At 37.8% G+C, this 71624-nt stretch overlaps 4 protein-coding genes across 9 annotated transcripts; 3 read left to right on the plus strand and 1 right to left on the minus strand.

The window, feature by feature from the left end:
- Nucleotides 1-5498: 5498 nt before the first annotated feature.
- On the plus strand, nt 5499-18581 carry LOC107821048 (ATP-dependent DNA helicase Q-like 4A). 4 transcript variants are annotated; one of them, XM_075238669.1, is made up of 26 exons: nt 5499-5687; nt 6080-6166; nt 6286-6459; nt 6972-7020; nt 7326-7751; nt 8143-8313; nt 8403-8533; nt 8660-9035; nt 9114-9245; nt 12187-12273; nt 12357-12484; nt 12569-12689; nt 12774-12925; nt 13013-13148; nt 13807-13930; nt 14005-14075; nt 14191-14259; nt 14373-14578; nt 14665-14737; nt 14852-14932; nt 15008-15169; nt 15314-15369; nt 16751-16883; nt 16980-17074; nt 17858-17935; nt 18013-18581. In XM_075238669.1, the coding sequence occupies exons 2-26, from the start codon at nt 6162-6164 to the stop codon at nt 18323-18325; spliced, it is 3549 nt and encodes a 1182-aa protein (XP_075094770.1). In that variant the 5' UTR covers nt 5499-5687; nt 6080-6161; the 3' UTR covers nt 18326-18581. The 4 variants fall into 4 exon arrangements, with proteins under 4 accessions (XP_075094770.1, XP_016502933.1, XP_016502927.1 ...); XM_016647447.2 differs by having other exon boundaries at nt 14373-14543; nt 14624-14737; XM_016647441.2 differs by having other exon boundaries at nt 14373-14501; nt 14579-14737.
- Nucleotides 18582-20012: 1431 nt separating this feature from the next.
- On the plus strand, nt 20013-23602 carry LOC107821068 (uncharacterized). The gene is made up of 5 exons (XM_016647461.2): nt 20013-20397; nt 21337-21533; nt 22191-22301; nt 22826-22877; nt 23200-23602. The coding sequence occupies exons 1-5, from the start codon at nt 20271-20273 to the stop codon at nt 23337-23339; spliced, it is 627 nt and encodes a 208-aa protein (XP_016502947.1). The 5' UTR covers nt 20013-20270; the 3' UTR covers nt 23340-23602.
- Nucleotides 23603-38216: 14614 nt separating this feature from the next.
- On the plus strand, nt 38217-41765 carry LOC107762044 (uncharacterized). Of its 3 annotated transcripts, none has more exons than XM_016580357.2 (5): nt 38221-38779; nt 39756-39952; nt 40441-40539; nt 40807-40872; nt 41245-41383. In XM_016580357.2, the coding sequence occupies exons 1-4, from the start codon at nt 38296-38298 to the stop codon at nt 40870-40872; spliced, it is 846 nt and encodes a 281-aa protein (XP_016435843.1). In that variant the 5' UTR covers nt 38221-38295; the 3' UTR covers nt 41245-41383. The 3 variants fall into 3 exon arrangements, with proteins under 3 accessions (XP_016435841.1, XP_016435843.1, XP_016435842.1); XM_016580356.2 differs by having other exon boundaries at nt 38223-38779; nt 40821-40872; nt 41245-41765; XM_016580355.2 differs by lacking the exon at nt 40807-40872 and having other exon boundaries at nt 38217-38779; nt 41245-41765.
- Nucleotides 41766-43550: 1785 nt separating this feature from the next.
- Nucleotides 43551-50893, minus strand: LOC107762043 (uncharacterized). Its single transcript, XM_016580354.2, has 11 exons — nt 50322-50893; nt 49389-49513; nt 47963-48407; nt 47758-47873; nt 46848-47631; nt 46241-46690; nt 45934-46122; nt 45620-45841; nt 44732-45053; nt 44425-44614; nt 43551-44277 (listed from the first exon to the last, which is right to left on the minus strand). Exons 1-11 carry the CDS (start codon nt 50517-50519, stop codon nt 43794-43796), a joined length of 3525 nt encoding a protein of 1174 aa, XP_016435840.2. The 5' UTR covers nt 50520-50893; the 3' UTR covers nt 43551-43793.
- Nucleotides 50894-71624: the final 20731 nt, after the last annotated feature.

Here is a 71624-nt window from a genome sequence, read left to right on the forward strand (position 1 = left end):
AAAAAAAAGGAATTGGGTCCAGGTCATAGACAAAGGATTGAATCATTACAAGATTGTATCATGGTTTTCCATAGCATCCATGAAAGGCTAAAGTAATAACTAAATTCCATGAGCCGCAGATCGGAAGATAGCTTAAGCCTACATAAAGGCTTATCAGAAGGAAGAGGAAACTAAAGAGTTACATCAACCAAGTGAATCATGAGTCTGATTATTGGCCCCAGACAATTATAGAAATCGTATTAAGAACATTGCAGAATCGCTCTTAATATTAGAGGTACAAGAGAGTACAACAACCATATTCTATAATGACCCCACGATAAAGCCAGTTAGAAGGGTACCAACCTCATGAAAAGTCAGTATGAAGCTCTCATCGGATTGTGTAAGGAGGTGCGAGTATTATAATAGAGCTTCAAGTTATGGACGTGAATCATACCTATGTGGAAGGGAGGTCATGAAAAAGGTAGAAGATATAATGTAAGATTTTTAAGGTAAGTAAGGTAAATGCGAACAACGTACAAGGTACTCAAAAGCAGAAGGTTGTGAATAGTCCATGCTTCGGATAGAAGGCTAGAAGCACTAGGATTCAGTATCCAGGAATGATAACGGCGTCGTCAGTGGCATATCTTCCAACTTATGGTTTTTAAATATCGAGATGTCTAGCTAAAAGAGTAAAGAAGAGTTTGAGATAATGTGATGTCTCACTTGATATTCCGGAATAACATAAGGAAATCTATGGTGCAAGCAAGCTGAAGGAAGGTTATGAATAATATAAATAGATACGTAGAGGTCGCAGACTAAAGTATAGTAAAGCGACAAAGTTTTATGACATGATTAAGGATGAGAAAGGACAAGTAAGAAGGTGACGAGAATGGATAAGTCCTCGAGATTAAGCTCATAAAAATAAGAGAGCTAATGGTTTCTCTAAGTTATAGAAAGCTCAGTATAGCCTGAATGAACTCAAATGAGTCTAAGACTAATATCATCTAGAGTGGAATGAGGGTGTGATTGTGATGGATAAAGGATGACGTTTAGGCCTTCGATTGAGTAATGACTTGAAGAGGATTTCATGAGTTGTACAAGATTAAAATATCCATGTAAGATGAGTCATATTGGGATGCTATAAAATACGGTTATGGAAGTATAGTATCGCCCCTAGGTGGATCAATCTAATTACTCTAGATGTCCCTGATGAGACGTGAGCCCTAGCGGCAGTGTTACATAAGAGATCAAGTTATCAGTGGTAGATCATAGATCAACATTAAGGTGAATCAACAGTGGATGGACAAAAGTCACAAAGTATGAGGTGAGATTAGGCCGTCATTCTTAAGATGAACAAGTAATGAGGAAGCGTTAAATGACTTAGATTTATACATATGGGATAAGTTGGAGTTCGGTAGCAGACATCAGTAACGATAAATCAAAGTAAGAGTTATGGTATAGAATGACCTACCTAGATGTAGTAAAGTCATACGAATGGATAAGCGGATCTATGAAATAAGGTATAACAATATTCGTAAGTTCGACAAAGTACCGAGCGAAGAACTTCAGTATACCTACAGATGCCAGAGGGACATTTTATCAAGCTCTGTATATGTTTGCAAAGTAAGGCCTAGAGATTGGCTAAAAGCTGGAGGAAAGAGGGAAAAAGAAAAGAGCCACATAGGCGCACTTACAAAGTCAGAATCGTACATGCTCCATGATAAAAGATAGCAATAATTATAAGATTGGAAGGATTCCGACCACAAGCCGTGGTGTGAGAAAGAGGCCTAAACGGAGGAATGTCCTGGCCTTTGGGATTCATTCACATAATAGTTGCCTAAATGGCAAGAAGAGTATTAAAGTATTCAGAAGAGCTATGGGTTATGAGAATGATAAGTGCATCAGTCAACATTCGAGGACGAATGTTCCAAAAGGGGGAATGATGTTACACCCCATGTTTTCGTACATGGAAGTACGCCATAAGTAAATTAATGGAAGCTCGAAAATGAGATGTTACATCCCGCATTTTCGGACGTTAAAGTTTTGTCGTAGGTTAATCGACGCAAGTTCGGGAATGAAATTATTTTGTGATTATAAGCATTATGCTATTTTAAACAAGTGATGAGTAAATTGGTAAAGGTGAGAGGGTAAGCAAATCGAAGAAAATGAGTTTCGTCGAAGTTTGATATTTTGGAATAAAATACGGTCCGAGCTATAATGCCCGGTATTTATGGACTAGTACCCTACAAGGTACCACATGACCGTGATAGTGAGGTGTATAAGGTATGTTAAAAGTGAGTAGTATTTAAGTGATTTGAGATAATTCTTAATTATGTAAATAATTAGTTAATTATCGGTTAATGAAAGATTAATTAGTTAAATAAGATAATACTAATTAACTAAGTCTTTAAAGATAAGCAAGGAAAAGGAACGTGGCAACAAGCCACTTTCTAAATAAGTGACTCTTAGCCACTTTTGATTAGGTGGCAACCTAATTGATAGTTAAAAGACACTTAATTCCTTAGAATTTGTATACAAAAGTACTATAATCAAAAACGTTAGAAATTCTTACAAGTTGGTCTCATAAGACATTCCAAGTTTGATTTCCTTTTAATTCAAACTCAAGACATTTCCAAACCAGACGCTAGAACTCCATCCGACAAGCTTTCAACAAAATTCTTGCAACAAAACAATTCCGACGAAATTTCTTAACACATTAGCAACGCGAGATTTTGTGATTCTAAGAGAGTACAATGCAATCTTTTCCAAGAATATCATACGGATTTTCCCTACTCCAGGTATGTTAAGGTTAAGCCCACCTTTCTTTTGACATGATCTATATGACACGAATGAAATGAGCAAATGCACAATTTCCATAAATGACTCTATTCATAGAAATATTAGGGGTGTATATATTCTTGATTCCCTATGTGAATTATTATTATATCTTCTGTTCATGGGTCTTAAAAAAATACGTATTTGATAAAATTTATCCGACATGCATATTATTTTTATGACAGTCCAAGAAAATCTTATTAACGTATTTCTTAAGGCATATTATTTTTATGACATTTCGAGAAAATATTATTAACGTATTTCTTATGCATTTATACATATACATTGACCCATGACCAGATGGCGTTATATATGCGTATATATGTATATTATATGTATATGGAATATGGGAAAAGGTTACGATGTTATATACGCACCACCACCTGATCAGCTGGTATACGTTGATGATTTGCCCACAATGGTCGAAATGATATGATAGGGTGCCCTCAGAGGCTTGATGATGTTATGAACGCATATACCAATGCATGGTATGACATTTATACGCATATGCATGACATTATAAAAATGAAATGATTCACAGAGCTATGCAAGCGTACATGTCGAGTCTTTTACTCCATGTTTCTCTCTTGTCTATTATTTACTGATTTTTATTCCTTACATACTCGGTACATTATTTGTACTGACGTCCCTTTTGCCTGGGGACACTGCGTTTTATGCCCGCAGGTCTCGATAGACAGGTCGAGAGTCCTCCAAGTAGGCGATCAACTCAGCAGAAGATATTGGTGCACTCCATTTGCTCCGGAGTTGCTTGTTTGGTCAGTATGATTTAGATGTGTATGGTTTGGTATGGCGGGGCTCTGTCCCGACCTTTATGACAATTATGTACTCTTAGAGACTTGTAGACATATGTCGTGTACATGAAAGACTGTACGGCCTTGTCGGCCTATGTTTTGAGTTTATAAATGATCATGTTGGCCTATTAGGCCTGTATGTCACGTGTATATGATGAAGTAATAAGAAAGATACGTTACGTTGGTACTCGGTTGAGTAAGGTACCGGGTTCCCGTCGCGGCCCATCGGTTTGGGTCGTGACAAATATATTAAAATAAAAAAACAAATGAAAAAATAAAATTAGCTATAATAAAAAATTGAAATATATAAAAAGAAATACCCATTTAATTTGGGGAGTAGTTTCAAGTTGGAGTTTTAAATTATTTTAAAATAAAAAAACGAAAATAAAGAAATAAAATAACTTTCAATTCAAATGAAAAATACAAAAAGTCAAATGGCATTGTTATGACAAAATATTTTTCAAGTGGCATTCAAATTGGGGAGTAGTTTCAAGTTGGAGTTTTAAAATTATTTTAAAATTTAAAATTTAAAATAAGAAAAGATTAAATTAGCTACAGTAAAAAAGAAAATATTAATAAAAAAACAAAAAAAAATCACCTATTCAAGTTGGGGAGTAGTTTTGGTTACTCCCTTTCTAACTAAAAAACTTTGAATTTTAAATTTTGAATTAATTAGTTACTCTATTTAAATTATAAATAGAGATATTTTATAATTAGCTAAAATAAAAAAGGAAAAAAGAAACTACCAATTCAAATTGGGGAGTAGTTTCAAGTTGGAGTTTTAGAAATATTTTAAAATCAAAAATCAAAAATAAAAGAAAAAATAAAACTAGCTATAATAAAAAAATGAATATATATATATATATATATATATATATATATATATATATATATATATATATATATATATAATAAAAAAAAAGGAAAAAAAAAATTACCTATTCAAATTGGGGAGTAGTTTCAAGTTGGAGTTTTATAAATATTTTAAAATAAAAAAAACAAAAATAAAAGAAAAAATAAAATTAGCTGTAATTAAAAAATGAATATATATAAAATAAAAAAGGAAAAAAAACTACCCATTGAAATTGGAGAGTAGTTTCAAGTTGGAGTTTTACAAATATTTAAAAAAATAAATAAAATTAGCTATAATAAAAAAATGAAAATATATAATAAAATTATCCATTCAAATTGGGGAGTAGTTTCAAGTTAGAGTTTTAAAATTATTTTAAAATAAAAAATAAAATAAAAAAATAAAGGAATTTTCAATTCAAATTAAAAATACAAAAATATAAAGATACTATTAGGATATTATACATAAGATAAGTATATTATATATATAAATGCTTATCTCTTTATACTTTGGTTGAATTTAAAATTATAATTTAGTAAAAAAATATTACATTATTTAAATTTTTAATAAACTACAAAATTTGAAAACTAATCAAATAAGTATTACAATAGAAAATAATGTAAGAAAAGAGGGGGATATAGATAATTTTATGATATTTATATTTTAAATTAATTAAAAAATAAAAGATAAATAAATAACACTCAAGAAAATTATCTATAGTACTAAGTACTTGTTAATTTAATAATAAAAATAAAAATGATCAAACAATTTATTGGATTACTATATGATGTGTATCCTTTAATTTTGTATAGATTGTGTTATATTTCTGCACATTGTATTAAATAATAAAATATAATTAATATTTATTAAGTTAATATGATATATTAGATCATAATTTTATAAGATTAATATTCTGTCAAATTATCCGCGCATCACACGAGTTATTTTGAAGTGACATCACTTTTGAACCAACGTAACAAAAATGACCCGACTAGTATGTTTGGCCCCAACCGAATATCGTCAAAATAGGGCCAAGCCCTAACTCTTTTTGTGAAACTATCCCGCCAATATCCCGCGTCTCGATATTTGAAGCTCTTCAGTTTCACCCAGTATTGTCCTTCATTTCTCTCCCCACCCCCACCTTCCCCTCCCTTATCGTGACTTTCCGACGGGGACGGCTTGATCGGCGACGGTGACTGTCATCTTTAATGGTCAGTTCGATTCCTCACATTCCGTAACCCTATATTTTCGAAGAAATTTTTTTTTTTCAGTCTTTAATTCGAGATCTCCGTTTCAGTAATTGCTAATTTCTGTTAGCTTTCACATCTTCCGAATGTTCTTACATGATTAGCTGAGTTTTAGTACGAACACGCCATATGTTAATTATCACCATTAACATTTTCTGTGTGCACATAATTTTTCTTATCATTTTAGTTTTTTTTCTTTTTTGATTTTTGAAGAGCTTATCTCTTTTGGTTATATACATGTGTATGTGTGCCTGCGCGTGTTAAATTTATGTATGCGTACATTGTTTTCCTTCGTCAGTTGGTTATAGACTCAGTTTTCATGCTCCTCTTCTGGACAATTGTGGTGTCATATACAGGTTTTCATATGTGGTTTTGGTTTTCATCGAGCTAGCCATAAGGGAAGTACATTATGCTAATTCATGCCCAAAGGCACAACAAATGAGGCTAGTCTTATTAGTTCAATTGGATATGCATTTTCTTTTTATTTCCTTTTTTTTTTGAAATTTTGTTTGCTGGAGTTGTCCTTTTTCATTTTTTAAAAAAATTGGAGGTTCAATTGCAGGACAGTCAATTCAGCTGGAGGTTCCATGTCTAAAGATAAGCTTCCAAAAGTCAACTGGACTCAGCATGCTACTGCACACGAGAATTTTTCATGCCAAGATAAGTTCTTGACTTCAAATTTCCTTTTCTCTCTGCCAACGCAAAAACCTTGTGTCAGAGAACAAATGAATGCCAGGTGTGTTACTCTATCATTACCTGATTTGTTTGCTCTTAAGAGTGCATAGTTTTTCTACTTAAATGTTTCAAAGAAGATATCTTTTGTACATGATTAATGCATACAAAGATATTGGGCATTGGGTTGTCTGATTGAATTTTTAACCGTGCTACTATAGTCATATTTCACCATTTCTAAATTCTTGTTTATTCCACCATCACTATACATGCAAAAATTTTAGAACAAGTAATGGCTATTATGCTGGATGTATTCAATGCCAGTGCACGTATAAAATTGTCCATCTCAAGATAAGTAATTATGAAGAGTAACAGACACAGGATGTCATGCATTGGCCCATCCTAGTTAACATACTCAGAGCCATCATCATGTTATCACTTAGCTAATTCCTCGGGAATTTTCTCTTTTATTTCTTTATACTATATGAATGCTAATTGCATCTATGCTCTTTACGGTTCATTATCAGTTAAAGGATGCTTGTGTTCTTATTCTATTGCTTGCTGTCATTTTTACAGGTCAATGGCTTGTCAAGTTAGAAGTGCAACAAAATTGGAAACTGAAAAGGTACATTTGGGTCGGCACTCGGCAGGATATTTTGATCCTCCAGTCATTTCATTCATGATAGCGCTCAATACATCTATTACTAATTGAGATCAAATGAGTATTAGTTTTGCTTTTTATTTGATTTAAAATATCGTATTTTATAAAATTGTAGAATGGATATATGTAGGCATTAGCTTTATGAGCACATTTCCACAAGATCCTTGCACAAAATGCTGAAGGACATATTTGTTTGTGTTCGAGTCCTGCGTCCTTGTTTGGTAAGCTAAAAGCTTCTTTTTCATATTTGGATTCCAAATTCTTGGCAGGCTTGGAAGCTTCTAAACAGTCTTAAGTTGTCTTCCAAGAGTTATACAAGACCAGGGAAAACCCTACCATTAACCAAAGATAACAAGTCCTTTTCACAACACTCTCATAACACACATGTTCTGCGCGCATCTGATGTCAACTATGCTTCTGCAAGATGCACGCCACTGCATCAAGGTGTTGATGAAAATAGCGAATACAGTGACACAACAAGGTATGCAGGAAATCGTTTTCCATCACATTCAAGTGGTGGGGCAGAAATTGGGAAAGTTGTGAACAGGCAGAATGGAGCAGACACTTCATTGGCTAATAATTCTCATTCTCGAGGAATAGGGGGAATATCCAGCAATCATGCAATTGGTGTAAGCAAGACGAGGGAGTATAATAACACATGTGCTGATGGAACTGATGAAGATGACATTCTTCAGGTATTTCTTTGTGTGGCTTAAGCATTTAACAGAAAGAACTTCCATCTTTCCGTAGAATATATCAGATCATTGGTTGTTGACCTTTGAAACGAGAAATTGCAAATCTGATCCAATTTGAATATGCTGAGATTTTTCATAAAAAAGATCAAAACCAGTGATTACCTAGCTTCTTTAAAGTTAATTCCAAAAAGAAAGAAAAAACCAAAAGGAGAAAACAGAATAGATATCCTGCACTAATTGCTACTGTCTCTTGTTTAGTTGTTTCTAGTAAAGGATGAAATGTGCCTGTTAATCAGTTACTATATTTGTCACTTCGACTATCTTCCTGCTATAATTTGTCTCTACCCGGGATTTTAGACGGTTACAAAGTTCTGCTACATTCCTTTATCAGAATATAGATATCGACCAAATAGTAGAACACTATCAGACCAACTGCACGCCGCAGCCTTCTGTCTCAAGATGTCCGCCAATTACTCCATTTACAGATTCTAAATGTTTGGCTGGATCCGAGGAGACAAATTTGCCACCGGAATTGTCCTTAAACTGCAATCATGGGTTGAAGGTGTGGTAATTTTTCATGCCTCAATTATGTGCATCTCGAAGTAACTGATGTTTTCTTAATTCTTATGCTGATTCCTGCCATTAATACAGCTAGGGCTTTGTCCAGAAGCGTTGGATCATTTACAAGAAATGAAGGATAGGCTAATTAACATTTCAAATGATCTTCTTGACAATGTTTCAGAACTGAGTTTAGAGCAGGTTGAAATGCTTCGCCAAGAACGGTGTGTTCTCCAATTGTTCTTTTCTATTTTTATTTTCTCATCTTGCCTTGTTTGTGCTGCACATTCGTTCTTCCTTGACAGGTTTTAGACAATATTGAAGATAATTGGTTGCATTTGCATACTCAGGTCACAGCTGAAGCTGCAAATTCAGCACCTTGAAAAGTTTCTTCAAACTGTATCAGGCAACGAGGAAAGAAGGATGTCACAGTTTTCTGCTTCCACACAGACTTCCGCCTTTCAGTATGAAACACCTCGTGCAGGGTCTTCCAGGATTGATCCTATAAGACTTGACACACAGTTTCATGGATATAATGAGTCCGGTGGCTTTGGCAACTGGAATTCCTCATCACTTTCCTTTGATGTGACTGGTGGATTTGGTCTTTCAACAGCTCCAGTGGAGAGAGAACCCTACATCCCAAAGTATCTTGAAGTTAAGTATACTGAAGGTTCAAATGACAAGAAGTGGAGTAGCCGAGATTTCCCCTGGACAAAGAAGCTTGAGGTGTGTATTTACATGTGACTGCACGAACGAGATGTTTCTGTACAATTTCTGACATTTGGACATATTTTCCACTGACAGGCCGATAACAAAAAAGTATTTGGAAATCCCTCTTTTCGTCCTAATCAAAGAGAGGTGATAAATGCAACAATGAGTGGATGTGATGTATTTGTTTTAATGCCCACAGGAGGAGGCAAGAGTCTGACATATCAGGTAAGACATTTGATTTTCTGGCCTTCCCAGTGTGTTGATTATAATGTGCATCAAATTTAATCTGTTCATGATGATATTATCTGGTAAAATTGCAAGTTTTACAGGGAGACCTGGTTGTACCTACTGTTTCAAAAGGTGATTAAGCAACTCTAGCAGAAGAATCATCAACCCTTCTTAGTTATGCTCACTTCTGTGCTTATTTTGCTGAGAGGCCAACATATTTTACAGAAATCCCTTATTGATTAATTTTACTGCTTAATCATTGCCTTGCCGTCAGATTTCCGAGGACATGGCCCTTGATAGGAAGGTGTGGAGATCGAGCATTAGGGTTGTAGGTTAGGAGGTAGTTGAGCATTTTTCTACTTCGTTCCGGGTATGAGGATAGACTCATAGGGTTTGTCTTAGATTTCTAGTGGTTTATGTTGTGTTCTCACTATTCTCCCGTTTTTCTTTACTGGTTATTGTATTGCGTTTCAACTAATTTTTGGTTTCTTATAATGCTTTATTATTTCTATGGTTTCTGTTGATGGTACTGATATATTGTCTCTTTTGTCTTTTTCGTTTTCTTGAGCCGAGGGTCTATCGGAAACAACCTCTCTACTCCATGGGGTAGGGGTAAGGTCTGCGTACACACTACCCTCCCCAGACCTCTTACTTCTGGGATTTTGCTGGGTTGTTGTTGTTGTAATCATTGCCTTGCCGATAATAGCCACAAAGGTTGTCACATCTCATAGCATTAAATTTTGTTCAATTTTCTTCGGTTCGTAATTGCAAATGATAGAAGTATGTCTTCTATGGAGAGGTGCTCGCTGATTCTATCTTTCCTACATAAATTGTAACTCCGGCAGCTCTATAAGTGCTGACATAAATACATCCACAGCTGTTAACACTTAACAGTCACCCGGTTTTGGACGTTTACCTCAGCTTGTTCTGGAACTTGCTTGTTTGAATTTCTTTTTTCAACGTCGTCTGGTAAAAGTTCTGCACTGCCTGGAGTCAATGATTCTTCCAAGTTTGTAATCCTACCTCTTTCTTGTAAAACCACGTACCAATAAAATCGACACCTATTTCCCAAGAAAAAGAAAAGAGCTATCAGAAAATTTACAAATTCTAGCACATATATGCGTAGTTCACAGCTGAAGAAGAACTCATGTAATTATGGAGAAACGTATTTGTTCAATCTTTTTAATGGAATTAGCCCTGCAAAAAAGTAACAGAGGAGGGCTAGGAGGAGAATTGTTGAAGCTTGACAAGGATGTATGTTTCCACCAGTGACAATTTTCCTGAAACCCTGGTGACTGCTAGAGGAGAAGTAGATAGCCACGATGAGGCTAATGAATGTCTACGATAAGTAGGAAGCCATCAACAACAGTGGTAGGTGATTCCTTGCCTATGAGGAGAAGCAGGGTGAAGCCATAGGGGCATGCTGCGGGGAGTTTAAGTAGGAAGTTCCTTTTTGAAACTTGAAAGAGATACTCCCCATAATATGCCGAAAGGCATATACCCCATAAATACATGTTTGTGAAAATATTCTAGCCAAGCTTTGTCTTGAGCTCGTCTTATTTGTCTAAAAAGGCTCGAGTCAATTGTTATTCATGAACTGTTATGGCTAATAAATGCATCAATTAGAAAAACTGTACCATGATTATGGAATGAGCTATACTAATAAACAACAACAACAACATACCCAGTATAATCCCACATAGTGGGGTTTGGGGAGGGTAGTGTGTCCTTACCCCTACACTTGTGGAGGTAGAGAGACTGTTTCCAATAGACCTTCGGCTCAGGAAAGTATAAGCACCACAATAATAAAAAGAAAAACAAGACGGGACAATACAGAGAAGCCATGTAAAAGCAACATAAATAACAAGATAGTAAGACGATCGAAATGCAAAAAACGGCAGGTAGTCAAAGAAACTTAATACCAACCAAATGTGAGAGTACATACTAATACTACCGGTATGAATAATTAGACTGCCTAACCTACTACCCTAATCCTCGACCACCACACTTTTCTATCAAGGGTCATGTCCTCGGTCAGCTGTAGCTGCGCTCATGCCTAATCACCCCACCCCAACTCTTCTTCGGCCTACCTCTACCTCTCCTAAGGCCCTCCAATGCCAACCCCTCACACCTCCTTACCGGGGCGTCTGTGCTTCTCCTTCTCACATGTCCAAACCATTTAAGTCTTGCTTCCCGCATCTTGTCCTCAATAGGGGCCACACCCACCTTATCCCGAATAACTTCATTCCTAATCCTATCTAACCTGGTGTGCCGCACATCCATCTCAACATCCTCATCTCTGCTACCTTCATCTTCTGGACATAGGTGGTCTTCACAAGCCAACACTCAGCCCCATACAACTGACCACTGCTTTATAAAACATACCTTTAAGTTTTGGTGGTACCTTCTTGTCACACAAAACACCGGAAGCAAGTCTCCATTTCATCCATCCCGCCCCAATGGCCCCCCTGTATAATAGACCCAAGGTACTTAAAACTTGCCCTCCTAGGGATGACTTGTGAATCCAGCCTCACCTCCCCTTCCACTCACTGAGTTGCACCACTAAACTTACACTCCAAGTATTCTGTCTTGGTCTTGCTCACCTTGAAACCTTTAGACTCCAGGGTCTGTCTCCACACTTCTATCCTCGCGTTAACACCGTCTCGCGTCTCGTCAATCAAAACAATGTCGTCTGTAAATAACATGCACCATGACACCTCCCCTTGGATGTGGCTCCATTCTTGATATCAACATTCTTCTTTCTCTTCCCTTGGTAATTACTACCCATATTTGGACTTTGTTATTGCTGTTATTCCAATAAAGGATAGCCCGGTGCACTAAGCTCCCGCTATGCGCGGGTTCCGCTTATTGTTTACCGGGCTTGGTACTTAGAACTTTTGGTTGCTGGGATCTCACATTCAGGTCCAACTTCCTGCAGCTTCCTGCTCTCATTTGTCCTGGGATTACTCTGGTCATTTCACCTCTTGTTTCGCTCATCCAAGATCAGATAATGCATCTTTTGCAGGTAATGCTGGTTGAGACCATAATAACTATCTGCTTCTAAGAAATCTATCTAATACTGGTTTTCATGGTATGTTTACATTACAGGTTAATATACCTGCTGCTTATCTTAGTTCCAATATGGAGTGGACTGAGCAACAGGAGATACTTAGAGAGCTCAATTCAGATGTTTGCAAGTACAAATTTTTATATGTTACCCCGGAGAAAGTTGCCAAGTGCGTGCTTGTAATTTCATTTGGTAACATTTGAAACCAAATTATATTTTAAAATACTCAAATATTACTGATATGGTAGTGCAGAAGTGATGTTCTGTTGAGACACTTGGAAAGTCTACATACTCGTGAATCACTTGCTAGAATTGTTATTGATGAAGCACATTGTGTGAGCCAATGGGGACATGATTTCAGGCCTGATTATCAGGTAATGTCTTTGCAAACTTTTTCATGCCCTCATATTTTGTTGGGGTACTTTTGACGGATGCTAAAGTTTTCAGTTGTCATCCAGGGTCTAGGTATCCTGAAGCAAAAGTTCCCAACTGTGCCTGTTCTGGCCTTGACTGCTACTGCCACAATGAGTGTCAAGGAAGATGTTGTTCAGGCCCTTGGTCTTGCCAACTGCATTATTTTCCGACAAAGCTTTAATCGTCCAAATTTAAGGTGAATAAATAATTCTGAAAGTCTAGTGGTACTTTTCCACTCTTGGCCTTACAGAAACATGATTGTGATAATTTGTCGATGTTGCAGATATTCCGTTATCCCAAAGACAAAGAAGTGTTTGGAAGACATTGACAACTTTATAAAGAAATTTCATTTTGATCAATGCGGGATAATTTATTGTCTTTCTAGAATGGATTGTGAGAGAGTAGCCGAAAAGCTGCAGGTTTATCACAAAGCCAGTCTGTTTCTTTCTATTTTTTTCTTGCTTTTTATATTGTTGGTTTCCCGGCGAGAACTTTCTTAAAACTTGATACAGAGCATGATGCAAGATGATGTTTGTATTCATTTCTCATGTGATGTAGTAATAATTGTGAACTTATTTGAGTGGTTGCTTGTTAGTATCTAGATATCATCTTATAAACTCTCTTCTTCCTTAAATCTTCTTTCATAATGGTAAATCATTGATTTGCAGCCACTACTGAAGAATGTTTTGTTTTATATTGCATTAGTTTTATAAAAGATAGTTTTAAATTTGGAAATCTCACTGTGACTCTGAAGTTCAGGTACTTTATATTTAATCTAGTTATAAGTTAAGGCTATGTGAAATAATTCATTTTTTAAAAGTATATATTTCATTTCTAAATAAACAGAAAGTGCTTTGTCAAATACTTAGCAACCTTTATTCCTTATGAAACAGAGTTATGTTCAAGGAGCTTGTGGCTGTATGATTGAATTAGGTAGAAAAACACCTTTGTTTTCTTCCAATAGCTAGATAGATGATGACTGAAACAAAGATCCTTTTTACCTTTTCTTTTCTTGTCCAGTCCGGATAATTCTTCTTTGGAGTTTATTATTGTCTAATGGGAATGTTCAATTTGCAGGAATACGGACATAAAGCAGCATTTTATCATGGCAGCATGGAGGGTGCTCAGCGAGCTAACATCCAGAAGCAGTGGAGCAAAGATGAGATCAATATTATATGTGCAACTGTTGCATTTGGAATGGGTACGATTGAGACTTATGTGGCTTTTTAAGGCTGATTTGCTGTTAACTAATCAGCATTAACATGATCGCCTCAGGTATCAACAAGCCAGATGTTCGTTTTGTCATTCATCATTCTTTGCCAAAATCTATTGAAGGGTACCATCAGGTGGTTGCTGAAGCTTTAATTTTTAGTTCTTTCTTTTGCTTCTCAGAATAACTAGTGTGTTAAATTCAGTTCAATAGAGTATGAAATTGACTTTGCTGTTATGCCTGTGCAATAGGAGTGTGGTCGTGCTGGTAGAGATGGTCTACCTTCCTCTTGTGTTTTGTACTACAGTTACAGTGATTATGTGAGCCTCCGTCCCAATATGTTCTTGTTTCCTTTAGCAAAGTAAATGAGTGTTGATCTCCTCTACTTTGTTTTTTGTATCAAACATATTTTTTCTTTTTCAATTTTCAACAGATACGAGTCAAGCATATGATAAGTCAAGGAACCGTAGATCAGAATTCCTTTGGATCTGGATATGGTCGTTCAAATGTGGCTACTTCAGGGAGGATCCTTGAGACAAACGTGGAAAATCTTCTAAGAATGGCATGGATTGTTCTTAAGTGTCTGAGATCTTTACTTTGTAATGTTAGTATGCTTAAGTCGTTCAACACATTTTTCAGGTCAGTTACTGTGAGAATGATGTTGATTGTCGTCGTCTCCTTCAGCTTATTCACTTCGGAGAGAAATTTGAATCTACCAACTGCAGAAAAACATGTGATAATTGTTCCAAGATTCAGAAATGTATTGAGAAAGATGTCACGGAAGTTGCAAAGCAATTAGTAAGGGAAAACTTCGTTTGTCCAATTCTGTATCTCATAGGAAGACATTCATTTCCTTGAAACACTAGACTGTTGCTGGTTTTAGTAAACATTGATATCTTGCCTGCATGTCAGGTTGAATTGGTGAAGATGACAGGACAGAAGTTCTCGTCAGCCCATGTTTTGGAAGTCTACAGGGGCTCCTTGAGTCAATATGTATGTCTTAGCTGTTAATTTCTCATTGCTTATTTTTTCTGGTTGGCTAATATGGTACGATTATGTAAAACATAGGTGAAGAAACACAGACATGAGTCCTTGCGTCTGCATGGAGCTGGAAAACATCTAGCCAAGGGTGAAGCATCCCGCGTGCTACGTCATCTTGTTACTGAAGATATTCTTGTGGAGGATGTTAAAAAGAGTGACCTATATGGATCTGTATCATCAGTCCTAAAGGTAATTTACTGAAGATAGAATAGAAGCAAAATAGCCTTTCAGATATCATATGTGAAAAATTTGTCTTTCATCTCTGATATTCATCTTTTAAATCTCAACCATTTGAGTTTTTTCTAAGAAACAGAAAATGTATTTTGTATTCAGGTGAATGAATCAAAAGCCTACAATCTATTTTCTGGTGCTCAGACAATGAGATTAAGGTTCACTTCTATTCTCGTTACTTCCATTTAGCTTGTTATCTGTTTCCTTGTTACTGGATGTGTGCAAATTCTTTTCACATTTCTTACCATTACTTTAAAGTAACTACTGTTTTAAAGTTGATCTGGAGATACTAGCATGGTCTGTCATCTGAAAGTGTCTTTACTCATCTTTGTCTGATATAAGTTGATTTTGCATCTACTAATTGAGTAAACAGAAACATGGCTTATCAGAATCATTAAAGATGTGTTTTTGAGCTTGAAAGTTTGTTGGCTTTCTCCCAGGCTTTCAAATTTGGTCAAACTGTGGCCAGGAACAATAACATCTTTACTGTATTCCAACCTTTATCTTGTATTTTTTGAGAACTTCAATTAGGGATGTGGTTCATGCATTACTTACAATAGGAATCTTCTTATTCCATCTCTTTCCTCCATCCCAATACATATAATTCAACTTGGGGATGTCACGGAATGTTTGGCACCTTTTATATTATTCTATACAACTTTCACAACGTTCAGGATTCTAATTCATCTAACAATTCGACTTTTGAACTTTGATATGATGTTTCCTGTGAAATAACTTTTCAACCACAAGTTATATTAATATCTTAAACTCCATGCTAGTTAAATGGTGTCATATTCAATGGGATGGGAAGACTATATATTCCAAGGGATTAAAATGTAGTACATCCCACTTTGTGTGTTGGCAGCCGCCATCGTGAGAGGCTAAGAGCTTTCCTGAAGTGTAGAATAAAACCAATCAATGGGTCTTTTACATATCAATAACCATCCTATTCATTCCCTTCTCTTGATTAGTGCAAACCACATATCTATAATATATCTATTGCTAAAATAAACATGGTTCTGGTTATTGAAATCATTCCGGTTTATCATAAATTGTTATAATCAGGACGAACTTACACATTTCTGACTTGTTTTTTTACAAGTAAATACATGCTTACCTGCCTGGTCTGTGATAATTTAGTATTTTGGTGGTTGACTATCATGAGTCCAGTTAATGTATGTATATTATGACAGCTAGATGGTGGGAAAATTGTCCCTTTCTATCTTCTACCACGTGTAGAATGCCCATGTCTGATTTTCCTTTTCGGGAGTTGCAAATTTTTTGGCAAACTTGTTACCAATAATCACATTTTTTAATACTATTATAAATTTGAAGAAATCATTAGATAATTCACTCTGTAAAGGTCATATACTCGCATCAAATGATCTAAACATAAAGTAGAATAATCAGTCTCTAAATGGTGCCGTTTTCTATGACTACTCGTTTATTAAGCAACTAAACAAATATCTTCATCTGTTCCTGATCAAATTGTCACATGCAACACATGGAAGGAGTATGATCTATTTGATGTTATTACAGGCTCCCTTCATCTGTGACTCAATCTAAGCTGGGTAAATTTGAAGCCACTCCAGCAAAAGTTTCACTAACATCTGGAAAGCAGAGTCCTCCCAGGACAGACCCTTCTGCTGCACCTCAATCTCCAGTTGATACGGTACCTTCAGATTACATATGACTGTCACCTCATTATAGGTGTGCTTTTCCCATCAATAAGTTTCTTGCCACACCTTATTCTTTTTGTTTATTTTAGAACCTTTCAGCGAAACTGTATACAGCTCTACGGAGACTTCGTACTCTTCTCGTTAAAGAAGCTGGAGACGGTGTCATGGCTTACCATATATTTGGGTAAGTGCCTTATTTAATCTCGTTTTCTTTCCTTCTCCTTTTTGTTAATATCATTAAGCATTTTTAGTTGCTAGTATTTCACTTGGGCAGTGGCGATGAACTTAAGTTGCACTCTTAAATTTCTCCTGGCTTTTAAAAGATGTGATATACTAGTCAGACCTGCTGTTTCGCTGCCTCAAGATTTGGTTCTCTTAAACCATATGGGAAACGTGGACCAAAGATTCACGGGAAATTCAGAACTCCGGAGAATTTCAGAACCCATTCAAAAGGATTGCTATTGAATGACATAATGTGCCATGGAATAAAATCTGATTGATGTTCTGTATTCTTAAAGTTGGTGTATATGTATTCTTTGCAAGAGCCCTTTGCATTCAAGCGGCCTACGTTGCCTATTTTTGTACAACTTATTCTAACTTATTAAAAGAGGAGAGTAATCAAACGATAGATTTGAATTTTTTTTAGTTGTTATGCTGGACTCTGTCTCTTTTTAAAGTTGAACATTCTAGTGTAGTATAAATTTCTTCAGACTTTCGAACTCAGGTTGGACATAATGAGGGCTTTCAGTAAGTATGCTTTTTCTCTGGCATTCTCATAAATACGATGCTTCGCTTGAATATTCTTCTGTTCTGGAGGATGCAAAGGGAAACAGATTTGACACTTTGTACTGCTTAGAAGTTAGAAGTGCGTGATTTATAAGGCTCTTTGATTTGCCAGTTTGTACTTTTCTTCTTTATTGTCAGGAGAACTGCTGCTAAAATGATTTTTTTTTGGTTCATTTTCTAGAGATGCTACCATGCAGCAGATTAGCATTAAAGTACCAAGAACTACGGATGAGCTACTCGACATCAATGGCATTGGCAAGTAAGTTTGAGAATAAGTTGGACAATGTTTTCATCCATAGTTCCACATGTTTTAATGAGCTTGGTGGTGCAATTTAGGGTAAAAATCATCAAGTACGGGGATAGGGTGCTAGAAACCATTGAAGCTACCATCAACGAGCACAAGTCAGTTAAGACCAATAGCAGCGGCAATGACAGTACAGATTCAGGTAAAAAGAGGAGAAATTCCATCAATGTACAAAATGCGAACTCCAAAGATGAGGAGGATTTCACTGGAAGCACTGGTCGTTCTAAGAAAAGGGTGTCGAAGAAGCAGAACAAAAATCCAGAGGTTATCGACTATAGGGACCTCGGGTATTTTGATGAATGTATGGACGGTGACATTGACTTCGATGAGACTATGATGCCATAGTGAAGGCTTCCTTTTCAAGTGTTGATCAAAATGGAGGAAGAATTTTATGAAACTGTTTGGATTTAGTCTCATAATTTACATGGGAGAAAAGTTTATCATCACTACACTGTTTTATATCCATTCTCGTGAAATATTGAGTTATCTGTTGACAAAGCTACTGGAACAAGGTCAAAATTCCAGTTACTATGAGATGTTAAATTAATCTTGCTGTTAAGTGATACCATCCTAAGTGTATATAATATTTCTCCTTTCTCTATGGAGTAGTGTATTTCTGAACTTTTGTTGGATTTTAAGTGTACAGGGGAAGATTTTGCGAGGGAAGGGATTTTAGAATCCTGCCATCTATTTTCCGTTTTAATTGGCTTTACACTTCTCTCTTACTGAAAGTTTGTTACAACTTTGCTCTCTATAATTTTATGGCCAAGTTATTTAGTCTGGATTTTACCTTAGTAATACTTTTTTTGATTTTTAAGTTGGGAAAAGTCATGTAGCAATTATGATTTTAAATAAACAATAAGGTGATTGGCTCGAGATGCTAGGGGAGTTGGCTTATACAAAATGTGTATTTATTGTTTAAGATTTAAAATCACAATCTTTGTAATGTTGGTCATGAGAAGTAAATGATAATTCGGCTTGGAATCAATATGGCAATACCTTGTAACCAGAATCAGCTTGTTGGACCTTTTGCATGGGCGAATTGCTCGTAAAGAAAACACATGTTGAAACTGCCAGTTCGCTATTACTGATTTACTTTCTGAGGGTAAAATTGACTACTTTCTTGAATGATGTCAGAAGTGAATATTATATAAAATTTTAATTTAGAAACTAGGTTGGGTCGTCTTTAGGATCATGTGGTGTCTTTACTTTAAGAAGTAATATAAAATATTATTACATCTTTTAAGGACTGTGAATAAAATTATGCAATTGGAATTATTCTGATGGTTAACGTGTCATTTACAGTTAATTAATTCTAAATTCAGAGTCATAAACATTCTTCCCATTCCAAATTCAAGTTACGAAGAAACTCGCAGATCACAAAATATTGGAATCAAAATGTTTAATTGTTAACTAGGAATATTTTATATCTCTCCTTTGCTATTACTGACATATATTAATCTGATGCAAAATTATATTATTATTATTATTATTATTTAAGAAATCAAACAGTATTTGTACAAACATCGTGATATACAATATCACTTTTTATGTAGATAATATGTTCAAATATTCCATTTATTTATTTTTACTTAACCACTATATTAAAAATATATTTTTATTTTTACTTGTTCATTTTAATAAATTAAAAGAAAAATAATGTTTTTTTAAAGTAATGGAGTATAAAACAAACTAGATTTACTGACCTCTTCAAATCGAAACCGTTCCTTTTGTACAAAAGAAATACTACTATAAATTTCAGTATGAGATTTTTGGAAATAAAGTAACAAACAAAAAAAGAAGAAGAGAGAAGATATTTCAGTGCACGAGTAGGGCGAAATACGCGATTTCAGAAACGAGAATAGGACAAAAAGTACGAGAAGGGTGGGTCCCAAATTCGTACACATAATTCAAGTGAATCAGCAACGTGTCAACAGCATTACGTGCCATGTAAGTAAATTCGCGGTGACTAGAGTAGGCGCTTCATTTTCTTATATATTTGTTATTGTTATGCTTACTCTCCCATTACTTACAGCTTATATAATCATTCCACACCTCTCACTCTGTTTCTTACAGTGAGAACTGAGAAACAACAAAAAAGCTCTCTTTGTGTTTATTTTGCAAGTTTTGAGAAAGAGCAAAAACTCTATGGGCTAATGCCTATTTTCTCGATTTGTATATATGCTTTTATAGTTAATGGGGGATATGAGAGAAACTTGTACTAACAATTTCTGTACGTCTTTGTAAAAAAAGGGGAAACCCTAGCATTTCTAGCTCAAAAAGTAAGAAGATGGAGGAGGAAGAGAATTTAAAGAGAAGAAAGGAAAGTGAAAAGCCACCAGAGGATGACTGTTGTCCCATTTGCTTTGGAGATTTCTCCATTCCTTGCAAAACCAACTGTGGTCACTGGTTTTGTGGTACCTTTCTACACTCTTTTACTTATTACTACTACTAGTTTACTACTACTAGTTTACTAGTGCTAATATTTTATTAGAAAACAATTTCATCAGACAAAACATTTTACGTGATACAACAGGCATCCTTAAGTTTTACAAAGTATGGATTTAATTTTGCTAGAATGATTGAACTAACTAATGTTGCAGTTTTTATTTTGCAACTTAAATAACTGAAATCATGTGCCTAATGGGCCCAAAAAACGCAGATTACAGATAATTGTGCGTAGTAGCATGCTTTGATTGGAGATCTTGTTTTTCTTCTAGCACGAATGACTTTGTTTGATTATCCTGGAAACTGTATAATTCCAGCAATATATTAGCAACTCAGCTTTGTTAGTTTTTTATAAAGTAAGGTTCCTCTATTTTTCTTTAGTTGTTTAGAGTCTAAGAACTTTCTGATTATAAGTTATAACTGCATTTGATTTAAACTAAACATTGCAAATTATCCTCTTGCCTTTCCCTCTCTCGCTTCCTCCAAAGTCGACCCAACAAAAGCCCATAAGAGGAAGAATCTGTCAATAACACAAAGTTCTGTGCAGCGTGAGCGCATGTGTGTGTGTATACTCCCTTCGTCTCAATCTATCTCACATATAAAGAAGTGAAGACTTTGGGAACTTGCGGTATGGAATAGGACACAACATTTGTGCGGCTATAAGACTTTTGAAGAATGTTGTTTTATATATGTCATAACAAGTGACTATAAAAGCTTGTCAATAAGGGTAAAATAAAAAGTTTAAGTTAATTATTTCCACATTTTGAAGCTTCCATTCTTTTTGGAATGTGCTAAGGAGGAAACACTGCCAGGCAGTAAACTGGAATGGAGGGAGTAGCACATATAAAGTTTATAAGTTCTGTGTAAATGATGTTTTCCTTATTCCTGCTCTCTCCTCTGCTCTGCAGCAAGTTGCATATTGCAGCTCTGGCGCTACAGATCAACGCTACAGAGATGCAAGTGCCCAATATGCTGTCGCCCCATCAGTAAGTTGGTACCAGAGGCATCACTACTTGTTCAACAGGAAGAGGATGTCATTGAGCTCCTTAAGAAAATTGAGCGCTACAATCACCTTTACGTCGGTGGTGCCTATGGGTTTTTTCTGGTAGGCTGCTACGTTGGAGCTCCATACCTGCAATGCAATTCTCAGTTGTGCATATCTGTTGTATACTTCATAGTTTTTCTTTTTGGTTGGGGTCTCTTTCCTTTTTGGTTCTCGCGAAATTGTATTAGCATCTTGTACATAAATCTTTCTCAGAAGAAAAAATAATAATTAAACTCTTTTAGCATCTTCAGGTAAAGATTTATTGCTTTGTAAATGTCTAATGAGTGGAGCAGATTACATGACGATGTCTATTTTAAACTGAAGCAGTTTTCTTTTTACAATTACAAATAAGACACGAGCTGATTTTGTGCTTTTCTACCCTGTCAAATGTAAATTAGTTTCATTATCTAGTTGCATCTATTAGGATTTGTCCTCATATCTAAGCTCTCAAAGTAGATTAGGATATTTGCTTGTACCTTCTATGGTGCTTTGAGCCCTTGAATGGTCCAACTGTGCTATATAACATAGTGTGTCAGGCAAGTTTGTTCTTTACTGAGACAACTTATCGGTGAAGTTAAGCCAATTGATTTTATTTCGGATCAGTAAAACGTTAAAATTGCACCTTCCTGTGCTATCATTTAGTTGTTTTATTTTAAAACTTCAGAATAATGTTTATCATAGGTCTGGTTTCATGGGTTCTCTTTCTCGATCCTGCAGAAGGTACTAGCAATACCACTTTTAACGAGAAGAACTCTCCGGTCTGTAATGGATGGACTGATGAATCCTGATCAAATTCGGTTAAACTATTACCTGATGCGCATTCTTGCGGTAAGTTTTTTAAACAGTTAATTGGAAATATTGCAATTACTTTCTGGATTCTTGTTCCGACGTTACATGGGGAAAAGGTCTATGCAAATTCATGTTTGTGCTGGAAGGTCTAAACATGCGGAGATTTGAATTGCGATGCACTCTCATTTCTTCCGGTTCATTTATGATTATGATTTAGTTTTACTCAATAACCTTACATTATGAGAGAAACAATTCATATTCTTTTGACATGCTCTGTTCAAGGTAAAGCATAGATTCTCCGGAAGTACCCTGGGTGAATTTTGGTAGAACTTTTCTGCGTACTTGTCATTGCAAATCTAGACATTGCGTATATCAGAAATCTTAGTACTGTACTATGCAAAACCCGAAGATCATTAATCGTATTTTGGACATTGCTTCATGCTCCATGCAGCAGTTATGTCGTAAATGTTCTTTGTTAGCTACTTCTGGTTTTTGATTGTTAATGCTTTAGCTCCTTTTGTTTCAATATTGGCTGTGAAGTAATTTCGTTGTGGTTACTGCAGTTGTTGCTGAGTTGGATCTACTGTAGCTGCCAATTTGAGTTCATTCCTACTGGTATTCTACTTGTCATACTCAACAAGAGAATGAAATTGTATATTAAGCTTTACGTTATCTGCAGCTGTGAATATTGCGAGATTCTGACAAATAATCATCCTTTAGAGGGTGATTTCATTTATCCGTTATCATATAATCATGCTCATTTTCAGAATGCAACTTAATAGAGAGTAAACTATATCGAAGATGTTACTTGTTTCCGCCTTCTTTAGGGAGGCTGTTTTAATTACTCTTCCAGACTTCCACATCTTGTTTGTTTTTTGCACCCATTGGTAGATTTTGGTTGGATTTCAACATAAGCTGATAAAATACCTGTTTGTAGGAGGACTAGGAGTCTGGAGGCTGTTTGACCTATGTGCTATTTTCATGGTTGGCATTTTCTCCTTGGCTGGCCTATATCGGAGATGGGTTCTTCGTCGTCGTGTGAGACAGTTGGCTATTCTACCAGCACAACCCTATTGAAAGTCCAGTCCATGCCAGCCTAATGGAGAGTCCATGCTGTGAATATATCTTGACTTTTGTTGCTGCAGGAAAAAAATTGATTGTATGGGAGGTTATTTTAAAGGTAGCTCCCACTACTAGGCCATATTAGTCTCACTCTAATCAATGAAGTGTTAAGCGTAGATATACAAATGTAGTATGCTTTTGATTCAGATTCAAACTTCAGTAGATTATCCAACCAATTAGTAATCCGAGGTCCCAGACATTTATTAACCGGAAGAAAATCGCAACATGATATTCAGTTGCCTACTTATTTAGGCCGGCATCTACAGGGCACAAGTCTGAGCTACTTTGAAATGGTGCTTCTTTGCATTTGTAGTTCTTCCTAATTACTTAGCAAAGCTGGGGTAGTTTGTTTGTTAGTTTTACCCAACGGGGCAAAGTTTATTGGCTTTCATTTCGAAATAATTCTTCAGTTTTTTATGGTGTTTCTTTCTTTGGTCAGATGCGACTTTTAATTGGCTGAAAATTTTCTTTTTTAAGTCTGTGTTGTACTATGTGCTTTCGCATTTGTCCAGTGCACCAAGAATTCGTTAGATATTTGTGGCTTCTCCTGGTTGATTTGAGTCATATGAAGTCAAGTTTAAGCGTGATTTAAGTTCTCGAATTTCTTTAAAACTATGTCAATAAAATATCTTAAATCACCTTTGATTGAAATGATTTTAAACTTTGCAAACTTTTCCAAATGTGGTGTCAATATTATCTTGTTACTACTATATCATATCTATCCTCTTTTTACTGTTATTTTTTGCTAAAATGTGTGATCAAATTAACAGTTAAGCACTGCAATCAGTATTTTTTTTTTAAAAAAAATGCTTAGGGAAACGCTTTAAAACACATTAAGCTAGACCTCTAACTATGTGAAGAGGAACAAATAACTAACAAAAAACAAAAAGTAAGAGCTCGTTTGGTTACATGTACATAGAATCCAACATTAGTAATGCAAATATGCAATGTCGTGCAATACACTCTATAATCGTAGTTTTGTGGGGGCATAATAGTATATAAGTTGTTGTTTTCCCGTGAAACGATACAGTTGAATTTGTTTGTAGTTTCTAGACAAGTGAATTAATTTGATCCAAAAAGTAACGAACTAACTGATGAAATATAAAATACTTAGCCTTAGAATGTAGATGAAATGACAGAACTGACGAGTCCGGGAACATGATTTCCGGGCACAATAATGATGAGATCAAAAAGCGAGAAAGCAAAATGGTATTAAAATTCTATATATAATGTAATATAAGTTAGCCAGAAAATTCGTGTCCCTTACAATGATCATTGAACTTATTATTTATAGCTATGAGGAAGGTACTAAGGTCGTGTCTTTTTTTAATGTCAATTATGAGGAGCATTAATGAAGACGTAACAGTGAACATAAATGTCAAATTCTCTGTAACGGGTCGTTGCTCTTTAATGCTGTGGAATATTACTCATTGAATGCTACCGGGCGCTGATGTTGGGCATATTTCGATATATGTTGATGTTACTTTACCCATGTTTTAATCACTTTTTGATGCTATTTGAGCTTTAAAATACCCAACATGGTTTAATTATTGGTTTTATGACTAATTGAGTTGTGTGTGATGATTTAGGGTGTTTGGAGTACAAAAATATGAAGAAAAGGTGCTCTAGGTAGAGGAAGAGGGGTTGGATGCGTCGCATCCAATCTAGAAAAAAAATCAGATTTCGTGCACCCTTAGCAGTGAAGTCGGCCCATAGCATCCGCCTTAGCATCCGCACATGGGCAAAGCTGAGATGGAGGAACAAGGGGATGCGACGCATCCACCCTAGCATGCAAAGCTGGGAAGTGGAGGACGAGGTGGATGCGACGCATCCACTCCAGCATCGATCCCTGAAGCTGATTTGGATTAGGAATAGGAGAACTTTGGCCCACGACTTTTGTACGCAATATATAAGCTAAAAACGCCTCTTTTAGAGCATCTAACATATTGGGAGGAGGAGAAAAAGCCACGAAAAAGCTGGAGAACCACTGAATTCATCTTGAGTTCTTATTTTTCCTTCTTTTATTGATTCTTATACACTCTTGTGAATTTTTTGATGATTGCATGAACATGAGTGGCTAAGAACCCTATTGTTCTAGGGTCATGGGTATACATGAATATTGATGTTCGAAGTTTAATTTGACGAAGTTGATTTTATCAGATTGGGTTGTTTATTTAATTCTGTTTTTAATTAATTTGCTGAGTAGCTAACAGTAAATTACTATCTACGAATCTAGAGTTGAACTCGAAAGTGAGAAGTCTAGATTGCATATAGAATTAAATAGAGCAAGTTCATAAACCCGGGCATCGGGGAACGAATTCGCAATTAGGATAGAAATATACCTAATTGTCTTGTTCGGTTGAAATACAGGAAGTGTAAATGCATTCTTGTTAATATTAATTCCATAGACATATAGGCATTAAGTTAGCTTGAATAGGCGAGTAAGAACTCGACAGATTCTTATGAGTAATATCAACCATGTCAATCAATAATCCAGATAAATCAATTGGTTATTTTAAGCTAAGAATGCAACATGATTATTAGATAACCCGTGACCCTGGAATATTATCTCCCATTTACTGTTATTTAAAACTATTTAAGTGTTGTGTTGAATTCTACTATTTCAATAATTGATAGTTTTTAGGTAGTAAATTAGACAATTATCTATTTTATGATAAATCGCTAGAATCGATAAGCTATTTGAGTTTAAATTAGTCAAAAGTTAATCATAAGTCTTCGTGGAAACGATACTTTATTCACTACTCTATTACTTGACGACCACGTATACTTGCGTGAGTGTGTTTGGTCGCAACAAGTTTTTGGCGCCGTTGCCGGGGACTTAGAAATTAGCTACTTGACTGAGTTAAGCTTTTATTACTTATATGTTCAAGTTTTAATTTTCAGCTGGCGTTGTTTGTGTTAACGCAGGATCTTCTCTTGAATGCGGAGGAGTAGAAGTGAAAACAACTTCCTTCCTTTTGATCCAGAAATTGAACGAACACTTCATAGAGTGAGGGGGGAAGTCGAAGCTAGAACGAGAATAGAAAGAGAGTTGGACATCGTAGTTCAACCACAACCAATAGAGATGGCAGGTAATGAGGAGCGTCCGGTGATAGAAGCCGCAAGACCCAATCTTGCTAATATGACTCAGGCTATCGTGAAGCCTGACATCACAGGGCATTTTGAACTCAAACAGTATATGGTACAGCTGATTCAGTCCACAGGGCAATATGTGGGTCTATCTCATGAAGACCCGCAGAGGCACATTCAAAATTTTTTGGAAATTACGGACACTTACAATTATCCGAATGTTTCCAAGGATTACATCAGGCTGACACTATTCCCCTTTTCATTGTTGGGGGAAGCTAAGGAATGGTTGCAAAAGGAGCCCGCGAACTCAATCCACACTTGGGATGATTTAGCAAGAAAATTCCTAATCAAGTTTTCCCCCATTAAGAAGACAAAATCGCTAGAAGCCAAATTCTTGGGTTCCAACAACGGGATGGCGAGACACTTCGTCAAGCTTGGGAAAGATACAAGAAGCTACTCAGAGACTGCCCACATCATTGTTAGACTGATGAGGTTTTGGGTCACACTTTTGTTGATGGGCTAGACAAAGCATCAAAGATGAATCTTGATTCAGCTTGTGGGGGTAGTTGCATGGCAAGGCCGTATAGTGAAATACAACTCTTACCAAATAACTTCACTGCTAATGACCATAATTGGCAAGGAGATGGGGACGCAAGAAGAGTATTAAACAGAAGGCAGCTGGGGTGATTGAGCTTGATGACTTCTCAGCCATGAGCGCAGATATTGCAAAGCTGGCAAATCAGATGAACAGAATGACAATGCAACAAACACAACAGATGCAACATGTACAACAAATGTCTATTTGCTGCGAACTATGTGGTGACAGTCATATGAGTGACATGTGCCCCACGAATCCTGAATCTATATACTATGTGGGGCAACAAAACAGAGGTCCGATGAATCAGCATGCACAATATGGGAACACTTACAATCCAAATTGGAGGAATCATCCTAACTTCTCATGGGGCGGAAATCAACAGAATCAGAATCAGTATAGGCCTCAAGGAAATTTCAATCAGCCTCAGAAGCCACCCCAACAAACAGAAGAGAGTACGAATGACTTGCTAAAAAAGTTGTTACTTGACAATCAACAGCTCAGGACCGATTTCAGAAATCTTGAGAGGCAAATGGGGCAGTTATCAGCAAATCAAAATACTAGACCTACAGGCTCTCTTCCCAGTAATACAGAGAAGAACCCTCAAGTTAATCCAGTAACACTCAGAAACGGGAGGGAACTAGAGGAAGTGCCAAAGAAAAGAATGGACAAACCTATACCCGAGGGGGAGCTGACCCCTAAGGCAATACACGGGTCAAAGAAAAATGATGCAAGTTCAGAGCCAGTGGAGGCTGCAAGGCCACCACCACCTTTCCTCTAGAGATTGCAGAAAAAGAATGACGATCGCATGTTCAACAAATTTCTCTCTATGTTGAGTCAGGTTCAATTAAATATTCCATTGGTGGATGTACTTCGTGAAATTCCAAAGTATGCTAAGTACATAAAAGATATAGTGGCTCACAAGAGGAAATTGACTGAGTTCGAGACAGTTGCACTTACTGAGGAGTGCACTTCAAGGGTCCAAAACAAGCTTCCTCAAAAGCTTAAGGATCCCGGCAGCTTCACCATTCCAGTGCGAATCGGTAATATTGATGTGGGTCATGCTCTTTGTGATTTGGGTGCGAGCATAAATCTGATGCCATTGTCCTTGTTTAAGCAATTGGGTCTGGGAGCTCCAAGACCAACCACTATGATGTTGCAATTAGCTGATAGGTCCATAGCCTACCCTGAAGGAGTGATTAAAGATGTGCTGCTACAAATTGGGAAATTTATCTTACCAGCTGACTTCATTATTCTAGATTTTGAGGCTGATGAACAAGTTCCAATCATATTGGGACGACCTCTCTTGGCTACTGGTGATGCAATAATTAAAGTGCGAGAAGGGAAAATGATTATTAGGGTGGACAACGAGTAAGCAGTCTTCAATGTCTACAAAGCAATCCAACTTCCCCGCCACTATGAGGAGCTCTCTATGATATCTGTTGTGGAGGTGGATGAGCAACTTCTTGACATGAGTGTATATCTAGACGACTCTCTAGAAAAAGCACTCATGTTGTTTGATAGCTTGATGATTGATGATGAGGTTGAGGAGATGATGCATATCCTAGATGCATCATGTGTTTACATGCAAAGAATACACCCGTTTGAGCCCCTGAATAGGCCAAGTGGCCCCCCTCCAAAGCCGTCAATTGAAGAAGCTCCAAAATTAGAGCTTAAACCCCTACCCCCTCACCTTCAATATGCTTATTTGGGTAGTTCTGACACTTTACCTGTTATTGTTTCTTCTCACTTGTCTAAATTGTAGGAAGAAAAGCTATTGAGGGTGCTACGTGAGCACAAGCGAGCAATTGGGTGGACAATGTCTGACATTAAAGGCATTAGTCCAGCTTTTTGCATGCATAAAATCCTCATGGAAGATGGACACAAGCCAAGTGTAGATCAACAACGCCGACTAAATCCAATCATGAAAGAGGTGGTAAGAGAAAAAGTGATTAAGTGGCTTGATGCAGGTATTGTATTTCCAATATCTGATAGCAAATGGGTAAGCCCCGTTCAATATGTGCCGAATAAAGGGGGGATGACTGTAGTAGTTAATGAAAATAATGACTTAATTCCTACAAGAACTGTCACTGGATGGAGAATTTGCATAGATTATAGAAAATTGAACAATGCCAACCGGAAAGACCACTTTCCCCTCCCCTTTATTGACCAAATGCTTGATAGGTTAGCTGGCCAGGAATATTACTATTTCCTGGATGGTTATTCGGGGTATAATCAGATTGCTATAGCCCCAGAGGACCAAGAGAAAACTACATTTACGTGTCCTTATGGAACGTATGCGTTCAAGAGAATGCCCTTTGGTCTTTGTAATGCACCTGTGACTTTTCAAAGGTGTATGATGGCTATTTTTACTGACATGGTTGAAAGATTTGTAGAAGTATTCATGGATGATTTTTCTGTGTTTGGATGTTCTTTTGATAATTGTTTAATGAACCTTGATAAAGTGCTTGCTAGGTGTGAAGAGACGAACTTGGTGCTAAACTGGGAAAAGTGCCATTTCATGGTACGTGAAGGTATAGTTTTGGGGCACAAGGTGTCCAAAAATGGTTTGCAGGTGGACAAAGCGAAGGTGGAGGCGATTGAAAAATTGCCCCCACCGACATCCGTCAAAGGCATTCGCAGTTTCTTGGGTCATGCAGGTTTTTATCGTCGTTTCATTAAAGATTTTTCGAAATTTTTTTCTCCTTTGTGCAGACTTCTTGAGAAAGATGTGCCCTTCAAGTTTGATGATGCATGTCTGAGAGCATTTGAGGAGCTGAAGAGAAGGTTGGTGACTGCACCAATTATCATTAGATTGGGCGCAATCATTTGAGTTGATGTGCGATGCAAGTGACATGGCAATCAGAGCTGTTTTGGGGCAAAGGAGAGATAAAATCTTTCACCACATTTATTATGCGAGCAAAACTATGAATCCAGCTCAGATGAATTATACAGTTACTGAAAAGGAGTTGCTTGCAGTGGTGTGGGTGTTTGATAAGTTCAGATCTTATCTAGTGGGAACCAAAGTCATCGTTTACACAGATCATTCAGCTATCAGATATTTGTTTGAAAAGAAAGACGCCAAGCCGAGACTGATTCGTTGGGTCCTCCTCTTGCAAGAATTTGACTTAGAGATCCGAGATCGAAAAGGGACAGAAAATCAAGTGGCTGATCACTTGTCCAGATTAGAAAGTCGGAACCATGTAGCTGAAGGAGGGTCAATCAAAGAAACATTTCCTGATGAGCAGTTATTAGCAGTCACCTCAGGTGAAGCCCCATGGTATGCAAATTATGTGAATTTTACTGCAAGTGGGTGATGCCACTAGAATTGACACCTGACAATAGAAGAAGATTCTTACATGACGTGAGACTCTACATGTGGGATGAGCCATTCTTATATAGGCAGTGCGCGGATCAGTTGGTGCGAAGGTGTGTTCCTGAGGAAGAGATGAATGCTATACTGCATGATTGCCATGCTTCGCCATATGGAGGCCATCACGGCGGGGATAGAACCGCCCAAAAAGTGCTACAATCAGGCTTCTATTGGCCAAAATTGTTTAAGGATGCACATGTCTTTGTTAAAAATTGTGACAGATGCCAAAGAACCGGAACTATCACAAGGAAGCACGAGATGCCCTTGCAAAATATTCTGGCAGTAGAGCTTTTTGATGTTTGGGGGATTGATTTCATGGGACCGTTCCCATATTCTAATGGGCACAGGTATGTCTTGGTGGCGGTCGACTATGTTTCTAAGTGGGAGAAAGCCATTGCTCTTCCTACTAATGACGCAAAGGTAGTGGTAAGCTTTGTAAAGAAGCACATCTTCACACGTTTTGGGACTCCAAGAGTGTTGATAAGCGACGGGGGAACTCACTTTTGTAATAAATTGCTGAATAATATTCTTGCAAAGTATGGAGTTAAGCATAAGGTTTCCACCGCCTATCATCCCTAAACGAGTGGTTAAGTAGAAGTTTCCAACAGAGAGGTAAAGCAGATTTTGGAGAAAACAGTAAGTGAGAATAGAAAGGACTGGGCCGGAAAGCTGGATGATGCATTATGGGCATATCGCACTGCATACAAGACCCCCATAGGTACTTCTCCGTAAAGGTTGGTTTATGGGAAGGCGTGCCACTTGCCTGTTGAACTTGAACACAAAGCCTATTGGGCGATTAAAAATCTAAATATGGAGATGGACTTGGCCGGTGAGAAGAGATTGCTACAACTCAACGAGCTTGATGAATTTCGATTGCATGCGTATGAAAATGCCAAATTGTATAAAGAAAAGACAAAGAGGTGGCATGATAAGCATATCCAACATCGTGAGTTTGAGCCAGGTCAAGAGGTTCTCTTGTTTAATTCGAGGCTAAAGCTTTTTCCCGGAAAGCTTAAATCACGATGGTCGAGTCCGTTTGAAGTGGTTAGTGTGAAACCTCATGGGGCAGTGGAATTACGTGATACAAGTTCCAATGCGACATTCTTGGTAAATGGCCAGAGAGTAAAACACTATTGCAGTGGTGACATTGCACGTCACAAGACCTCGATGGATTTGGTGGAGGCGTGAAGAACATGTTGCGTCGTGTCGCAATGTTAAATCAGGCGCTTCTTGGGAGGCCACCCAAGTCCTGTATTTAGGAATTAGATCTTGTATGTATTTTTTTTTTTTAAAAAAAGGTCCAGATATAGGGAAAACAGGGTGGATGCGTCGCATCCCTCTTAGCATAAAAAATTTGACAGACCAATTGCTCAAGGCAGTGAAGTCTGCCTATCGCGTCCAACCAATTTCAGAAAAAAAATAGTGGGGATGCGTCGCGTCCAAGCTCGCACGCACAGGTAAGTGTTATATTTTAACACATCCTATGCCAAAACACAATTACACATAAATTTGCATTCTGCCCAGAACCGCCCCTCTCATCTCACTTGCGACCAAACACATCTCCTCTCTTCTCTCGCGACAGGTATGTATCATCCCCCTCATTATTTCTTTTTCTTTACTCTCCTCTCCTCTCTCTCTCGCTAGTAGCAATAGACCCCCTGCCCAAATTCCCCTAGGTTAAGTTTCCCCAATTTAAATGTCACACATGTGATTCAACTATAATTTGGGGATGTCGTTCCTGTTGGTTGTAATGGTTGCGAAATGATAAACTATAATTCCCTTCATCTCATTAATTTTGGGAGGGTAGTCGAATTACCCCACTGATAGAAGAAACTAGGCACAATTGTTGCATATCACCTGTTCGACGAATTGCCCGAGAGGTAAATTTAGGCTCCGGTGAAGTCTGAGTAACCGAGCAACACTGGTATATGCTAATGAATAAGTATAGGGTCGTTTGTCTTGATTGTCGGAATATTTTTAGCCTATGAAAGATTGTCTAAGAGAATTGAACATCATGCACATGCTAGATATCTTGTATTGTAAAGTGTTACTCGATCTGAATTGTGTGAGCTCTATGCGTAATGATATGTCGTGAGAATAAGTGTGGGGTCGAGTGAGCTGCTATGTGTAATTGAACATGGTTAGTGAGCGTCGCTCGGATAAACCTCATGTTGTGCATAGTGATATCTATATCGCGAAGTGCTTATTTGTAAACTTGAAAAGAGTTATCACATCCCTGCTGAAAGACATGGGCTATACTCTCATACAGTCATAAATGACACGACTACGCAAATGATTGGAAGTGCTAGATGTTGCAACTGATTTATAGCTGAACTTCACTGTTCTATACGCTTATTGTTGATTTCTTCGCATTGCAGGTACTGAGGCTGGGAAATGGCAGCAACGAGCAAACAGTCCAAGCAACAAGACAAAGATAATAACAAGCAACCACCCAAAAATCCCACCGGAAAGGCAACAGGTACTCCAAATCCACAGAAAAAAAAGGAAGCGGACTGACAAAGAAAAGGAACTGCAGACTAGGCAGTTAATTGATGAATTAGAGCAAGAAGAGGAGGAACCATTAGTCAGGAGGACAGTGAAGAAGGGTATTTCAACAACATCATTAAATCCACCAAGCAAAGGGATAGAGATAAGAGAACCTGTGACATACGAGAGAAAAGCCTCCAAACAGAGTGATCCGACTGATAAAGGAAAGCAGAAGATTACTGCAGAATCTGAGTCCGAGTCCGATTCGGATAATGACCTTCTACATGTCGACATGAGTGATGAAGATGAGGGTGAACCAATAGACCGAGCTGCTTGGGAGAAGAACTTTGTTAATGAAAAGGAATTCTGAGCTTATAATAAGATACTGGGTTCAAAGAAGTACATTCCAGAAAAGCCGATCAACATCGGAACACTTAAGAAAAAGTACCCAGAGTTTCTAAAATCAATTCGAGAGGTGCAATAATGGGGACCTATCTTGAAGGGTCACGGCAAAGCCAACCTCACTATCGTCAGGGAGCTTTACGCCAATTGGCGTCATTCCAGGGGCAACATTGTGAGAGTACGAGGGGTGGATATTAATGTCTCAGCTGAAGCTCTGAATAACTTCTTAGGGGTGCCACACACACTAACAGATAGGTTTGACTCCATATGCACAACACCGGATTATGCACACATTCGGTCGGTCCTATGCCCTACCAGGAAGGATGCAAATTGGAAACATGGGAGTATGGAGTACCATTATCTGGCTAAGGAATTCATGAGTGCGTTAGCACGTGTGGCTCTAAATTTCATATGCAACCGCCTGATGACATGCCAACACAAAACTGATGTCCCTCGTCACCGCGCACTAGTATTGTATGCTTTATTGGAGGGGATACCGCTCAACTTAGGAGCCATCATGCATGACCAAATGCAGCGCACCAGGATGAATTACAAGTGGAAGCTGTTCTTTGCAAATACCCTATCGGCTTTCTTGACAGAGATGGGGGTACTATGGGACAAGGAGAATGATGACATTGAGGCTAAAGCTCTAGGACCATATGATGTTACTCATGTTCTTGAGCCGAACAAGGGAAGGTCTTCTAAGCTCACCATTCAACAGTTGTTAGAGCAGATGCAAGCTGATATGCAAAAGAACAGGGCTAAGTTGATAGCAACTCGTGTAGATTTGAGTGCCACCAGAGATGAGTTGAGTCAGACTCGTGCGGATCTAAGCCGAGTCCAGACTGAGCAGGCCACGATGATGAGGGAGGTATCATTACTCCTCCGTGCTCTGGTTCAACGTGCAGATATAGACATCTCACAGCTGCTTGCATCGTCCACTGCTGGACCATCCACTTCTGCTTCTCCTATAGTCCCCGAGGTTCCACACACCATGCCTGCTGAGGCCGATGTCCCACCTACTACAGACTCGGCTCTAGTTGGTGATGATAGGACTGTGACAGCTCCCCATATTCGTGAGGATGATATCGCCAGGCCGGATATGGTCTTAATGAATGCCATGGATGTTGATGCTCTTCCACAGACTGCGGATGAGCCTTCCACCTTGACTTAAGGGGAGTTTCTTCTCACCCTACTTTACGTTATTTGTGTGCATTGGGGGCAAAACACGGTTTTAAATGTGGGGTGGGGGTTATCCTTATGCATGTGGATGAATGTACTTAGCTGTTACAAATTTTGTTGATGCTGATACTGTTGAGGGCTGTGATATTCACTGGATTAATGGCATGTAATAGTTAGTAAATATCATCTATATGGAGTAACTCTCAGTTCATTGTTATGTGTAGTCGTAGAAAATAAAGGACTTTTCCCGACGACGGACTACCTGGACAGTTCTCTCGAGGAATTAAGGTCCTTAGAAAAACACAAAAAGATTTTTATTTGATTTTTGAAATTAGTGTTAGTATTAGAAGATTGACAGACAACTAAAGAAAATCAGAAAAATAGTTAGTAATTTTTTTTTTAGGTAATAATAATCTCCTGTGGTTTTTTTTGTGCCTCGGTTCTTTTCCATGGGATCTATTTTGAACCAGGCAGTAATAGTTTTGTTTTTTATTTTTAAGAATAGATTAGGAATTTAGGAAATAAAAGGAGAAAGAATGATGAACCTAAGCGCTCTTGACTTGTTTCATAGTAACGTACTTATGTTTTGGCATGTATAGTATCTCCCCTATATTGTGATGTTAATCTTGATGCCTCTATATATATTAGATAGAATATTTTGTGACGACTATTTCTCATTTTCTTGATTCGTGTTCACTTTGTGCTTGATGCTTAATATCTCGTGGCTCCGTGAATACTTGCATTGCTTGAGAGTCGGAATGCGATCGTCCTTAGTGAGTCATATGCCATGTGTGGTGAGGTTTTTGTGTAGTTCATGTATTGTACTTGTGTCTAGAACTTGCCCGGTATGTGAGTTGAAGCGAAATTTGAGGTGATGCTTGGTTTGAAAGATGATTTTAGGCTTTCTTTGATCTTTTTGAGCTTATTGCTTATCACAAATAAAATTTATCCCTAGTTAACCATTTTGAGCCTATTGACTTTTATTTGGTAACCACATTACAAGCCTAAACCCTTTTTATTCTTAATTGACATTGTTTTGATCCTTTTACCTCTTAAAGCACTTTAATTGTTAGATGAGCGCTAACAGAAGTAAGAAGGGACTAAGTGTGGGGTGACTTTTGAGTGGAACCAATGAAAGAAAGAAAGGTGCATTTGTTTTGTAAAACACTAGCGGAAAAAAAAGAAAAAGAAAAATATAGATGAATAAATTGTTATCTTGTTCTTGCTAGTAGGTATGAATTAAAGTAATGCTTAAAGAAAGAGGAAATATTTGTGGGGGTGATATTATTTGTGAAATTGAAGTGAGGTTGAAGAAAATACGCTCAAAGTAATTTTGTGATATTAAAGTGCTTAGGAGGGTGAGTCACTATTCCTTAAATATATCCTACCCGTCCTTTAGCCCACATTACAACCATGAAAAAGTCCTAATTGATTTTAGATCGAGCGAGCTTACATTAGTAGAGATTTACATTAAGGGCAAGCCTATGGTACCAATTGCATGCATGTGACTTCTTTGTGAGAGTGAGCGATTTTCTTTGATATATGTGAGTCATTAAAATATATTTGATCATGAGATTCGAATGTGTGGATTGAACTCGCTCTCTTGTTCTTGTTGTGAGGGCACATGGTTTCACGAGGGATAGGTAACGTTATTAGACTTCTCTATGATGTTGGGTGTTCAAACCATGAGTGCATTGTGACACTGAGTCGGTTTTTGAGGTTAGGATTGTTGTGAGCATGTTGTCTTTGTGTGAATATTTTTTTAAGAATGACATAAGTAAAGGGAAGTGTATGTGATGCATATTCTAGAGCCTAATTGTGGCAAATGACCATGGTGATAGGTGAAGTGTGCTTTGAATGAAAAGATCTTAATTTTGTTTCGTCTACTATAGTGATGGTTTGTTCGAGGACGAACAAAGGTTTAAGTGTGGGGGGTGATGTTGGGCATATTTCGATATATGTTGATGTTACTTTACCCATATTTTAACCACTTTTTAATGTTATTTGAGCTTTAAAATATCCAACATAGTTTAATTATTGGTTTTATGACTAACTGAGTTATGTGTGATGATTTAGGGTGTTTGGAGTGCAAAAATATGAAGAAAATGTGCTCTAGGTAAAGGAAGAGGGGTTGGATGCGTCGCATCCAATCTAGAAAAAATCAGATTTCGTGCACCCTTAGCAGTGAAGTCGGCCCATAGCATCCGCCTTAGCATCCACACCTGGGCAAAGCTGGGAAGTCGAGGACGAGGTGGATGCGACGCATCCACCCCAGCATCGATCCCTGAAGCTGATTTGGATTAGGAATAGGAGAACTTTGGCCCACGACTTTTGTACGCAATATATAAGCTAAAAACGCCTCTTTTAGGGAATCTAACAGATTGGGAGGAGGAGAAAAAGCCACGAAAAAGCTGGGGAACCACTGAATTCATCTTGAGTTCTTATTTTTCCTTCTTTTATTGATTCTTATGCACTCTTGTGAATTTTTTGATGATTGCATGAACATGAGTGGCTAAGAACCCTATTGTTCTAGGGTCATGGGTATACATGAATATTGATGTTCGAAGTTTAATTTGACGAAGTTGATTTTATCAGATTGGGTTGTTTATTTAATTCTATTTTTAATTAATTTGCTGAGTAGCTAACAGTAAATTACTATCTACGAATCTAGAGTTGAACTCGAAAGTGGGAAGTCTAGATTGCATATAGAATTAAATAGAGCAAGTTCGTAAACCCGGGCATCGGGGAACGGATTCGCAATTAGGATAGAAATATACCTAATTGTCTTGTTCGGTTGAAATACAGGAAGTGTAAATGCATTCTTGTTAATATTAATTCCATAGACATATAGGCATTAAGTTAGCTTGAATAGGCGAGTAAGAACTCGACAGATTCTTATGAGTAATATCAACCCTGTCAATCAACAATCCAGATAAATCAATTAGTTATTTTAAGATAAGAATGCAACATGATTGTTAGATAACCCGTGACCCTGAAATATTATCTCCCATTTATTGTTATTTAAAACTATTTAAGTGTTGTGTTGAATTCTAGTATTTCAATAATTGATAGTTTTTAGGTAGTAAATTAGACAATTATCTATTTTATGATAAATCGCTGGAATCGATAAGCTATTTGAGTTTAAATTAGTCAAAAGTTAATCATAAGTCTTCGTGAGAACGATACTTTATTCACTACTCTATTACTTGACGGCCACGTATACTTGTGTGAGTGTGTTTGGTCGCAACAGGCGCAGAGTATTCAATGCCTTCACGAACGTTATCTTTTCCGATGACACACAGGATATCTACGCCTAGTTTTTCGTCTTTCTGACTTAGGTTCCACGTGTCCCCTTCTTGGGTGGCCATGTGCCATAACATATTTTACCTAATAAAGTTGTGTATTAATTTATATAATATTATTTTATACGGAATCAAAAGTGAAATAAGAATATAAAAAAAAATAATATATAGATTAAATCATTTAAAATACTAAATAGTTTTTTAAAAGACAAACAGATCATATATATTGAGTATTATTCATGATTAATAAATTATGCAAGATTAACGTTTCTTACAATTCTTATATTAATAATCTTTCTATTAAAATTCATCCCTCATTAATTTTTTGCTACCCCGAAATAACTAGTGAGGTAGCGAGCGAGCTGATTTTTGGATAAACTTTCAGGCACGTCATCGTCATTTCCGCATATAAAAACAAATTCAAAACTGAAATGTTTCCATTTCCATTTTCCCATTATTTTCAGTTATCACGAAGAAAACATGAAGTTCTTCCTGAATCGTCTTCGTCTACGAAATCGTCGTCGTCACCACAACCAAAACCCTAACACTGACCTCAACCTCACAATTTCTCCTTCTACGCTTTCTGAATTAGCTCCTGAATCCGGCGACATACAAGAGGAGGAAGCGGCGGGGGCCTCTTCCTCCGCTATGATGAGCTCTGATAAGGACGAAGAAGAGGAAGAAATTGGATACGAATCTCCGGAGAGTGAGGATTCGGTGGACACTACGGCGTCGTTTTCAGTGGCCGAGGAGATTGAGGATGAGCAGGACGGCAATCATGGACGGACAATTGAGGACGAGAACCGTGGGGAGTCGGATGGTGCATCTTCGAAGAGCCTTGTGGTTGTTGAGACGGATAATGCGTTTATGAGGACGGAAAAACCTCCGACTGACGATTGTTGTCCAATCTGCTTTAGCAATTTTGTGGTTCCTTGCCGAGGTCCCTGTGGCCACTGGTACTGCGGTAATAAAATTTAGCTAGTCTTAAAAATCGCTGGTTCATTTTCCAGTTTATTGTGATTGTTTAATTACAATATCTCTCAAGGATATGATTTGGTTTTCCATGAAATCGATTTTGTGCAGTTATATTGGGAATGAATTAGGGTTACATGGAACAGACGGATGTTCTTCGCTATTTTCTGAAATTTCTTAATTACTGGGTAGTGCTAGTTGTCGTTTCACTCTACATTTTGATTTTAGCAACTTGCCTAGGAAAGTGACGGTACAGGATGTAAAAGCATCACATATATATAGTTCAACCTAGCTCTTGTGAAGGACGTAGTTGCCATGTTAGATACAATCGAGGAATTGCACTATTTGTAACTATGTTTTGCAGCATTACCTTAGTGCTGTTTTCTCTATAATAAATTTCTTACTACGTATCAAAAAAATATATATATAGTTGGAAGCCAGATTAATCCTATTATTTTTTGGTTCATGAGGAGGCTTTAAAGATGCAGATCATTTTCCTTAAATCATTCTACGTTTTTTTTTTTCTGTTATTTGTTCAAAATCTGAAATATATGAGGGTTTAAATCCACTATTTTATTTGGGAATCCCTTCTTCTGTCATTGTTTAAGGGAGGAGAAGGAAATGATAATGTGATGCAAGTGTAGTAAGCAAATATTGATTAGGATGATATTTGAATCTTCTTGAGCATTGTTGAGATCTGTAATCTCATAACTTTACTAACCTTGGTTTCCTACCCTCTTGGGTGATGTATCAAGCCTGTGATGTGCTCTGTGTGTTTGGGGTTGGTTGTTTAGATGTTGGTTAGAGAAAAAGTAACTGCACTCTTGACTGCCTATTTGTTGATAATGTGAAAATCCACGTCTTGACCAGTCTACCACCAAGTTGCTTGTCTTGAAGTTATTTCGGTCAAGCTTTTCGCAATACTTCTTTTTTAACATATTCTTTACAATTGGTTTCTCCATGTGTAGGAGGTTGCATTTTGCAGTACTGGAACTATGGTGCCGCACTTCAGCCTTGTAACTGCCCCATGTGTTCGAGGAAGATTACTGATTTGACACCTGAGGCATCATTGTACAGTCAGCAGGATGCTGAAGTAATTGAGGTCTTAAAAAAAGTTAGAAAGTATAATCGCCTTTTTGTGGGTGGCACGTATGGCCTCATGCTGGTGCGTTGGACTCGTATGTTACTCTATCATGTGTTGAGATTGCATGGATGGAATTATCCTTATATTTCAAAGTGCCGATTGGACTATCTTTCTGGATGTTATCTCTCTATGTTACGAGACTTGCAAATTTGGATTGGTATCTATTTGTGCATTGTCCTTTTGTATTTTCAAACAGAATATATTTTTGCTGAATCCATTACTTTCAAGTTCAAGATTATGTGCTTGAAAAGAAAAGGTCATTAGTATGTGATTTCCCCGAATCCAGCAAGAGATTATGCAAATTAGACAATGTTTGTCATATTAGTTGAACTGATCTGATTTTGTGCTGCCTTCGTACTGGTGATCATTCAATAATAGCAGAGAGCCACATTTTCTCATGGTTTCTAGTGCTGCACTTTCTGCGGACATGATTACTGGTTTACCATCAAGTAATAGCAGAACACCATGTTTTCTTTTATATTTAATCCTTTTCTTTCTATTTTCTGCAGAAGGTGCTTGGTCTGCCCTTTTACATGAAAAGAGTGTTTAATGAAATGATGAATCCTGATAGGCCTGGTGCTCATTTGAACAAATTGCGAATTTTTGCTGTAAGTTCATCTGACAGCTAAATGCATTGACTGCTATGCATAATGCAATCTACTTCAGTCAGCTACCTGTAGTATTTACATTTTATAGCTCTACAGTCTCAATTTTTTTCCTCAAACATTTCAAAAGTGAACACTGAAGCCTCATAAATTTCTGGCCTTAATGGTTGTTATAGGTTTCTTTTCGGATCAACTATCTTTATCTACTTTGCCATTTTATCCTTCAATATATTGTAGTGACCTCATTTCGTTACTTATCCGCTGAAGCAGATAATTTCTTGCAGATGTTCCTGGGACTCCTTTACACACTCAGCCCCTTTGATTTTCTCAGAATAGGTACTCACATCTTCTAGTTAAACTTGATGGATGTAGATTCAGAAGAACAATAAGACTTAAGCAATTTGATGTAGTCTTGGTCTTTTAGTACAAATATAAACTATGAATCTCTGTGGCACTACTGGGAGAGGTGCTACTGAAATGCATGTGAAGACGAGCTGAGAATATGCATATTCTTGTGTCTTACTAATACACCTTTCTCCTTTATTTATTTGCTATGAGAGCTTGGCTTCGCTGAGCTTTTCTTTCTCCATCCTGCCCTGCATGCCTGGGTGCTAATTGGTGTTTTTATTGGCGAAGAACTCAAGATGTGTTTGCCTTTTCCAGTTATATTCTTTCGTTTAACTTAAGTTTATTGTCATCTCACTGCAGGTCATCAAAATGTCATTGATGTCTTTGATTATTCTGCCATTGCACTTTCGTCAGTGTTATATTTGGTTGGACTTTACCTTCGACGAAGGCGTTTTCGGCATGTTAGGGACATGGCTGCTGCAGATTTTGCTGCTAATTAACAGCTGCCAAGTGATGAAGCAGACACTTGTAGTCAACTCATTGTGGAGCTTGAAGATTTTGGATTTTCAAAGATCTTGCTCTCCTTTTGTGGGTTTTCGATGTCTTCGAAGTGTGCTTTGTCAAGTTTGAGACGGTCTTGCCTTACGTTTGCCTGCCATTCTGTACAGATAGATATGTATAGTGTATACTCATTTAGTTAATCTCTTTTCCATTTTGTCACATGTTGAATCATGCCCGAAAGCCTGAAATAAGAATATATACCTATCAGAAAACTGCTAGAGTGTTGTACTACTTGCGAGTTTACGACCTTGCTTGAACAAGCCCTGTTCTATAGGCTCTTGCCACTATTTCCTCGAGTTCTAAGGAGTTTGTTTGTAGTACTAGTTTTTGTTTTCTTATATTATTTCTGTCAGTTAGTTGGGTTGCATTGATGCGAAATACCCAGTATCATTGTGGAGGGATCTGGTATCATTAGAGTTTATTTAGTTATTTCGGTGCTACACAACTTTTAATCTATACCTGCTTTTACATTCATAGCATGAAAAAATTAGTGCTATTGAATACGTAGAGTTGCATGTAATAGGGGCGACAAAAAATTTATATTACAGGCGTACTAGTATAGTTTTTGACAAAATCCAAAGGAAACTCAAACGAAGGAATAATGCGATCAAATGATACATCAAAGAAGGAAAAAACTAGAGACTTCGACTAATTATGTCCAAGGGAAAAGAAGAAAAAAAAGAGGAAAACTTTCTACTAAAGCTTGCGTTAGCATTAAAGCAAAAGCGATAGATAGGCATTATAATAGTCGGGAGTTACAAACAATGGTTGCCTATGGATAATGTTTCCGGAAATCGGGCAAAGTTGTTCAAATATTCAGGCAATGTGTATCGTTTTAAGGGGTTAATTTCATTGATGGTTATTGAACTATCTTTCAATTTCACTAAAGTCATTCAACTATTTTTTGTCACTTAAAAATAACTAAACATTATCATTGTCACTTAAAAATCATTTTTAAGGCACAATAGTATTTTAACTTCACTAGAAAATTATAAATATGTTATGTTTGAGGCAAAATAATTTTTAAGTGACAATGATAAAGTTTAATTACTTTTAAGTGAAAAAATATAATTCAATGATCATCAGTAAAATTAACTTTTAAGCTATTGAGGTGTTGTTGAGAACACTGTTAGTCATATGAGAGCAGCAAATCAGGAAATTTCCCGTCAAGGCAAGCGCATACTTGAAGCCTGTTTCCGTTTCCTCCAATTTCTTCAACGATGAAGAAGTGATTTCGCAATTCTTTGCACAATCAATTTGGAAAGAACACCAAGGAAACGGAGATGAAACATTCTTGACTGCAAAAACCAGTAAAGCAACAGCAAAGTTTGCAGTTTGCACTGTGCTGGAAGTTTGCCTTGCCATTTTTGAAATGAGTTAGGACGACAACACCGCATTAAGTCAATCATCAACAACCCATCAGGACATTGTGCAAGGTTTCTCCATAAGGAAACCTCTCAAAGGCAAAGGGGCTTACGAATTCCGACAGCACTCTCCCTGATCAAATTTGCGTTGTCTGAATATGAATTTTAACGTAGGAGCGTTTTATAGTCAGTTTGAAAGGAGTACTGAACAGCTGTGGTCCAAGTGCACCTAGTATACTATGGCAGCACAAATGAGATGGACTGATGGAGTCCAGAAGAAGTTCTGACCTGTGATGAAATGCCTCTAAATAACCATGACGTGATTGCTCTCTACTGTGAATTTCTTTTCTTCTAGGGGAAATGGGGAATACCTTGCATGGTCTCTCTTTAGTTCTCTTTCTTGGGCCTTCTCGGGTTACAACTGCTAACCTTTTTCCCCCTCTTAATAGTGATGGTTTCCATGTCAACTTATACACACCTCGACTGCAGGGAGTACCACCTTTAACCATACACACGTACGGGATAGGACAGCATTTAATCTTTTGTATAGTTGAAGTAGGTGCCACACGAGAAGCAGGCTGGAATGGATCATTCCAAATGCAACCGTCTGGGCAGCGGTGAGAGAACACAACAGAAGAACTTCCGAATGGAATGGAAAAATAGATTACTGACTTAATAACAGTGTGTGTGGCGCAGACAGCAATACGCTATTTGCATAGGTAATTAGATGAAGGAACGCACTTCAGAAGCTACTTTTGAGAGCTCTGTTTTAGGCTCCTGTCTTAGCCAAACTTAAATGTTTTACATACAAGCAAGCGTTTCAGTTTGCCTTATTTCAGCAAATATCAACATTCTCTAGGTTTCCATTCACATTACTGCAATAACAATTACCTTCAATCTAGGGAGACTATTAGCTTCACAACTAGATGAGATACAGAATAGTAACTACATGCCCTGATATGTACAAAAGAATGTAAAATACCTTCACATACTATCTACTAACTGTGCATACCAAGGACCATGAACATTCACTGTCACACGTGCTGCCATAACCAATACAGAGGCAGCTTCCACAATCTCGTCAATTAGAGCAGTTGCTCCCACCTGCCGCAGAGCCATTTCAGCCAATTCTCTTCCCGGTCCTCCGGTTCCCCCAAGTACAACTCCTCTTCCAGCCAAATATGTCGCCTGAGATATACGTACAAAAATAGCATCCCCAGCTTGCAGGCTCTTGGATAACATCCTTGCCATGATCTCCTTGATCTGTTGAAGCTTCATCACATCAGCACCATAGTTGCCATGCTCTAAAGGTTTGCCAAGCGTCTCTATGATCTCTTGAATCCCAGCATCACTGTTGGAGTCGAGGAGCTCAGAAAGCGCTTTGACACTTCCCTGAACAATTTTATCCATATCTGCTGCACTCGATACCATTTGCATACTCAGGAGAACTTGCCTTTGGACTAGAATGCTGCACAATCATAATCAAGTCAACAAGTAAATCATCAAATGTCAAATAACAGATATCCAAAAACGAGAGCATTTATTGTATCTCAGGGCCTCTTTCTTTACCTGTTGCAGAGGGAGGGGAGGTGAATGAAGTGGAGATAAGATTTACCTGGTAGCTATTACAATGATCTTTTGGATTTTTGCCTGAACAACCCTTAGTCTAAAGAAGTTCAGCTGCATAGTTTCAGGCAACCCTTCTTGTGTCAGACCAGATACTGCATTTACCGACTTTAACAAACCCAGCCTCACCAATAAATCAACCTTGTCCCCCGTGCATTCTTGGCATTCATCTGTAGCTTCTGAAAAGAAAAGACAGACAGTAGTCAGGAAAAGAAAACAGGCAGTTTAGGCATTTTAATGCTCTAAAGTCATCTGATGCCATTTGGAAGGAAAGGGCCAACTCTGAGGTAACCAACCTATAGAGGTCAAAGGTGAAGCATGGTTTTTATATGTTTTAACTGAAAAGCTTCCTCCAGTCCTAAGGGTGGCAGAAGGAAGGAAACGACCCTCTCCGCCTTTCAGCCCTGATTGAGCCTCCTTGTGTTCATCCCATTCCTGGTCCATGGAATCTTTGACAGATAAAAGCCACTGCCTTGTTAAGGGTAAGGCGGTCATAGCCACAGAAGGAAGACCGTAACGCTTGGTGAAAGCTTTCTTTAAATAATCAAAAGCTGCAGGTCCCTTGAGAATTGGTTCCAACATTCTAATCCTTGCCTTGCTTATTTCTTGTTTGAGTAGCTGCACAGAAGAAGAGGAATGTCAGGTTAAGAAAATACAGAGATAGCAGAACTGTAAGCACAATCATCCTCAAAGACATAGCTGACGGAAAATCTCTACCCCAAAGACTTGTTTGTTAAGCAAAAGTGATACAACAATTACGATAGGAGAATCATTGGCAAGAGATAACCCCACAGAATCTTTCAAGATGAATTCAAGCACCACACTGTGACAGTGTGACAACACTCTGTATAAGAATAGAATATACCCGCACTAAAGAACTCTTTTGGAATGTGCAGTAGGTACTTATCTAGACTATTACAAATGCCACTTTTATTATCTTACAGATTTATGCACCCATTCTACAGCATAGAGGGGGGGGGGGGAGGGATCCCAAGAAAACAAAAAGTTCAGTATATGTTTATATTATTACCAGTATCAGTCCCTGATCATCTAAGTGGAAAGTTTTCTACTTTGACACAACAGACATACTCATCTTGCAGTTATCCACAAAGTTAGTTGACCGAAGTCTATAGCTGTGATGTGTTAAACCATGGAACAAATGAAAGATACCGAGAGATTTTTACCTGTATCTCTTCCAGTATAAAACGCAAACCCCTAACCAGTGCCAGGATAAATGAATTCCCTGACCCATCCTGACATATATCAGCTATTTCTCTAAATAACTTTTGACAATTTGCTTTTAGCTCATCCTCTTTAGCAGGAGAGGAAAGTTTCTGCAAAGTGACTAATGTGAAATCCATGATCTTTTGTAGATAATCCATATCCAGTTTGCCTGAGATCAACAACTAAAAAAGAAGGCAAATTAATAGACAGATAAAAAAGCTTGCTCATACCATAAGGTGAAAGAATCAGAGATATGAACTTAATGACCAGATACCTGAGAGAGAATGTCTATATCTATCGCTTCATTGATCTCTTGTCTCCAGCTCTGAGGAGCCAAGCTACAAAGTACATCTCTTGCTTCTCTCATCAGATCAACAACACGGTTGTATCCAGGTTCATCCTTTCTCATGGATTCCATGACACTATCCCAGAAAGCCTTCTCCATTGTCTCTCTAACTTTGTCCTGTAAAGGTCATCAGAGCAGAAGAATAAACTAAAATTTCTAATATCTCTTCTCGTTTCAGGAGCCTAACCAAACTGTGCTCCGGTTTAGTAAATCAAGATGTAAGAAATGCACCTACCTCAATACTACTATAATATTTATCAGCAACTTTTGGAGACTCATCAAATTCAAGATGCTGCCCATGAAGACTCTCATTCACAATTAATTCATTCTCCATTTCCAATCCCTCATCACTACGGGATGACTGTGTGCTGTTATTGGATGAAGAACCAACTTTTAGATGTGGTTCATCCCTAAATAAGGAGCGCACCACACGGTTTGGCTTCTGATCCCTCACCTCAAGCAAATTCTCTCCTTTACTAGTACCAACAAGAGAAGAAGAGGCACTTGGGAGCGCAGTTGGGCTTGGAGCTGAATGCAGAATTGGAGAGCTCAGAGGACTCCCATTTTCTTTAGCTTCGAAGTATTTGCTTCGTGTGTCAGAAATCGCATCATCCATCCGTTCAATACCAGCATCTCCACTAATATTAAGCACCTTTTCTCTGAGGAGTCTCTGATCTTCTGTCACCTACATGACAGAAATGATAAGTCTCAAAAACCAAGCTCGATAAGAATGAATATTTTTTATGGAAGTAATGTTCTCTGAACCAAACTTAAGAATCTAAAATATTGAAATAACAACTTTTCGGTGCTACTAAGGAAAAAAGAAAAGCTAGGGGTAAAACCTGTTTCTGGATAGCCTTCAGATCATGAGTAAGAGCAACACTATCGCCTTCAGGAGTTATCCGGCATTTTTGAATCATAGAAAGTTCAAGCTGGCAAGCAGCTCTAACCAAATCCTCCTCTAAAGACTGGGCATCTTTAACCTTCCACACCACAAAGCTATTCAAGTAAGAGCACCATGCTGAATCAAACTTTGCGAGTTGTGACTTGAAGGTCTTGCGGCTTGCCAAACCGCTATCAGAATGCCCATCAGAAGTCTGTGTGGGGCCATTTAAAATTATCCTAACCAGTAGTTCAAACTCTCTGACAAATTTTTCAGCCGATTTGGCCAGGGCAATCTCACGCTCCCCTTTACCACTGAACACAGCATCAGGGTGACCTAGAACCATATATGCACACAGCACAATTCGAACTGGATATCTCGACAACTTCACTGGAGCTCTGGCTGCTGGTGAGTTGGATACTGTTTTTTTTACACCACCACTGCAGAGAGATCTCCTTGGTGTAACCTTTCTTTTTGGTGAAGCTACTCGTTTAAGAAGATGATCAATGTCCCCCCAACCAAAAGTACTTGCGGCACTGTCAACATCACGCAACAATTTAAGGCGAAGCTCAAGCCTATCGAGCAAATCTTTAGCTGTCTGTAGTGTACCAAACGATTCAATCATCATTGCTAGCTGCTCAAATGGCATTAACTTAGCTGATCTCTCATTAATACTCAGCATATTATAAGCTTTTGCAAGATGGAAGGTCGTCTTTCCATGTGTAAGGAACTGCTTCCAACACCTGCAAAAGAACACTTATAAGATCCACATATCTCATTTACTGTCAGTAATTACATGCAACCAGGAAAATGAGCTAACTTATAGTAAGACAACATGTGCGATGAAAGAGGGTTTGCTGCTTCCATACCTTGCTAATTTCCTTGAAAGAAGGTCAGCCTGGTCATGAATCTTGTCATAGCTGCCATGAAAGGAATTTGGTGATTTTCCTCTCTGCATCAAGTATTCTGCTCTTTGCCTCTTTGCCTGTTCATTGCGACAGAAATATTGTCACACATTATGCATAGGACATCATCAAAATTTATTTGACTTGAACCAAGTGCATATGTTGTTACCCTTTGTAGTTTGTCTTCTATTTTAATCTTCATTTCTCTTCTTTTGACCTCTTCCTGGTGAGAAACAGACTTCGCAACAGTCCGCGCTTGCATGACTCTAGCACATGCCCTCCTCTTTTCGGCTTCCAGCAATCCCATCCTCTTCTTCTCAGCAGCTGCACGCTTCTGATAAATTGCAGCACGCACCCGCTCTTTGTACTTGCTCTCACGAGCCATTCGACGTAGTAATGATTGAGATGTCTTCTCCCTCAGTGTGGCCCTCCTTTGGCGATTAGCTTTTAGGAGAAGCATCCTATTTACCTCAGCCTGCTGAACACGCAACTCCACCTTTGTACCCAGTTCAGCTCGTTCCTGTCTGAAGCGCATTTCTGCTCCAGTTTTAGCTGCCTGCCTCAACTCATCTAATTTTGCAAGCCGCAACTTAGCCTTCGCTAGAATGCTCATCCTGCGTATAAAAAGAACTTAGAATTCGAATAACAGGATGGCTTGCACAATCACACAGCACAACCTACTAGACATAAACATACAATAGTCATTTTACTCATTATCTTGTACAAGATCAATATTTAGTAGCACATGCACAGTCATTTGGATAGTTGCCCGAAGTCAATCAGTTCTTTAACTCCACAAGCTGTATTAATCAGGTAAAGAAAAGAGATTATGTGCATACATCATATCAAAGTAGTATTTCCCCTGCTTTTGCTTTTCATTTCTCTTTTTTGCTTTTCTTTAGGCAAGTGTACTTGAGGAGTACGGGATGTGTTTGTGTTTCCCTCCGGAAGAATCTTCAATTCAGACCATATTGATATAAAATGCACTAGTATAAGTATTTGAACCCAGAAAAACACAATAGAGGATTCCCCAGATTCCGATGTATATGTACGCCAGCACACAAGATATTTTGACTAAAATAGTTTGCTTAAAAGTAGTAGTTATGAGTACAAATGGAGATAGAAACAAGCTCAATGAGATCTTTAACGATCAACAGAAAAGAGAAAGCTCAAGTAGTCACATCCGACAGTGATTAACAAAGGAAGTCCGAAAAATGATGGGAGTACTACTTTAAACCACCGGCAAACAAAGAGAACATAATTCTGTTACATGTCAGGGCCCGCCCCATAAATTGCTATAATGACAAACCGAAAAAGGCCTACAGAGAAACCTAAAAAGACCAGCAGTGTAATACTAACTTAGAGTGCTCTACATAATTATGATGAATCACATGGCAAAACATTTTATATTTTTCAACGAAAACCCTGAGCATTGTCAAATGACCCAATTACTCTGTAGAAAGGCGTAATTAAAAAATAAAGCTGCTTACATGCACAAATATGTACCATAGGATTTCAGTAGAAAACTGCTCAGAACAAATAATAAATGAAAAGTTTAGATTCAGGGACAAAACTATATGAAATAAGATAGTTGCCTTTTCTCCTCGGCAGCCTGAAGTTTAGCCTCAAGACGTTGTCCAAGATCTTCTCCGTGAGTTGGAGACCGTGAGGGGCTTCTGGGCTTCGGTCTGGCTTTGCTTGACAGATACTCATAGAATTTCTGCTTGATACCAAATTGCAAGTTTTAGTGACAGGATTATCCAAAAAACGAAGCATGACATAATATGAAAGGATTATCCTAAAAAGAAAGCATGACAGAAAATTATCATGTAACGTTTTCATCTTTATGCTTCCTGCTAATGAAAAGCCCTTTAGGACCACAACAATTAAGAAAATTAACCAGGAATTACATGTGGTTAACTAAGAAAAGTTGTTAAAATAAATTCTTCATCCATAAAAGTTGTTAAAGTATCATACCCCAAAAAATGAAAAGGGACAAACAGGGAACAGATTCTAAAACAAAGAAGTACTAAAATCCATACAGTAAAATATCAAGGTAAAAGTGGAACAATGATCATCAATATTGCAAAAATACACATAATTTCTTATTAATAGTTTAATACTTTATTTATCTCAACAAATTCGGGATTTGAGTATTTATTTAGTTGATTACTTGATTGAATATATTTCAAAATAAATGGTCTTTTTTTTTTCAAAGACCTAACAAGAACTGTAACATAAAGGAAAGAATCGCATACCCTTACCTAACTCAACAAACAACCGTATAGACGAGATAAAATTACTATAAAGGCGAAGCTTTCCACTGCATAAAAATTTTTATTTAGGAAAGAAAGTAAATACTTAATCAAAAACCAGGACTTTGAAGAAAACTGATCCTACAAGTTAGAAATCAACATATTCAAAATTAAATTAAAGAATCAGTTAACTAATTCCGTGTAAGTCCTAAAAACAGAAGAAAAAAATTATTATCGACTGTGTACAGCTTTATCGGAAAAAGTTAAAAAGACCTGTCGACGAAGATCGGCGCCACGTAGCTTAGCTTCAATTTCTTCAGCAGTAGAAGGAGTTTTAGGCTTAGGCTCTGACAGCTTTTGAAGAATCCTAGGTGGAATCCTCGGCGGCGACAACAACGTTGCTCCGTCAGTCGCCGGAATTTCCATCGCTATTCCACCTATCTTCCCTCTTTCCGGCGACTCCACTTCCATATTCCTATATCTCCTCCAATCAAACAACTCCTATATATCCCAATAATTCCAAAAAAGAAAAAGAAAAATTACTTCGAAACAAACGATCAAATCACTCTTTACAACTTCAGCTTTCGATCTATGGATATTGGATATTACAACGTTTTAATTCGAAAATATATGGATTTTTAAAACTCTTATAAGAGAAATTGAAATTTGAATTTCGAGAAAAGTCGCGATGATTTGTGAAGAGAAACGAATAGAGAGAGAGAGAGAGAGAGAGTTTTTTTCTTTTTTGTATATACTGTTTGGGAGCTTTTTGGTGTGTGCTTTTTTTATTTATAAAAAAATTGATGACGAGAATTGAATTTGCTTGTGGAAATGCAAAAGTGCGTGCAAAATGAAGAAAAGGCGTGTTGGAATATGAGTGGGTTTCTTATCCAGAAAGGCTGCCACGTCATTATTTTGTCTCTCAACGGTACTCCTATTAATTCTTTTACGTTTTTAACCCTAGCTAGTTCCTCCTTTTTGGAACGTTGTGGTAATTACGTCAGTGCTTAGGCTTATGAATTACTCCTAATACTGATTACATTTCGTATTTAGAAACTACTTAATAATTAATGACTGAATACATATTTGGGATAAAAGTTGATCTTTTACAAGTAGAATAAATACGCATCAAGGTGCGGAACTCTTACCATCTCTTATTTAATTTGTAAAAACAATATATAATAATAATATTTGTGCCTTCCATATATAGCATGTGATGCTAAAATATTTTTTATTTTATTTTTGTAGTTGTACATGTAGTCAAATATCATCATATATAAAATATCGTAATTTATCTTGAACTATTATTTAATTTAATAAATTGAAAATAAAAAGTATCTAATTGAATTGTACTTTCGAATTTGAGCACTACTTGTCACTTTTTGGCCATAGATTTAATTCTGCATCGAATTTTCAATATGTTGATATATATTATGTTAGTATATTTGTATACGTTAGATCCAGTTTTTGATATGATATTAAAGCCTTGTTATAGATTAATATCTCATTAGAATAGGTAGGAAAATTAAAATCAAACACCTTTAAATAAGCGATATGAACGAATAAAGATGATGATTCATCTTAATTGGCCTCAACTTGTTAGGTATCGAGCGTTGTTTGTTGGTTTAAAACCTTCTTTCTATGTCTCAATATTTATGAGTCACACAAATGCTCTCCTATCCCCAACATTACTGCTATTAATTATAATTGACTTATCAAGAGTAAGTTAAGTGAGTAGTTACAACAAAAATTAAATATATCGTAAAGTAACGGCAAGTAGCCACTAATACTTTCACAATTGACTCGCATGCATTTCGTGAAACAAAAGGATTTGGCCTTAATTGTGTGAGATATACATAATTCTACAGATTAATTTAGCACGTTTGGTATCTTGGAGTTAATTTGGCGAAACGTCATTTTCTTTTCTTTATTTATTGCTTGTTCTAGTCTTCTCTTGTTCGAGGTGAATTGGCCCATGTGATGAGTCTTTCCCTTTTCCTTCTTTTTCTCTTTTTTCGATTTTTTTCTTCTCTTTGTCATGCTATTTATAATAATCATATATTCGAAGCCTCAACTATTTTACTACAAAGTCAATTATTGAATGTGATGATTGTTTAAATGTGTGGTTCAATCTCTATTGTACTTTTTGAATTATCGGTAGATCCTTGCAGCTAATCGGTCTTCTTCCCTGTAGTCCATATTTAGAAAAGCTTATCTATAATAATCTAATTAAGGATAAATACCTTATAAACTTTATATATAATTTGAATCGTTTCAAATACCTAAATTATTCTTTGACTCAGTCATAAGTAAACAATTTGGTAAAGAGAAAAATGTTAACCACTAAGGTATAAAGATATTTGGAGCGCAAACAAATTATAATTCCACCTCTCCCGTTGGAACTCATTGTATAACGTATTATATGTTATAAAGTCTTATAGCCTGTTTGACCAAGCTATAAAAATTAGGTTATTTTGAGTGTTTTTTGAGAAAAATAATTTATGTTTGACTAATCAATTTGAAAAAATACTTTTGAGCAACAATTTATATTTGGCCACTTTTTAAAAATTGCTTTTAAGTATCAAATTATGAATAAGGACATGAACAAATTTACTTAATAGTTATTATCATATAAATAGATAAATAAACATAAATAATAATTATTAAAGACAATAATTACGTTTTTTAAAACTTGTTTAAGTAAAATCGAAAAGTACTTTATTCTTTAAAGATGGTTTAAATATGTCAAAATTCATAACAAATATGAAAGTTCACCCCAAAAGTCATTATATATTAGTTAATAGTTTAAACTAAGTAAGGTTGTTTTGGTATATATAGTATTTACTAAGGATATTTTTGGCAAGAAAAAAAATTCAAAACTACTTTTTTCTCTCCAAAAATGCTTGACCAAACATCTCAATTATGAAAAAATATACTTTTGGCCCGGGAAAAAGCTTGGTCATACATGCTATTAATTCTAAAAATAAATAATTGAAGAAATAAAAAACAAATTAATAAACCACGGCGAGGACGTAATTGTAAATTCATTCCTCTTGTTTTCGGAATTACTCTATGCCTCTCTGAAGCAACTTGATAGGCGTGACGCTTCGCCGTAACGGGAAACAAAAACCTCTCTCCTTTAAACTAACGGAAAACCCACGTCATTCACACATATAAGCTAATCATCCCCACTCTCGCGAGTACACAAACCTACTATAATCGCTTCCCCTAACTATTGCGTCAGCAGTCCATTTCTTTTGGCGACGGCTCACCTTAACCTCCGTGATCTGAAGCACACACGAATACATTCGTTATCTTGGTGCCACGGATAGAGCGGCTGCTTTGACCACGTGTCCCAAAGCGACTTAAAGAGGAATTTCAACCGTATAAAGTATTGTCGATTGGTGGGGGCCTATTAACCCAATTGTTGGAAAAGCTAACGGTGGCCAAAGGAATATAGGGACCTTTATCATTACTGGGGTCCACATCAAAGTTGGTCCCACATGAAATGTCGATTTCCTAGCGCGCTTTCTATTGTACATGGCCATCTTTGCGTGTTCAATACTATCCATACAAATATACGCAAATACTATAACATTTCTGTTTTCTTACTTAGTACTACAACATTCTCATTTTAACATAAGCTAGATAGAGTCATGCCATATCTATTAGCAAATATTATTAATTGAAATTTATGCAGATTGGCGCGTATAGTTATAAAAAAGTAGATAACATTTGACCAATAATCAAGCAATCAATTTGGTTATGTAAATGTTTTGTGTTGACCGTATTATATCCAAGATATTGAAGGTGAGTTTTGACGTAATTGGTAAAATTGTTGTCATGTGATCAGGAGGTCATGGGTTCAAGTTGTGAAAATAGTCTATCACAAGTTCAAGTTATGGAAACAACTTCTTACAGAAATGCAGTGTAATAACCCAACCGGTCATTTTTAACTTTTAGAAACCCGTTCCTTAAAATAAAACTCCCCGAACTTGCTTTTATTAATATATGAATCGCGGGGATAGTTGGTTCGGGATTTGGAAGTGTTTGGGTTGAAATCAGAACATTTGGTTATTTAAGATGGCTTTAAAAGACCAAGTTTGACTTTGCTCAATATTTTGAGCAAACGGACTCGGATCAGTATTTTGATAGTTTTCGTAGGCCCGTATCGTGATTTGAGACTTGGGCGTATGCCCGGAATCAAATTCTGAGGTCCCTAGTTCGAGATATGGAATTTTGATGAAACAATTAAAAAAAATTTAAGTTCAAATAGTGTCCGGATATCGAATTATGTGCAAACGACCCCGAAATAGAATTTTGATGATTCCAACAACTTCGTATGGTAATTTTGGACTTAGGAGTGTGATCGAAATTTTATTTGGAAGTCCGTAGTGAAATTAGGCTTGAAATGGCTAAAACAAGAATTTAAGTTGGGAAGTTTGACCGGGGAGTTGACTTTTTGATACCGTAGTCGGAATACAGTTCCGAAAATTTTCATAGCTCCGTTATGTCATTTATGATTTGTGTGCAAATTTTGAGGTCAATCCGAGTTAATTTGATAGGAATCAGACGAGCAGAAGTTTTTTTAGAAGTTTTTGAATTCATAAGTCAATTCATGCGTTTTGGCGTCCGATTCTTGATTTTTAATGTTATTTTATAATTTTGATCGCTCGAGCGAGTTTGTATGAGGTTATTAGACTTGTGTGGATAATTAGTGTGGAGCCCCGAGGGCTCGGGTGAGTTTCAGACGTTCGGAAGGAATGAAAATACATCAGTTTTCTAGTGTTTCTTGGCAGCAGTTGCAGGTCTCGCAAATGCGAGAAATTGTTCGCAAATGCGAACCTCGCATTTGCGAGAAGGGTTTCGCAATTGTGAAGAAGCCCGACCTAGGCAGTGTTCGCATTTGCGACATGTTTGCTGCATTTGCGATCCCACCAGAATTCGCATTTGCGACTCTTTGGTCCCATTTGTGACCCCCAGTAGCCGAAGGCCAAGCTTCGCATTTGCGAGAGTTGTGACGCATTTGCGACCCTCGCATTTGCGAACCTGGTGTCGCAAATGCGACATCAGAGGCCTATGTCCAGCTCATTTAATGCGCGACTTAGGCCATTTATCTCATTTTTCTTTCATCTCTTGGGCGATTCTTGGAGCTTTTGGAAGAGGGTTTTCACCTAGCACTTTGAGGTAAGTTAATTCTACACCCTTTGAGTTAAATACATAGATTATTGATAGATTATAACTAGTAAATCTTAGAAATCAAGGGTTTAGATGAAAAATCTAGATTTTAAAAAAATGGAATTTTAACCACGAAAATAGTTATGGAATTTGGTAGAAATTATATATTTGAGTTCTTGAGATTATGGGTAACGTTTCCATCCGAAAATTTTCGAAATCTGCGCACGTGGGCCCGGGGTAAATTTTAGAAATTTTACCATTTTGGATAGGGTAATTTATTTAATAGATGAATTTCGAATTATTGAACATATATTAATTATTTTATATAACTTGTGGATAGTTTTGAAATTTTCGGCATCGAATCGAGAATTTTATGCGACGCGATAATCGAAAAGTGGACTTTGAGACGAGGTAAGTCTCTTGTCTAATCTTGTGAGGGGAAAATTACCCCATAGGGATTAAATTGAATAATTACTGCTAATTGCGGGGGCTACGTACGCACGAGGTGACGAGAGTCCGTGCGTAGCTACTATTAATGCTAAAGTCTGGGTAGTTTAGGATTCAAAGCATAAATTACTTGTGTAAATTGCATTTCTTGTTTAATTAATATTAATTGATATATATAAATATATTGTGAATTGTTAGATAAAGATATTAAAGGATGAAAATCTCATATGCTTGATTTTCTATTTAAATTAATTAATTGTTAAAAGAAACGGTTCTTCCTCCCGAATTTATCTTATAATAAATATACTCTCCTTCCGGAGGTACATAAGAAAATGTCCTCCTTTCTTGTGGGGCGGGCCGAACGCCTCGGCAGGATAGATGCATCTATGGATCGTGCCGCACGTCCCTCGGCAGTGTACACGACACTCTGGATCGGGCCGTACGTCCTCGACAGAAATCGTGCTTAATAATAATAACTACACGATACTTTAAATAGTTATTTCAGCTTGCGAAACTAATTGATAAATTGAAAAATCCTTGAAATTTAATGAATTATTATTCCTGCATGTTAAGGAATTAATTGTTATTCCTCTAAATGAGATTAATTGATAAAATAAAAATTATTTGAATTTAAGAAACTTAATTAATATATTGAGAATTGTTGCATTTGAAGGAATTTGATTATTTCCGTTGCTTAAATAAATTATTGTAAATTTTGTAAATCATGTTGATTTAAATATCCTAGTTGTATTTCAATTATTATTATTGACCCATAGTGAGTGTCAAAGTCGGTCATCTCGTCTCTACCACTTCGAGATTAGGCTTGATACTTACTGGGTACACGTTGTTTACGTACTCATACTGCAGTAGTTGCACTTTTTGTGCAGGACCTGAGGCAAGTACTAGTGGGGAACCTATCGTCTTACACTCACGTTATCCATGGGCATAGTGGTGAGCTGCACTTTCTGAGCCGTTCTACAACTACTTGTGTCTCTCCTTTTATTTTTCATTCTGTCTATATTTATTTCATACAGTATTTGAGGTTTTGTATAATCTACTAGATGCTCATACACTTGTGACACCAGGTCTTGGCACACATATTGGTAGAATTTGGGTTTTATTATTTTCTTGGTTTTAAATTTTGTCAATGTATGCTTAATTTATTAAGTTGGCTTGCCTAGCCGTAGTGTTGGACGCCATCACGACCTATAGGTGAAATTGGGTCGTGACAACATGGTATTAGAGCACTAGGTTCACGTAGGTCTCACAAGTTATGAGCAGGCCTAATAGAGTCTTGCGGATCGGTACGGAGTACGGAGACGTCTGTACTTATCTTCGAGAGGCTATAGAGTGTTAGGAAATTACCTTTCTTCATATTCCATCGTGCAATTGATGTAGTTCTAAATATCCTTCTCTTATTCTCTCTCATATGGTGAGAACGCGCTCGAATGGGGTTCCAGGCCAGGAAAGAGCTACTCCTCCAGTTGCTAGAGGCAGAGGCAGAGGCCGAGGGAGGGCTCCAGCCCGTGGTAGAGGGCGAGGACGTTACAGGACTGTTTCAATTATGCCGCCAGTAGGTCCAGCAGAGAACCCCATTGTTGAGGAACAAGATGAGGTGCCTGTGGCAGAGCCAGCTCCGGTAGATTTCACATCTGCACCGGGATTTCAGGATGTCATGGGTCGTATGCTGCGGTTCATGGACAATATGACTCATGCCGGTTTATTTCCGGCAGACCCAGCCACATCTCAGGCGGGCGGGGGAGCACAGACCCCTACCGCGCAGGCTCATGGACAGGAAACTGCTGTATATCATACCCAGGGTGCACTACCCGTGGGTGGAGCCCAGCCAGTGGCAGCAGCTACACCTGAGCCCAGGCCAGCTGTAGCCGCCGATCCTCAGAAACTATTGGACCGATGGACTAGACTACATCCTCCTGTCTTCGGGGGTGAGCGACATGAGGATCCACAGGACTTCATTGATCGTTGCAGGGACAAACTGCACAACATGAGGATATTAGAATCTCATGGGGTTGATTTCGCTACTTTTCAACTAGAGGGCAGAGCCCGTAGATGGTGGCAGTCTTATGTTCTTGGCAGACCAGCAGATTGTCACGACCCGAAATTTCCCACCGACGGGACTGTGATGGCGCCTAACATTTCACTTGCTAGGCAAGCCAACGTTATAGAATCATTAAACCAATTCCTTATTTCCATTCAGTAATTAACAATAATTAACTAAGATGAAATATAATAAGGGCGAAATATCATAAAACTGTATTAATTACTACCACCCGGATCTGGAGTCACAATTCACGAGCATTCTAGAATTTACTACAAGTAATAGTCTAGAAGAAATACAACTGTCTGAATGAAAGAAAACAACAATGACATAAAAAGTAGACGGGGACTTCAAGGTCTGTGAACGCCGACAGATCTACCTTGAGTCTCCAGACAACGGACCAACAGCAAAATCTCGATCAACCTGAGCTGGTATCAAAGTCTGCACAGAAAGTGCAGAGTGCAGCATCAGTACAACCGACCTCATGTACTGGTAAGTGTCGAGCCTAACCTCGGCGAAGTAGTGACGAGGCTAAGACAAGACACCCACATATAACCTGAACAATATAATCATGCTAGTGTCAATAACAGTAAATAAAGAAATAACGCAGAAATAATGGGAATGGAACATACAATGGGGGAATACAACATAAAAAGTGAGAATAATGAAAAGACAGAATGAAACCGAAAATCCTTAAACGAATTGAGCAATTAAAACAGCAAGGAAAACTGCACGGCATCACCCTTCGTGATTTTACTCTCAACCTCACCAAATAATAAATAAGACTGCATGGCATCACTCTTCGTGCTTTTACTCTCTTCCTCACAATATAAATAATTCATGCACGGCATCACCCTTCGTGCTTTATACTCTTCCTCACCATATAAATAAATCACGCACGGCATCACCCTTCGTGCTTTACACTCTTCCTCACAATATAAATAAATCATGCACGACATCACCCTTCATTTTTTACACTCTTCCTCACAATATAAATAAATCATGCACGACATCACCCTTCATGCTTTACACTCTTCCTTACAATTCACAAAATCAATCACAACGGATAGAGAGAAGTTTCACAAAGAAATCAATATTTCATCATTGATTACTTTCACAGTTTAATATCTCAATCTCGAATCAATATTCACAATTTTATCAACCTTGGTGGAACTGGATACAAGTCTCCCAACATTTCAACAACAAGAATAAGCATGGATAACAAGATTTAAGACTACAAATTTGCAAGAATGAAATTTCACTCGCATGCTATGACTCGACTACAATGCATAGATGCTCGTCACCTCAACTATACATCGTATTCAATAACAAAACACATAGCAAATACTCACACAATACCTATTCCCTCAAGCCAAAGTTAGACACAACACTTACCTTGCTCCGAAGGCCACTTAATTCTCAATCACATCTTTTCCTTTGGAATACACCTCCAAACCACTCGTATCTATTCAAAAATGCCTCAATAATATCAAATATTGCTAAAGTAATCAATTATATTTCATAAATTAAATTTTTCGAATTTTTCTCCAAAAAGTCGAAAAATCGACCCCGGGCCCGCTTGGTCAAAATTCGAGGTTCGGATCAAAATCTTTTTACCCATTCACCCCCGATCCCGAATATATAATTAGTTTTGGAATCCGACCTCAAATTGGGGTCTAAATCCTCAAATTCCCGAAATTCCTAGTTTCTACCCTAACCCCTAATTCTACCATGAAAACTCTAGATTTTAGGTTGAAAATTCAAGAAATATAATGGGTAATTGAAAGAAAATGGTTTAGAATCACTTACCAATAATTTGGGAAAGGAATGGCTCTTGAAAAATCGCCTTTCACCATTTGGTTTTTGAGAAAATGAATTTTTGGCTAAAATCCCGTTTTTGGATTCTGTTAAGTGCTGGGCGACAGTGTTCATCGCGTTCGCGAAGGGTATTGGCTGCCAAGCCTACATGTTCGTGATGGTTACTCCCCACTGGCCTTCGCGTTCGCGGGGCATTGCTCGCGTTCGCGATGAAGGAACGGCTGACTTCCCCTCCCCAATGCCTAACACTACGCGTTCGCGATGGGCTTGTCGCATTTGCGAAGGGTAACGCTCCCATCACTTCGCGTTCGCGACCAAGCCTTCGCGTTCGCGAAGAAGAAATCTTCAGCTGCCCAGTTTACTCTTCGCGTTCGCGAGAGTACCTTTGCGAACGCGAAGAAGGACATGCCAGAACACCTGCTGCAGCAAAATACCAGAATTTCAAAGTCCAAAACATCGTGTGGCCTATCCGAAATTCACCCGAGCCATCGGGGCTCTAAACCAAACATGCACACAAGTCTAAAAACATCATACGAACTTGCTCGCGCAATCAAATCACCAAGATAACACCTAGAATTACGAATTTAGCACCAAATCAAATGAAATTTTCAAGAACACTTTAAAATTTCTATTTTCTCAACTGGACGTCCGAATCACGTCAAATCAACTCCATTTCTCACCAAATTTCACAGACAAGTCTTAAATATAATAATGAACCTGTACCGGGCTCCGAAACCAGAATATGGACCCGGCACTAACAATGCCAAACATCAATCAATTCTTAAAAATAATTAATTTTCAGACTTTGAATTTTTATCAAAAATTCATAACTTGAGCTAGGGACCTCCGAATTCGATTCCGGGCATACGCCCAAGTCCCATAATTTGATACGGATCCACCGGGACCATCAACGTACGAATTCGGGCCCGTTTACCAAAAATATATTAATCGAAGTCAACTAAAATCAACTTTTAAGGCAAACATTCTTATTTTCATTAGTTTTCAACATAAAAGCTTTCCGGAAACCTGCCCGGCCTGCGCAAGCAAATCGATGAGGGTAAAAATGAGATTTTTAAGGCTTAAGAGCGCAGATTCGAGTTCTAAAACATAAGATGACCTTTTGGGTCATCACACAGATTCTCCTCCCATGACTTGGGACAGGTTCACCCGTATTTTCCTGGACATGTATATTCCACCCTCCCAGAGGGAAGAGTTGCGTTTTCAGTTTGAGCAGCTCCAGCAGGGTCAGATGTCAGTGACCGATTATGAGGCAAGATTTTCTGAATTATCTCGCCATGTACTTATGATACTCCCTACTGAGGCGGAGAGAGTGCGGAGGTTTGTAGCCGGTTTACATACTAGCATTCAGGACACTATGGCTCGAGAGGTTGAGATAGGTACTTCTTATGAGCTAGTTATGGAGATAGCCCGGAGAATTGAGGGTGTGCGTCAGCGGAGCCGAGAGCAGATTATGAGAGATAAGCGGTTCAGGTACTCTGGAGAGTTCAGAGGTGCTCCGTCTGGGGGCAGAGGTCAGTTCGTGATGGGGCAGTCCAGTAGACCCCCATTTCCAGCACCACCACCTCCTCGTTGTACTCCAGTGCGACCTTATCTCAGTGCTATACCAGAGAGTTCTTACCGCCCACCAGCTATTTATTGTCCTCCCAGTGGGTATTCAGGTCCCCAGGGCCAGACTCTTAGCCAGCAGCCCATCGCACCGAAAAGTTGTTATGAGTGCGGGGATCCCTATCACATGCAGAAGTTTTGCCCCAGGCTTCGGGGTAGACCAGTATAGCAGGGTCAGCAGCCTATTCTTACCAGACCAGTTGCTCCACCAGTAGTCCGACCACCAAGAGGTGGAGGACATGTGGGAAGGGTCCGTCCTAGAGGTGGAGGTCAGCCAGGCAGAGGCCAGCCAGTTGGCGCTCCAGCTCGGTTCTATGCTTTTCCGACTAGACCAGATGCAGAGGCCTCAGATGCTGTGATTACGGGTATTATTTCTGTTTGTGGCAAAGATGCCTCAGTATTATTTGATCCAGGATCTACGTATTCATATGTGTCATCTCTATTTGCTCCATTCCTGGGTGTTTCTCGTGAGTCCTTGAGTACTCTTGTTTATGTGTCCACTCCTGTAGGCGATTCTATTATTATGAACCGGATCTACCGGTCTTGTATTATTACATTCTGTGGTTATGAAACTAGAGCAGATCTCTTATTGCTCGAGATGACCGATTTTGAAATTATTCTGGGTATGGACTGGTTATCTCCATATCATGCTATTCTACATTGTCATGCCAAAATTGTTACCTTGGCTATTCTATCTTTGCCTAGGCTGGAGTGGAAGGGTTCGTCGGTTAGTTTATTTAATCGGGTTATTTATTTTATAAAGGCTGAACACATGGTTGAGAAGGGTTGTTTGGCTTATCTAGCCTATGTTCAGGATACTCTTGCAGAGACTCCAGCTATTGATTCAGTGCCAGTATTTCAGGATTTCTCCGATGTATTTCCTTCAGATCTTCCAGGTATGCCACCTGATCGGGATATTGATTTCTGTATTGACTTGACTCCAGATACTCAGCCTATATCTATCCCACCATATCGCATGGCTCCGAAAGAATTGAAAGAACAACTTGAAGAGTTTCTAGCCAAAGGGTTCGTCAGACCGAGTGTATCGCCTTGGGGTGCACCGGTATTATTTGTGAAAAAGAAGGATGGAACAATGCGGATGTGTATTGATTATCGCCTATTGAACAAAGTCATTATTAAGAACAAGTACTCGTTGCCGCGTATTGATGATCTATTTGACCAGTTGCAGGGTGCTAGGGTGTTCTCTAAGATCGACTTGAGGTCGGGGTATCATCAGTTGAAGATTCGAGATTTGGATGTTCCGAAAACTGCTTTCTGTACTAGATATGATCATTATGAGTTTCTGCTAATATCTTTCGGTTTAACTAATGCCCCGGCAGCGTTTATGGATTTGATGAACAGGGTATTCAGGCCATATATTGATTCGTTTGTCATTGTCTTCATTGATGACATTTTGATCTACTCGCGTAGTAAGGAGGAACATGAGCAGCATATGAGAGTAGTGCTTCAGACATTGCGGGAACAAAAGCTATATGCTAAGTTCTCTAAATGTGAGTTTTGTCTAGAGTCTGTAGCATTTTTGGGACATATTATATCGGGCGAAGGTATTAAAGTTGATCCCAAAAAGATTGAGGTAGTTCAGAATTGGCATCGACCCACTTCGGCGACTTAGATCAGGAGTTTTTTGGGTTTAGCAAGTTATTATCGTCGATTTGTAGAAGGTTTTTCATCTATTGCAGCACATTTGACCAAATTAGCCCAGAAGGGTGTTCAGTTCCGATGGTCCGATGATTGTGAGTCAAGCTTTCAGAAGCTCAAGACAGCATTGACTACAGCACCAGTGTTAGTATTACCTTCCGGTTCGGGAATGTAAACAGTATATTGTGATGCTTCACGCGTTAGCTTGGGTTGTGTATTGGTGCAAGAAGGGCGAGTTATTGCATATGGTTCACGTCAGCTGAAGCCCCACGAGCAGAATTATCTGGTACATGATTTGGAGTTAGCTGTGATTGTTCACGCCCTTAAGATTTGGAGGCATTATCTTTATGGGGTGTCTTGTGAAGTTTACACTGATCATCGCAGTTTGTAGCATTTGTTCAAGTAGAGGGACCTAAATTTGAGGCAGCACAGATGGCTGGAATTACTAAAAGAATATGATATTACTATCCTATATCATCCAGATAAAGCAAATGTAGTTGTAGATGCCTTGAGTAGAAAGGCTGAGAGTATGGGTAGTTTGGCTTTCATTTCAGCAGAAGAGAGGCCATTAGCTTTGGATATCCAATCCTTGGCTAACAGACTTGTGCGGCTAGATATTTTAGAGCCCAGCCGAGTTCTTGCATATGTCATAGCTCACTCTTCACTATTTGAGCAGATCAAGGCTTGCCAGTATGATGACCCACACTTAATGGTTCTTCGAGAAACGGTACTACGAGGGGGTGCCAAGGAAGTTACTATTGGTGCGGATTGTGTTCTGCGACTCCGGGATCATTTGTGTTTTCCTAATGTGGATGAACTGAGGAAGAAGATCCTAGAGGAGGCACACAGTTTTCGGTATTCTATTCATCCAGGTGCTACGAAGATGTATCGTGACTTGAGGCAGCATTATTGGTGGCAACGAATGAAAAAGGACATAGTTGAGTATGTAGCTAGGTGTCTAAATTGCCAGCAAGTTAAATATGAGCACCAGAGGCCAGGCGGCCTACTTCAGCAGATGACTATACCAAAATGGAAATGGGAACGCATTACTATGGACTTTGTAGTTGGGTTGCCGCGGACCTTGAGGAAGTTTGATGCCGTTTGGGTGATTGTTGACAGGTTGACCAAGTCAGCACATTTTATCCCTGTTGTGACTACGTATACTTCAGAGAGGCTGGCCCAGATTTATATTCAGGAGATAGTTCGGTTGCATGGTGTGCCAATTTCCATCATATCAGATAGAGGCCCTCAGTTTACTTCACATTTATGGAGAGTAGTACAGAGTGAATTAGGTACCCGTGTAGAGCTCAACACAGCCTTTCATCCGCAGATCGATGGGCAGTTAGAGCGGACAATTCAGATTTTGGAGGATATGCTCAAGGCATGTGTGATTGACTTTGGAGGTCAGTGGGACCGTTTCCTGACTTTGGCCGAGTTTGCTTATAATAACAGTTACCAATCCAGCATCGAGATGGCTCCATTTGAGGCTTTATATGGCCGTCGATGCCGTTCACCTATCGGATGGTTTGAGCCCGGTGAGGCTAACTTATATGGTACTGATTTGGTAAAGTATGCCTTGGAAAAGGTAAAGTTGATTCAGGAGTGACTTCGTACAGCACAGTCCAGACATAAGAGTTATGCGGATCAGAAAGCACGTGATTTCTCATTTATGGTAGGTGAAAAAGTTCTCTTGAAGGTTTCGCCGATGAAGGGAATTATGAGATTCGGGAAGAAGGGCAAGTTGAGCCCAAGGTTTATAGGCCCATTTGAGGTGTTGAGACGAGTTGGGGAGGTCGCTTATGAGCTTGCATTGCCTCCCAGTCTATCGGGAGTTCATCCGATTTTCCATGTATCTATGCTCCGGAAGTATCATGCTGACCTAACACATTTGTTGGACTTCAGCACAGTTCAGCTAGATAAGAGTTTGGGTTATGAAGAAGAGCCATTTGCCATTGTTGATAAACAAGTTCGCCAGTTGAGGTCCAAGAGGATTTCTGCAGTAAAGGTCCAGTGGAGGGGCCAACCAGTCGAGGAAGCGACTTGGGAGGCCGAGGAGGACATGCAGAGCAAATATCCACACTTATTTAGCACTCCAGGTAATATTCTAAACTCGTTCGAGGACGAACGTTTGTTTAAGAGGTGGAGAATGTAATGACCCAACCGGTCATTTTTAACTTTTAGAAACCCGTTCCTTAAAATAAAACTCCTCGAACATGCTTTTATTAATTTATGACTCGCGGGGATAGTTGGTTCGGGATTTGGAAGTGTTTGGGTTGAAATCGGAACATTTGGTTATTTAAGATGGCTTTAAAAGGCCAAGTTTGACTTTGGTCAATATTTTGAGCAAACAGACTCGGATCAGTATTTTGATAGTTTCAGTAGGTCCGTATCGTGATTTGGGACTTGGGCGTATACCCGGAATCAAAATTCCAAGGTCCCTAACCCGAGATATGGAATTTTGATGAAACAATTAAAAAAAACTTTAAGTTCAATTAGTGACCGGATGTCGAATTATGTGCAAACGACCCCAGAATAGAATTTTAATAATTCCAACAGCTCCGTATAGTGATTTTGGACTTAGAAGTGATCGAAATTTTATTTGAAAGTCCATAGTGAAATTAGGCTTGAAATGGCTAAAACAAGAATTTAAGTTAGGAAGTTTGACCGAGGAGTTAACTTTTTGATAACAGAGTCGGAATACAGTTCCAAAATTTTTTATAGCTTTGTTATGTCATTTATGACTTGTATGCAAAATTTGAGGTCAATCCAAGTTAATTTGATAGGATTCGGACGAGTAGAAGTCTTTTTAGAAGTTTTTGAATTCATAAGTCAATTCATGCGTTTTGGCGTCCGATTCTTGGTTTTTGATGTTATTTCCTGATTTGGATCGCTCGAGCGAGTTTGTATGAGGTTATTAGACTTTTGTGGATAGTTGGTGTGGACCCCCGAGGGCTCGGGTGAGTTTCGGTCGTTCGGAAGGAATGAAAACACATCAGTTTTTTGGTGTTTCTTGGCAGCAGTTGCAGGTCTCGCAAATGCGAGAAATTGTTTGCAAATGCGAACCTCGCATTTGCGAGAAGGGCTTTGCAATTGCGAAGAAGCCCGACCTAGGCAGTGTTCGCATTTGCGACACATTTGCGATCCCAACAGAGTTCGCATTTGCGACTCTTTGGTCGTATTTACGACCCCAGTAGCTGAAGGCCAAGCTTCTCATTTGCGAGAGTTATGTCGCATTTGCGAACCTGGTGTCGCAAATGCGACATCAGAGGCCTGTGCCCAGCTCATTTAATGCGCGACTTATGCCATTTATCTCACTTTTCTTTCATCTCTTGGGCGATTCTTGGAGCTTTTGGAAGAGGGTTTTCACCTAGCACTTTGAGGTAAGTTAATTCTACACCCTTTGAGTTAAATACATAGATTATGGGTAGATTGTAACTAGTAAATCTTAGAAATCAAGTGTTTAGATGAAAAACTTAGATTTTTATAAAAATGGGATTTTAACCACGAAAATAGTTATGGCGGCAGAAATCGTGCTTAATAATAATAATTACACGATACTTTAAATAGTTATTTCAGCTTGCGAAACTAATTGATAAATTGGAGAATCCTTGAAATTTAATGAATTATTATTCTTGCATGTTAAGGAATTAATTCTTATTCATGTAAATGAGATTAATTGATAAAATAGAAATTATTTGAATTTAAGGAACTTAATTAATATATTGAGAATTGTTGCATTTGAAAGAATTTAATTATTTCCGCTGCTTAAATAAATTATTATAAATTTTGTAAATCATACTAATTTAAATATCCTAGTTGTATTTCAATTATTATTATTGACCCATAGTGAGTGTCAAAGTCAGCCATCTCGTCTCTACCACTTCGAGATTAGGCTTGATACTTACTGGGTACACGTTGTTTACGTACTCATACTACACTTGCTGCACTTTTTGTGCAGGACCTGAGGCAAGTACTAGTGGGGGACCTATCGTCTTACACCCACGTTATCCAGGGGCATAGTGGTGAGCTGCCTTTCTGAGCCGTTCTGCAGCTACTAGTGTCTCTCCGTGTATTTTTCATTATGTCTATTTTTATTTCAGACAGTATTTGAGGTATTGTATAATCTACTAAATGCACATACACTTGTGACACGAGGTCTTGGCACACATATTGGTAGAATTTGGATTTTATTATTTTCTTGGTTTTAAATTTTGTCAGTGTATGCTTAATTTATTAAGTTGGCTTGCCTAGCCGTAGTGTTGGGCGCCATCACGACCTATAGGTGAAATTGGATCGTGTCATGCAGTATAAGATTGCGTACAACAGACCCTTGTGGTTCGGCTCTTCCCCGAATCCCACGCATAACGGAAGCTTAGTGCACCGGACTGCCCTAATTATTTTGATATTAGTCATTAATTTTACTCTAACACTTCTGTTTTATGCGAACTTAGAGTAGTCTATGCTTTATTCGATTCAAATAGGAGTCAACTCAAATTATGGTATTCTTTACCCGTAAAACGGTACAGTTAAATTTATGCGTGATTTCTAGACAAGTGAACTAATTTGATCCTAAAATAATACAATAATTGAAGAAATGTACAATACTTAGCCTTGAAATATAGATGAAACAACATAAACGATAGTTCCGGGATGTCACGACCCAAAATCCATTAAGGTCGTGGTGGCGCCGGACACCGCTGTCAGGCAAGCTAACAATACAAACTTCACTTAATTACCCATTTTAGTATTTTTGAAATCAAAATTTCTTCAATGAAATAATAAAGATAAAACTCATAGAGTAAATGATAAATATTTTTAGCAACTAAATTTCTAAACAATTCACAACCATTCTCAAAACCCGGTGTCACAAGTGCATGAGCATTTACTAGGGAATTAAAAATAAAATACAGCATCTGTCCAAAATACAAATTAGACAGGAAAATATAATAACTCTGAAGGAGACTCTGTTAGCTGCGGATCGTAATATAGAATGCAGCTCACCTATGTCCCACAATTATTAACTATACCTCTGCGGCTACAAGGCCGCTATACAATAAAATATGCAGCAAGTGCAGTATGAGTACAAAAACAACGTGTACCTAGTAAGTATCAAGCCTAATCTCGAAGTGGTAGAGACGAGATGACCGACTTTGACACTCACTATAGGTCAATAATATTAAATAATCATGTAATAAAAATATTTATATCAACGTGATTCACAGAGTTAACAATAATTTTATTGACCAGTAGAAATAATTAAATTCCTTCAAATGCATCAATTCTCAATATATTAATTAAATTTCTTCAATTCCAATAAATTTCCAAATTTATCAATTAGTCTCATTTACAGGAATAACAATAATTCTTAACAAGCAGGAATAATAATTCAATAAATTCCAATGATTTCCAATTTATCAATTAACTCACAAGCTGCAACAAACTATTAAGGTATTGTGTGATTATTATTATTATTATTAAGCACGATTTCTGCCGAGGACATATGGCAAGATCCAGAGTGTCGTGTACACTGCCGAGGGGCGTGCGGCACGATCCATAGATGCATCTATCCTGCCGAGGCGTTCGGCCCGCTCCACAAGAAAGGAGGATATTTTCTTATGTACCTCCGGGAAGAGAGTATATTTATTAAAGATAAATTCGGGAGGAAGAACAATTTCTTTTAACAATTAATTAATTTAAACAGAAAATCAAGCATATGAGATTTCCATCCTTTAATATCTTTATCTAAAAATTCACAATATATTCATATATACCAATTAATATTAATTAAATAAAAAATAAAATTTACACAAGTAATTCATGTTTTGAGCCCTAAACTACCCGAACTTTAGCATTAATAGTAGCTACGCACCGACTCTCGTCACCTCGTGCGTACGTAGCCCCCGCAATTAACAACAATTATTCAATTTAATCCCTATGTGGTCAAAGGTGCTGCAATAGATGAAAAACCTTCCACGAATCGACGATAATAACCTGCTAAACCCAGAAAACTCCAGATCTCAGTCGCTGAAAAATCCGAAACTATCCAAAAGTTATATAAAATAATTAATATATGTTCAATAATTCGAAATTCATCTATTAAATAAATTACCCTATCCAAAATGGTAAAATTTCTCAAATTCACCTCGGGCCCAAATTTTGGAAATTTTCAGATGGAAACGTTACCCATAATCTTAGGAACATAAATATATGATTTTTACTAAGTTCCATAACAAATTTCGTGGTTAAATCTCATTTTTGTCAAACACCTAGGTTTTCACCTAAATCCATGGTTTTCACTAATTTACATGTTATAATCTACCAATAATCTATGTATGTAACTCATGTTATGTAGGAATTACTTACCTCAAAGTGCTAGTTGAAAACCCTCTTCCAAAAGCTCCAAGAATCGCCCTAGAGATGAAAGAAAAGTGAGATAAATGGCCTAAGTCGCGCATTAAATGAGCTGGGCACAAGCCTCTGATGTCACATTTGCGACACCAGGTTCGCAAATGCGACACAACTCTCACAAATGCGAAGCTTGGCCTTCAGCTGCTGGGGTCGCAAATACGACCAAAGAGTCGCAAATGCGAACTCTGCTGGGATCGCAAATGCATCAAATATGTCGCAAATGCGAACACTGCCTAGGTCGGGCTTCTTCGCAATTGCGAGGTTCGCATTTGCGAACAATTTCTCGCATTTGCGAGACCTGCAACTGTTGCCAAGAAACACCAGAAAACTGATATATTTTCATTCCTTCCGAACGTCCGAAACTCACACGAGCCTTCGGGGCTCCACACCAACTATCCACACAAGTCTAATAACCTCATACAAACTCGCTCGAGCGATCAAAATCCAAAAATAACATCAAAAACCAAGAATCGGACGCCAAAATGCATGAATTGACATATGAATTCAAAAACTTCTAAAAAGAATTCTGCTCGTCCGATTCCTATCAGATGAACTCGGAATGACACCAAATTTTGCGTGCAAGTCTTAAATGACCTTACGGAACTATTCCCGATCTCAGAATTCCATTCGGACCTCGTTATCACCAAAACTACTCCAAACCAAATTTAAAGGATTTTAAACCTTCAAATATTCGATTTTTACTATTAAGCATCAAAACGCTCTCGTGTTATCCAAAACCTGATTCGGACATACGCCCAAGTCCAAAATCATCATACGAATCTATTGGAACTATTAAATCCCGATTCCGGGGTCGTTTTCTCAAAATGTTGACCGAAGTCAAACTTGTCCATTTAAAGCTAACTTAAGGAACCAAGTGTTCCGATTTCAACTCACACACTTCCAAATCCCGAACCAACCATCCTCGTAAGTCATAAATCATTAAAACACATACGAAAAGTTTTATTTAGGGGAACGGGGTTCTAACAGTCAAAACGATCGGTTAGGTCGTTACACGGGAACAGGATTTTCGGGCACAACAATGATGAGATCAAAAAGCAAGAAAATATGATTGTATTAAGCTTTGGGTAGAATGTAATACAAGTTTAGCAAGAAAATTTGTGTCATTTACAATGATAACTGAGTTCACTATTTATAGCTATGTCTAGGGAAAGAGATCCTAGGATCGTGTCCTCCTTTAACGTCAATTATGAGGGTCATTGATGAAGACGTAACGGTGAACATAAATGCCAAATTCTCTGTAACGGTATGTCGCTCTTAATGCTGCAGAATAATCCATATTAAATAAAGGTGACGGGGGGCCGGTTCGGTCCGGTCCGGGTTGCTGAAAAATATGACCGGTCGGTCACCAATCTGGGTCGGTACCGATTTTTCCCAACCGATTTAACCGGGTCCGGGCCCATCCGGTGATTTAATGAACCGGAATGGTTACGGGCCTAAGGGGCCGGGTTATTTGTAATTTTGTTTTTGTATTTTGTGTAACTACCGTAATTTATATTAAGATAAAATAAAAATATTAAACAAAAAAAAATAATCTTATAAAAAGAGTGTTTGAATAAAGGATGAAATGACTTTAAAATCCTTATATTTGAATATTTTATTAAGAATTTAAGATAATAGAATACAATGAAGATGGAAAAAATTACACTTATAATTTGCAAGTTCTTTTTTATTTCAAACTTGCAAATTAAAGTTTACATTTAACAACAACTAAATTAACGAAAAAAGAGTAAATTTAAAGTTTAATTATTAAATATAAATCCAGAACTTCAAAGGTTTTGCATTGCCTTAGTAAGTTCTTCATAATTAATATGAATTTCTTGGCCATTTTCTGGAGTGTTAAATTCAGATGGGTGACCATGTGTTAATATATATCCAAGTTCCTCGTCTTCTGGTTTATCAGCATCTTTACGTCCCTGATTTCTTCATTCCAATCTAATCCAATCTCTGAAACATACTAAAACTTCCAAAGCATTACTTCCCAATGAGTGACAGGTGTCTCCTAGTTGTTGTCTTACTTGACTAAATGCACCCTCTGATACAACAGTTGAAATTGGCACATTCAAGATTTAGCACGTCCTGAGCCATAGCGGAAAGAATAGGAAATTGCTTTTCATTCTCATGCCACCATCCCAACGGTGAAAATTCCTTTGTGCGAGGCTCTGATTACTTTTGCAAGTAGAATTGAAGTTCATCAATGTTCCTGCTACTGGTTTGAGTAGAAGAAAATGTAGACCAAATTATAACCATCAAGGCCTTCATCTTCACCCATAGTAGCAGATGCAGTAAAAGTAGTACAATGCATAGTGGGATTAACATTGCCTACACTAAGAGCATCATCATCAATTATATTTGTATAATAA

This window comes from Nicotiana tabacum, chromosome 19, assembly GCF_000715075.1.
Source record: "Nicotiana tabacum cultivar K326 chromosome 19, ASM71507v2, whole genome shotgun sequence".
NCBI lineage: Eukaryota > Viridiplantae > Streptophyta > Magnoliopsida > Solanales > Solanaceae > Nicotiana > Nicotiana tabacum.

Excerpts from the sequence above, each read along its gene's own strand:
- LOC107821048 (XM_016647441.2), top strand. Across the intron at positions 12,274-12,356 it reads AGATAATGCATCTTTTGCAG|GTTAATATACCTGCTGCTTA; the intron begins GTAATGCTGGTT and ends TTTACATTACAG. Across the intron at positions 15,170-15,313 it reads CTGTATCATCAGTCCTAAAG|GTGAATGAATCAAAAGCCTA; the intron begins GTAATTTACTGA and ends TTTTGTATTCAG.
- LOC107821068 (XM_016647461.2), top strand. The coding sequence starts at position 20,271 with ATGGAGGAGGAAGAGAATTTAAAGAGAAGAAAGGAAAGTGAAAAGCCA. Across the intron at positions 21,534-22,190 it reads GTGCCTATGGGTTTTTTCTG|AAGGTACTAGCAATACCACT; the intron begins GTAGGCTGCTAC and ends TCGATCCTGCAG. Across the intron at positions 22,302-22,825 it reads ACCTGATGCGCATTCTTGCG|TTGTTGCTGAGTTGGATCTA; the intron begins GTAAGTTTTTTA and ends TGGTTACTGCAG.
- LOC107762044 (XM_016580355.2), top strand. The coding sequence starts at position 38,296 with ATGAAGTTCTTCCTGAATCGTCTTCGTCTACGAAATCGTCGTCGTCAC. Across the intron at positions 39,953-40,440 it reads GCACGTATGGCCTCATGCTG|AAGGTGCTTGGTCTGCCCTT; the intron begins GTGCGTTGGACT and ends TATTTTCTGCAG. Across the intron at positions 40,540-41,244 it reads ACAAATTGCGAATTTTTGCT|GTCATCAAAATGTCATTGAT; the intron begins GTAAGTTCATCT and ends ATCTCACTGCAG.
- LOC107762043 (XM_016580354.2), bottom strand. The coding sequence starts at position 50,519 with ATGGAAGTGGAGTCGCCGGAAAGAGGGAAGATAGGTGGAATAGCGATG. Across the intron at positions 49,514-50,321 it reads GCGCCGATCTTCGTCGACAG|AAATTCTATGAGTATCTGTC; the intron begins GTCTTTTTAACT and ends GGTATCAAGCAG. Across the intron at positions 47,874-47,962 it reads TAGAAGACAAACTACAAAGG|GCAAAGAGGCAAAGAGCAGA; the intron begins GTAACAACATAT and ends CGCAATGAACAG.